The sequence below is a fragment of the Acomys minous genome, assembly GCF_964271855.1.
Source record: "Acomys minous genome assembly, chromosome: 7".
In the NCBI taxonomy this organism is placed as follows: Eukaryota; Metazoa; Chordata; class Mammalia; order Rodentia; family Muridae; genus Acomys; species Acomys minous.
In genome coordinates, this window is record NC_140488.1 from 95,994,812 (window position 1) to 96,066,900 (window position 72,089).

General features: G+C 42.2%; 2 protein-coding genes across 2 annotated transcripts; one reads left to right on the top strand and one right to left on the bottom strand.

Annotated features, from left to right (window-relative positions):
- Positions 1-9,748: 9,748 nt before the first annotated feature.
- Positions 9,749-20,831, bottom strand: LOC311601251 (uncharacterized protein; the record flags this gene model as incomplete). Its single annotated transcript, XM_084788641.1, has 4 exons — positions 9,749-13,028; positions 14,813-14,907; positions 15,879-16,232; positions 20,815-20,831. 3 exons carry the CDS (start codon positions 20,829-20,831, stop codon positions 14,880-14,882), a joined length of 399 nt encoding a protein of 132 aa, XP_084644767.1. The 3' UTR covers positions 9,749-13,028; positions 14,813-14,879.
- A 7,161-nt stretch (positions 20,832-27,992) lies between these two features.
- Positions 27,993-58,562, top strand: CLTRN (collectrin, amino acid transport regulator). The gene is made up of 6 exons (XM_084788988.1): positions 27,993-28,141; positions 28,470-28,528; positions 33,300-33,385; positions 43,991-44,104; positions 46,358-46,552; positions 57,893-58,562. Exons 1-6 carry the CDS (start codon positions 28,084-28,086, stop codon positions 58,047-58,049), a joined length of 669 nt encoding a protein of 222 aa, XP_084645114.1. The 5' UTR covers positions 27,993-28,083; the 3' UTR covers positions 58,050-58,562.
- The last annotated feature ends 13,527 nt before the right edge of the window (positions 58,563-72,089 follow it).

The window sequence follows — 72,089 nt, forward strand, 5'->3', positions numbered from 1 at the left end:
TAATATTAGTTTGGTTTGATACCAATTATTGAGGTATAATAATCCAGCTATTGACTGTCCGTCTGTCTGTCCACCTGTCCGTCTGTCTGTCCACCTGTCCGTCTTTCTGTCCATCTGTCTGTCCTGGCCTGTGGGGTTTTCAAATGAGAACCTGGGAAAGGGTACGGGAGTGAGAAAGAACAGGAGACACAAGCAACAGGAGGCAAACCTGGATTCTGATCAAACCTTGTTTATTGAAACCGTCCCCCACACTGTTTGTCCTGTCTGTCTGTCTGTCTGTCCTGTCTATCTGTTTGTCCTTCCTGTCTATCTGTCCATCTGTCCTGTCTGGTCTGTCTGTCCTGTCTTGTCTGTCTGTCCATCTCTCTGTCCTGCCTATCTGTCTGTCCCTCTGTCCATCTGTCTGTCCTGTCCATCCATCTGTCCATTCCTGTCTGTCTGTCCATCTGTCCATCCCTCTGTCTGTCCGTCCTATCTATCTGTTCACCTATCTGTCCACCTGTCTGTCCATTCCTGTCTGTCTGTCCGTCCATCTGTCTGTCCTTCTGTCTGTCCATCCCTGTCTATCCATCTTTCTTTCCATCCATCTGTCCGTCCCTCTGTCTGTGTGTTTGTCCATCTGTCTGTCCGTCTATCCATTTGTCTGTCTGTCCTGTCCACCATCTGTCCGTCCGTCCGTCTGGTCTGTCCATCTGTCTGTCTGTTTGTCCGTATGTCCTGTCTGTCTGTCCATCTGTCTGTCTGTCTGTCCATTCTTCTGTCTTGTCTGTCCACCTGTCTGTCCATCTGTCTGTCCTGCCCATCCATCTGTCCTTTCCTGTCTGTCCATCCGTCCATCTTTCCTGTCTGTCTGTCCACCTGTCCGTCCCTGTCTGTCTGTCCTTCTGTCTGTCTGTCTTGTCTGTTCATCTGTCTGTCCTGCCTATCTGTCCATCCCTCTGTCCATCTGTCTGTCCTGCCTATCTGTCCATCCCTCTGTCCATCTGTCCTGTCCATCTGTCTGTCTGTCCCTCTGTCCATCCCTGTCTGTCCATCTTTCTTTCCGTCCATCTGTCCGTCCTTCTGCCTGTCCATCCCTCTGTCTGTCCTGTCCATCCATCTATCCTTTCCTGTCTGTTCACCTGTCCGTCCATCTGTCTGTCCTGTCTGTCTGTTCTGTCTGTCCGTCTTTCTGTCTGTCTTGTCTGTCCTCCCTATCTTTCCGTCCCTCTGTCTGTCCGTCCATCCACCTGTCTGTCCGTCCCTCTGTCTGCCCATCCCTGTCTGTCCATCTGTCCTGTCCATCCGTCTGTCTGTCCCTCTGTCTGTCCATCCGTGTCTGTCTGTCTGTCCATCTGTCTATCTGTCCTTCTGTATGTATGGTATGAATCCTGTCAGGTCTGATCCAGTGTCAGTGTCTGGTTTGTTTGTTCTGAAAACATATTACTTTCTCACAAGCAGGATGCACAGAACAATTAAGAAAGCCATCTGTAATTCTTTATTCATGCCATATGAAGAACAGCATCTAATAATAAATCATGGGGATTCTGTAACCAACAAGACGCCTTGTCTATGCATAGACATTCATGTCTCAGCCAGTCTCAGCGCTATTCTCACGTAGTGGGATTAGCAATATAAGTTAACTGCATGTTCTGCAGTTTGAATTCATGTAAATATAGACTGACTTAAGTTAGCAGTCTTTCTTTTATCCAGGTCTGTTTCATTCTGACCTCTTTCAAAGAGGAAATATAACATCACTATTAACAATGAACATATCATTATTATTATATTGAAATCAAAACAAGATTGTATAGTTCTAAATGTCCTTCTCTAGGCTCTATGGTGCCTGATATATAGGCCAGGCCACTACCTGTTTCCCGAGAGAATGCTTCCTGTTCTAGAAACAAGCTGGTTGCCCTGAACAAAGGAAAAGGCATTAAGCTTTAAATAAACATTATATAAACTCCCATTTTATTTTAGGGCTTATGTATATTGTAGGCATCTTGTACCTGGCTTTTGACATTTGTTGTGGGTGTTTTTGTCTCGCCCCTTCTTGACATGGGAGGCGTGCAGCTTGCATGTCTCCTTGTCCAACCTTGGTCCTTACATTAACCAACAAAACATATCTTTGGCACCAGTTCTCCTGTGACATTCTATTTTCAAGGAGATTAGCTGGCTGTTTTTAGAGTAGTTACATCATTTTTCTTACATAAACCTAAGACTGATGTGTAGCCATCATTTAGACCAGTAAGGACATATAATCCATTGTTAAGAAAAAGGAACGTACATAGTAAATTTAAGGAAATATTTGTCAGTTTAAATCCTAGGCTGTCTCTGCAAGTAACTTATCAGCAGGGAGTCACGCTCTGTGGAGACCAGGTTGGTCTGCTGTTACAATAAATTCTATCTGTTTGGCCTAGGATGCCAATAACTGACACAAAGAAACTGAATCATAATTCAAAACTGCAAGCCCTATGCTGGGCAGAATCGAAACTGATAAACTACTCTAATCCTCATAACCTACATATATCCCAAGCACTTGCCAATCTGATCTTTCTTGGGCAGCTTCTCTCCCTGAACTCCTTCTGCCAACTGTCAATCTTAACTGTCAACCCATCCAGGCTCCTTCCACCTCCCATGAAGTCCCGCCTTCTACTTCCTGTCCTTTTGCCCAGCTGATTGGCTAAACAGCACTTTATTGACAACTGCTACATCCACTCAAGGCATTCCTCCACAGTATGCAACTCAAGAGTTCTGCCTGTCTTTGTCTCCATTGTGTTGTGATTAAAGGCCTGTGCCATCACCGCCCTACTCAACAATTTCATCTCAATTTAGTCAAAATCTTTAGAAATCTCAAGCAAAAATCAATAAGGGAAACAAGAAAATTCTATGCCTTGGGTCAGTTGTTTCAATTTAGGCTTCAGTTAGTGAAACCTTGTCCACTATTCCTTGAAATTTAGTTACTGCTATCTCTTTTGTTGGACCCTTTCCAGAAAGTGCTGACAAACACCTTGCAGCCAAGGAGCTTTGAATTCCAGCCGCTATCAACTCCATGGTGAAGAGTTCTGTTCCTTCTTCCCTTCTTGTGGCCTATAGTTAGTGGGGCTCTTACACACCCCGACAAACATTAAAAAACAAAACAAAACAAAAAAAACCCACCAAACTCTGAAACAGGCAGTTTTCTTTTTTAACAATGGGGGGGTATCATTGTTAGGGCTCTGTTTTAGTCTGCCTACCTGTGAAGTAACTGCTTACATGCCATGGGGGCGTGGCCCTGCCTAGAGCCATATAAAAGAACAGACCCTTCATGAGGTCTCCCTCTCTCCTCTCTTCTTCTTACTCTTTCTGTCTCTGTCTCTCTCTAGGGTACCCCTTCCCTCTTTCTTTCTTTCTTTCTTTCTTTCTTTCTTTCCCCATGCTCATTTAATAGATTCCTCTACAACAAAATATCTGCTGCCTGGTACATTACTTAGATATTAATTATAAAACTGGTGTCCCATACGGGGAAAGCTCTTCCACGACTAACAAGTCTGGAATCCTTTATATTGAACTCCATTCTTCCAAATTCATTCTAAATCTCCATTCATTCCAGCCTTAATGCATCATGGCCCTGCCTTCACATCATGATTCTAAGACAATTTCTGCTGCTTTGCTTTCTCCCAGGACCCAGAACACAGGTAATTCACTCTGCTGCATGGCTACACCTCCACCAATGGCACTATTTTTAGTGAACATTGTCTGAGCCAACGGACAGCCACTGGCCAGCACCACCATCGCCATTGGCCCTGCCAGACCTGTTTTTGGTAAGCAAATACCCATCACAGAGCGTGACCAATTTTTTGACTTTGGGCTCCACCAGCAGCTCACAGTACATAGGTGATTCCCTTCGGCCACCCTAGCTAGAGCCAGTCCACTGTGGTGCTGATTGAGATCCATCACAGCCCTGTGGTCATGGAGGCTGACTTTCTGGGAAGCTAGCCTCAGGCACTGGGGGTTTTTAGAACCACAAGGGCTGCACAGAGCCTAGTTCCTGGAACTGGAATGGGACAGAATGGGGTCTGCAGAGAGCCCATGGCCGCCGCTGCAGCCACGCTTCCCTGGGGACAAAGCCACTGTGCAGCCTGCTGTGCAACCATGCCCCTGCGCTGGCAGCTACAACAGCTGGGCATCATGGCACTGGCTAGCATTTTAAATCTGCCTGCCATAACAGTTGCCCTACTGATTTGGGACAGAGGAGGGGCTTGTTCTCCATGCCAGCCACATGCCTGGCTGCCATCTTTATTAGGGGCAACCACAAGGCTAGCCTCTGTAAGGACTATCAGGTGGCTAATTGCTATCTTGAAGGGCAACCACTTGACCACTAGCTTCCTGCCTCTGCCCTGGTCCCTTCTCACCACAGATATGCTGGATATTCAGTGGGTATGCGCATGTGCAGCAGGACCTACTCCTTGAGCCCTGCCTTCTAAAAGGTGGGCCAGAGGTGGAGTTAACCTTCTCCAGGCAGTGACCGGCAGCTGTGTTAACTCAGTTTTGTACTCTGGTTCTAAATGTTTCTTACTTCAAAGTTATAAAGGTCTATTCAAATTAACAAGATAAATGTTATTCCTCCTGTCATCAGCTAACTGGGATTCAACCATTCCTGGCTAATGGGTTTGATATGGGTTTTTATAATGTTCTATTGTATTACCATTCATTTGTTTACAATGTTAAAATTTAAATCACTGCCTTAAAACATTTGGCCTAGAATTCTAAATGTGATGTTATTGATCATACAAAAACTGTGGTTTTGGACTATGTTTTTGTTTCTAAGGCTCCAACTTAACAGGCATAAAACCTAAACTCCTAGTCTTTAAGTATTAAGATAAACTATGAACTAAGTTGTCTATTTAAGTATTCTTAAGGGGAAAATGGGAGGGAAGGAAGAATGGGAGGATACAAGGGATGGGATAACCATTGAGATGTAACAAGAATAAATTAATAAAGGAGAAAAAAATAAAAAAAATAAAACAAAACAAAACAAAAACAAACAAACAAACAAAAAAAGATAGACAAGACTGTGGTCTTCTTGTCATCTTAATAAAAAAGTTGAGCATGTTTCCTGGATCCCCATATAGGAACTGGTAAAAATAATTTTAAAATCTTTAAAACCAGAGAGGAGCCTTTCCGACAGGCTCAGTTAGAGCAAACTATACTCTAGGCCTTAGCCACTATTCCTGACAAAAAAATTTAAAGGCCTGCAATGACCCCTCCCACCAGGGTCCAGCCTGAGCAAGCTCTGCCAGGGACCTGTTTTAGATGCAGCCAAAAAGGAGATACTGGTCTCACAGCTGTTACAGTCCGAATGGGACACTGGTCCCAAAGCCTGGACTGTTGGCAAAATTGGCTTATAGAGGTCAGAATGCTCACACACACAAGCTTATTCTCTGTGCCAAGGCACTGGAGGGTCAACCAGCAAAAGAGCTGGAGACATTTCCAACCTTCAAGCTCCTTGACCTGGTGGAGTACAGATAACTCTTAGATTCAGCAGCCTCACCAAACCCAGGATAACGCTACAGGTCTGTTCTAACCTCATACTCAGGCTACATAGTCACATGGTGAACTTCTACCATGGGAGACTTCAGGTACCTTCTCTTTTATGTTTAAAGATTAGAGTACATGCATATTATATATAAAGTTAAAGGCGGATGATAGAATACAAGGTACCGGGCAGATATTATTTTATACAGAGTTTATTAGATGAGCATGGGAGGAGAAGGAAAAGGGGGAAGGGGTACCCCAGAAAGAGAGAGAGGGAGAGAGAGAAGTAGAGAGAGCTAGAGAGGGGGAGAGAGGGGGAAAGAGAGAGAGAGAGAGAGAGAGAGAGAGAGAGAGAGAGAGAGAGAGAGAGAGCGCACAACACCCCCGTGGCAGGTAAGCAGTGACATCACAGGTAGGCAGACTAAAGTAGAATCCTAACATTCTCAGCCCTCTTCATATGCAGGAGACCAAAATTTTATCTGTCAGGTCTATACACAGTCTACCTTGTTACCATTCTTTTAGCTAAAGGACAGTAACTACTTACAATTTCACCTATTGCTTACTGGTAAATACAAGTTGTAAATGTTAAAAGGTCTAAGGTGTTTTAATGTTAATACATGTTGGTTATGAATGTTAGAAGGTCTAATAATATGTTTTAAATTGATATGAAGGTTAAAATGTCTTAAAAGATGTTTTATTCATCCTGTTCCTATACTATTTTTGTATTAACTGTTCAAAGTATTGACACTGATCAATGGAGCTCTGATTTATTAATCTAATTATGGTAAAACATTCCACTATAGGATCCTATCATAGTTCCAAGCCCAAAGACTTTAAATTTCCTTTTGTTTGTCTTCCTCTTAAAAGCCTCTGCTTAGTGATGCTAAAAAGTGAGCTTTTCCCTTCTGCTCTACAGGAGATTTCTGTCCTCCCATGCTACTGTTCCACAGAGGCCAGAAAGGCTTCTGCCTTCCCTAAGCTCACCTCAGAGCATTTGCTTTAACACAAAGCTCTTTTCCCAAGCTTCTGCTATGCTGTATATCTACTGCAGTTTCCTACAACGTGTACATGTCTAGCAATGCGTATTTCACTACAGATTTCATACGATGATGCTAACATGTCTAAAATTTATCTCTCTTTATGAACCTAAAAGATTCTTATAAGCTACAGGAACTCCAACTCTCAGGTCAAATGGAACCCAGATAAGTACTACAATCCAAAACCTAAGTTTCTCACCTATTGCATATCCCTGAGGGTAGAAGTCCTTCTCCTTTTCACTGGGTTTGGGACTCCCCTCCCCTAACTACCTGATTACCACCACTCTGCACCCAACACCAGTGGATTCCTTCTTTTCTAGTTGCTTAAACCCTTCCCTTTGTCCAAGAGACTGATGACGCCTCTCTGGTTCACTGGGAGCGGAGGTATCCAGCCCCAGTCTCCACGGCGGGCTGGTCCTTCTTGCTGACCTACAACTAGGACAGTTGCCCCTGCCACCACTTGGCCTCCGAAAAATTCCTAGTGCACTATGTAGGTGACTGTGTCCCTGGGCCAGCTGCAGAGCTGCACTCTTTGGTCGCTGTCCAGTACTGACAAGTCACTGGAACAGTGTATACACCTGTTCCTGGGATCACTATCCATTTTGGGGGATGCCCTAATGGGTTACTGACCTCATCTCGCACTGGAAATGTCCAGATGCATGTTCTTCCTAGCACACTTTTGGGATGTCTTTTAAAAAAATCTCAAATCTCTATGCCCACATTAAGGGTTTCTAGGCTTACATGACTCTGTAACCAAACTTGGACAGATCCAAAAATAAACTGTCTTAATTATTGCCAGCAATCAGGTAAAATGGAAGGAAACTCCCTATAACCAAACCTTTTCTTGTGCTCCCAAAATTTTCATGAATTGTTAGCATTGTCTCACGCCTTTTCTCTTTCTCTCCCAAGAGTTTCAATGTATACCTAAAGGGACTTTTCTCCCTGACCTACTAACTTTGTCTTCTGCCCACATATATGTCCAGTATCCTGCTAGACTTCCTACATCTGGGATATTGTCAAAGCAGCTACCCACAAGTCCTCCCGTCCAACCTTGGAATTGTGCCAGCTGGATCTGCACTGCCTGCCCCAGCTGCAGATGTTCTCAGACCCTGGACAGCAAATACAGGAGCCTGTTGTTCTAGAACCTGGCCAACACTTCAGCCTTTTAAACCCCCCATCTCCACCCTACTGTCAGCAGGAAGTAGTTAAGACAATTACTTTGCCCCTTATCCATTTGCAAAAGGCTGAAACAGTGTGCTCCAGACCTAGGACAAACAGCTCCAGGTTCTCCCAGCACACCTTGGTCCCTATCTGCTGCAGGACATGGCTGACATAGCCTGCCCTCACCTTGAACTTTCAGGGCAGAGCTTTTCCTCCCCCTTCACTATATAATCTGCACATTTTGTTGCTATTGCTTTTTTCTCTTTTTTCCCTTACCTACATTTATATACTTTAACTTACCTTATATAAAAACAATCCAGTGTTTCTCTTTTATTTTTTTTTATTTTTCAAGACAGGTTTTCTCTGTGTAGCCTTGGCTGTCCTGGACTCGCTTTGTAGATCAGCCTGTCCTCAAACTTAAAGTGATCTGCCTGCCTCTGCCTCCCGAGTGCTGGGATTAAAGTTGTGTGCCACCATGCCTGGCTCCCTCAGTTTTTAATTATAGGAAAAGGTAGGAATGTTAGGGCTACGGTTCAGTCCACTTACTTGCGATGTAACTGCTTACCTGCCATGGGGGCGTGGCCCTGCCTAGGGCCATATAAAAGAACAGACCCTCCACTAGGTCTCTCTCTACTCTCTTTTTGTCTCACTCTTCCTCTCTCTGGGATACCCTTCTCCCATTTCCTTTTCTCCCTACGCTCATTTAACAAAGTCCTCTACAACATACTATCTGCTGCCTGGTACATTATTACCTTATTATTATCTTACTGTCTTATATCATATATTAATTATAAAAATCATCAAAACTCCATTTTCTTCAGCTCAGATTTAAAGAAATAACTGTCTCCATAACAGAAAACAAAAGCAAGCTGGAGTCTAGCTCCCTTCCACCCAGGCACTGAGCAGATAACCCACTACAGAGCTAAAAGTACACAGTCTAGCCTTTGTCTCTGGCTTCCTATAAATGTTAAGATGGCCACAGGAAAGAAATTAACCCACTAGGCACCAGGAGGCGGAAAGGGTAGGCATTAATATGCAAAGTAAACAGCCTGCAAGATTTGATTATCACCAGGATTCAATTGCAAACTAATCCTTCACACTTGGGCTCTAACATCTTTCCTTTCCCTATTAGTATGTTAAAAGGACTGTGGGAGGTCCCTTGGGCCTGCAAACCTACTGCAGAGTCAGAATAAATCTCTCTCTGGGAGCATAAAAGACTTAAAGAACAGAAGTTTTCGACCCAGTGCCCAAGAAAAACCCAGTATCTGAGGCTCCCTAGGAAAACGGGGAGCACTTTTCTGTGAGGCAAGTGGTCTCTAAGTCATTTTCCCAAGCCTAGAGTTGAATAAAACTACCACCCCTCCAGTTTTTGTCTTCTGGTTTATAAAGGCACTTCAAATAAGCCAACTTTTCAGCACTTACACAAACTACTAATAAATCCTTTACCATTTTGTTCTGTGATTTCCTTTAAAATACAGGAAAGCTCAGGTGCAGGGCTTCTGGACCTATGTGCCCCGGAAATCTATTTCCATAAAGCCAGAAACCTGCTCATTCATCTTCACAGACGAGAGGATTCTCTTGATTTGGTTGCTAATAATAGAAATTCAGAACCATGCATTTATTTTTCTGTCCAGGGGTGTGTGAGCATGTGTGTGTTGGGAGGTAGACACAAGTATCCCAGCAGCAATGACATTGAACTCTCAGAAAAGTCTAGATTAGGGCTTCCATGATTGCAAGGTGCGGCAGCGCCATCTAGTGGGTAAAGGCCAGAGATGCTCTCAGTTGCTCAAAGCAGTGATTCTCAACTTTCCTAATGTGATTCTTTAATACAGCTCTTGTTGTGGTGACCCTCACCATAAAATTATCTTTGCTGCTACTTCATAATTGTATTTTTCCTACTGTTATGAATTGTGATGTAAGTATGCGATCTCTGTGAAAGGATCCTTTGACCTGTAAAGAGGTCACCACCCACAGGTTGAGAACTCCCACAATTTTCTAGCCCAGAATTTTGAGTGCCACAGTTGAGAAATCCTGGTCTACACAAAAACGAGGTCTTCTTTTTAAATTTAGAGTTTTATTGTCGGATTATAGATGGAGCATACGAGAAAGGAGGTGGCAGAGTTACTGAATAGCAGAAGCTTGTCACAGCAAATGGGGCAACATTGAACTGTTAGTCTGGGGCAGCATGTTCATGGTAGAAAGAGAGAGGGGACTTCAGAGAAAAGGTAAGAAAGTCCAGAGTACTAGGGGGAATGGGCCCAGGGTTCTAGCCAGTATCCAAAAGGACAGAAAGAAAGGAAAACTTACTTTTTGAGTTAGAACTCCACAAAAGGGGCACAAGAATGCTAAAAATAGGAGACTGTTATTCCCCTGTATAACACAATATTCTTTTTATCTCCGGAGAGACCTGAAGCCTATGCTTTAATTTCTTTTTTCAGTATAAAGTAACTAGCTCTTTAAAGAGTTTTGTATTTCACAAACTAACTAGAATATGAATTTTGTTTTTTGTTGTTTTCTTCAAGACAGGGCTTCTCTGTGTAGCCCTGGCTGTCCTGAACTCACTTTGTAGACCAGGCTGGCCTTGAACTCAGAGATCTGCCTGCCTCTGCCTTCAGAATGCTGGGATCACCACCCAGCTAGAATATGCAATTTAAATGGCATACTATTTTAATAGTATAATTTTAGCAGAATGGTTATCTTTCTAGAAATGCCCTTAAATGGCTGATTCTTTGAGACAGGGTCTCACCCTGTATTCCAGGCTAGCCTCAAATTCTAAGCACCTCATCCAAGCCTCTACGTAATGCCACTACACCCAGCTGACTGTTTTAAGGACGTATCTGTCACAGAGACCACATCTTCCCCTCTGGTATACTGTACTTGATAACCAATGATTAAAGGTTCTGTTAAAACTGGGAAAGAGTGGAATAGTCAAGAGGTCCCTGTTATGATGCTCTAAATCATCCATAATCACTCACCACTCTAAGAAACGGAAATGGAGCTGGGTGGAGGCGGCGCACACCTTTAATCCCAGCACTCGGGAAGCAGATGCTCGGAGGTGGATCTCTTGAGCTTGGGGCCAGGCTAGTGCATAGAGCAGGCTCCAGGACAGCCAGGTCTATATAGAGAAACCCTGCCTTGAAAAATAACAATGAAATGAAAAAAATAGAAGCTGTTCTTTCTCTCATATGTGCACATATACTCACCAGCCTGAGAGACTCGAGCCTACCTTTTTTTTTTTTTTTCCTTTTCGAGACAGGGTCTCTCTGTGTTAGCCTTCGCTGTCCTAGACTCACTTTGTAGACCAGGCTGGCCTCGAACTCACAGCAATCCCCCTGCCTCTGCCTCCTGAGTGCTGGGATTAAAGGCGTATGCGAGCCTACCCTTTCAACTAGCCTCTTCTGGCTATAATGTTCCTATCATGTTAGCCCTGTGACTTAATGGTTCAGTTTGATTTGTATTTTATTTCCTCCCCTACTGACTTCCCCTTTTACTAACTTAGGCACTGAGTTCCTTACCAAATTCTTGGTGGATCCAATGTTAATCTCAAAGATGGGAGGAGAAAGATCACAGACCCAAATCATTATGGTCAAATTAATTAAAGCAGGCCTTTTTATTTGTGGACATGGGCTGCCTCCCCCTAAGGCAGTATTTCCAGAGGTCAGCGTTGGATGTGAGGAAGACAAGGCTTTATAGCTCAGGGGTAGGGGTTTCCAAATGGGGGATTTGGCTGGCAAAAATAGGCAGGGATACAGAAGCAGAAAATAGCATAACAAGTTAGTCCTTCCTGAAACAAAGACATGGTTGCAAGGTAGGCAAAGCAAGGTAGTCCTAGGTGGTCAGATAACCTCATATAGCCTTTTGAAACAAAGGTAGGGTTGCAACTTTTTGGGAAAAAAAAAGAGACATGATTGCCATTTCTGGACCAGGCAGTACAGAATCATTTGTAGTTAAGGTTACATGCAGGTGGGGCATAGCCCAATCCTTGAGAAACAAAGGTTTATTCATAAATAGGAATGAACCTAGCTAGATGGCTTTTAAGCCTAAAATGGAGGCAGGCTGGTTCTTCACCAGCTTTTTGCCAGTGGTTTGTTTTTGTGAAGAGATAAAACTTTCATTTCTCCCTCTCCCCTCTTTTTCTACTTAAGCTAAAAGCAGCATGAAACAATTTCCTGCTAGTTGTTCACTTTCCTTCAAAATAGGATAATAAAATCTAACCAAGGTTGGATTTTTCTTATATGCAGAAAGGGAAACGGAGATGACGGCTTCTATCAGTCATGGAGTAAGTGAGCAAAGGCATACTGTCACAAAATGTGTTGGGAAGGGGCTTTGTCTATTCTGAAAAACACACCCTGACTTGTGGATTGACTGAGTGAGATAGAGCATTACTAGAAAGATTTGACAGCACCTTTATTTTAGCTTTATTTCCATTACCACAATAATCACATTATTTCTTCCTTAGAATTTTTCAGGGTCATCTCTTCTCCTTGTCCATGACAACCAACCTAGCTCAGGCCTCTGGATCCCAGCCATGCCAGGAAACTTTAACCCTCTCCCCCTCTACATCTGTGTCCTGATGCTCAGAAGTTTCCTGAAATTACATGGCTATTACTCAGTGTGCTCAGAATAGATACTGCTGTACTGAAGCCCAACTCCTCTCGCCCCATTTCTCCCTACCTTCTCAGGCCCTGGTTTCTTCCTGCTGCTTTCCTTGCTCAATCCAAAGCAGGAAGTGCTAGAAAGCCAGCTTTGCTTCTTTCTAAAGGTACAGAGATCGTGAGCATTAAGAACCACCAAAAGGGCCAAATGTGGGTAACTAAACTAGCACTGGCAATGCATTCCTTCTCCTACATTAAAGGGAAAACTGCAAAGAAGACTAGCTGAGAAGTCTGGACTCTTACAGCAAAGCCATGATTGAAAAGACGAACTCGTTGTTTAAAAGGTATCAGCCATTTCAATAAAGTAACTCATCAGCATTCACATATTCCCAAGTTTGCGTGTGGACCCTCTTATTCCAGGGGATCTGTAACAGCATCACTCAGCTCTCCTTCTCAAGGGACAGCTGGAAATGTCCCGAGATGCTTTTGAATGTGATCATTTTGGCGAAGGTGCTACTGATAGGTCAGAAAGGCCCCTCAATAGCTCTAGTGCTCAGGAAGTCCCACAACAATGGAGAATCATTACCTGCTGGGGTTGAGATGGTGCCACAGTCAAAGGCTCTTCCAGAAGACCCGCATTCCAGTCTCAGTCCCATGTCAGGCTGCTCACAACTGCCTGTGACTCCAGTTCTAGGTGATCTAATACCCTCTTCTGACCATAGTGAGCACATGCAGAAGCCTATACACACACAATTAAAAATAAAAGGTTTATGGGCTGGAGAGATGGCTCAGAGGTTAAGGGCACTGACTGCTCTTCCAGAGGTCCTGAGTTTAGTTCCCAGCAACCACATGGTAGCTCACAACCATCTAAATGAGACCTGGTGCCCTTGTCTGGTATGCAGGTGTACATGCAGGCAGAACACTGTATACATAATAATAAATAAAAAAATGTTTAAGAAAACGATTACCTCCTATATATAATTACTTCCTTTTGTGTGCCATTGTCACAACCTGGACATAACTTCCAAGAAAGGAATGGGGAGGGATGTGAAAAAAACAATCTAATAATTCACCTGATATTCCATGTTTAAAATGAAGGCACACACAAACTGGCCGTCAGCTGAAACCAACCCTGAACTGCCTTCCAAATGGGAAAATCCAACCTCTGAATAAGTTAAGATCCACAGAAATGAACTGCAGTGTATGGATCCGTTTTACCCAAAAAGACAACTTCAAACAGGATATACTAGACTCAGAGATACCTGAAGCTGTTGCACTTCTTGTCCAGATTCTGCACGGCATACAACTTTTGTGCACGCCGGTCACGCTTACAGTTCCTCAGGCATACAATCCCACACTGCAGTGTCAACATCACCGTGTGTATATATGCTTAGTGTGAGAAAGTGATAAACCCAACAAGCACTTTTGCTCTGCCTAGGGAACTAGGGTAATCACAGGCTCAGGTCCACGCTCCTTAAGTATAGGTACAGAGACTTCAAGAGCCTTGGTGGCAAGGACCACTGAACCAGATCCCACCTTCACAGTAATTTGCAGGGGGCTGCTTCCAGAATGATTTTTAGGTTGGCCATCTGTCACTACTTTAGCTTATAAAACTTATCAGATACCAAATAATTTGCAGGGACAAAAACATCAAGGGCAGAAAAAAGACACAACACAAACTGAAAGGTACCCTAATTGCATATGGAGGCGGATGCTCTCTCTCTCTTCATCTTCCCCACTAATGACTCTAAGAAGCCCCACTCTACACTCCTGCTGGCAGTTCTTTGACCTGTGGCAGAGGTAACTATGGGGCAAAGTAAATGCACAGCACTGCTCTCTTCTTGCCACTACGCTAACGTATATTTTCATTTGCAACTCACTTGCGTTCCAATTCTTTGTTTTTGTTTTTGTTTTTATGGTTTTTTTGAGACAGGGTTTCTCTGTGTAGCCTTGGCTGTCCTGGACTCATTTTGTAGACCAGGCTGGCCTCGAACTCACAGCGATCCACCTGCCTTTGCCTCCCGAGTGCTGGGATTAAAGGCGTGCGCCACCACGCCCAGCGTTCCAATTCTTATCACTGGTGGCCTGCTGCCTGGCTGCAGAAAGAACGGTGCAGGCGTGGAAAGCCACAGAGAACTGTTCCCTTGTTGCTTTAGGGGAATTCCAAAAGTCTAACTTGAAAACACCTGTAGAAAAGGAGAAAAACAACGGAAAGCACTCCAAACTATCTAAGAACAGCTACTGTGAGTGTGGCGAACCTGGGTTCCCTGTGGGCTCCCGTCCAGGCTGTGTGCATTAACTTCTCTGAGAGATGCACAGGGCAGCTTTGCTCACTAGGAAGTGCTGACTGTTCTACACGCCAGCAAAACTTTTGAATAACAATGGGGAGACTGGTAGGCTGATGGTAAAGAAAGCAGGAGAAAAAGGCAATAGTGGTTTTCAGGGACTGACACATAAGAGAAGCTGTACACATCCAAGTATTTTGCAAGCTTTTCCAGTAAAAAGTAAACAAGGTAGAGTTACAGTAACGAGTTTTCAGCAGCTTCTGCCCAGTCCTGAAGCAAACTGTCACATAGATCCCAGCCGTCCACTATTTCAGAAGTTCCTCTTTTCTTGCTCTGGAGTAGGGCACAAAAGAAAAAGGACATAAGAAATTGAGGAGTGGAGAAATCTCAGACTTGTATTCTATTCTGGACACAGATGTGCTGTCAATGTTTACTGGAAATGGCGGTGAATATCCATTTCTCAATATCAATAATGGAACATGCAGGAGAAATTCTAGCTTCTTCAGCCTCGGCTTCTAGAAATGCAGCCTCATATCTTAAATGGACAAAACCCTCAGAGGTCATGTGGTAACCCTTTATTTTTATCTTTTTGGTTTTTCAAGACAGGGTTTCTCTGTGTAGCCCTGGCTGTCCTGGACTCACTTTATAGACCAGGCTGGCCTCGAACTCACAGAGATCCACCTGCCTCTGCCTCCCGACTGTGCCCTGTTTTATGTATGAGAATGAGATAAGAAGATATAAGGCAATAAGGTAATAAGGTACCAAATGTTAGATATTATGTTATACAGAGTTTATTAAATGAGCATGGGGCGGGAGAGAAGGAAAGGGGAGAGCATGAGAGAGAGAGAGAGAGAGAGAGAGAGAGAGAGAGAGAGAGAGAGAGAGAGAGAGGGAGGGAGGGAGGGAGGGAGGGAGGGAGGGAGGGAAAGGAGAGAGGAGAGAGGAGAAAGAGAGGGAGGAGGGACGAGGGAAGAGGGGGGAAGGGGGGAGGGGGAGAGAGGGGGGAAGGGAGGTGGGGAGGCAGGCCAGAGGGTTTGTCCTTTTACATAGCCCTGGGCAGGGCCACGCCCCCGTGGCAGGTAAGCAATAACATCACAGCAGAATCCTAACATCCCGGAAAACAGTTGCTCGACACCTCACCGGTTCCTTGGAGAAGCTCGGCCGTACCTCCGCTATATACGTGGGTGCACCTTATGGGTCTCCCAGGACGATGGTGTCGCGTGATAGTGTGTGAAAAGTGTTTGTCCCCTCCGACAGGCCACGCTATGCTGTTGCTAACGCTACACGGAGTCGCCCGCACTTACCGGGTCCGATCTCCACCCCGGCTCCCGGCAGCCGGCTTCATGTGCGCGGCCATCTTGGTTACGACCTCTTGTGTCAAGCCGGTACGTGAGGTCACGACTCTTGACCAGCCCGCCGTTTGGCCTATAAACCGGAAGTCCCGCCCCAGCGGCGCTTGCGCCGCCAGGAACAAGTGTCCAAGCTCGCCCTCCGGACCGCTTCTGGCTTTCCGGCTCAACAAGTATACCAAGGACGGGACCCTGACCACAGCGAGGAACTTACTTGCCCATGCACTTACCCTCCGGCAGCTCCAGGCGATCACAGTCAATAGACGCCTAGGCCACGCCTTTTCCTCTGGGCAGTACCACCTGCCACTTCTTCGGAGGGGGAGCGTCCCCTCCCGTCCCCTCCCGTATTACACACTTTTGCTGGCCTCTCCAAAGGTACTCTCAAGCTACCTCCTAGTACCATTCTCTCTCTGAGAACTCTTTTCCCGCCCATGAGTATTTTCCAGTGTTACATCCAGGGCGCCTCTTAAGTTCCCAAATCACCTACTTTCTGCTTCCAGGTTGGCCGCACCTCTCTCCCCATAGTGGGTACCTCTCTTAAAGGGACACCCACAGTCCCTTTTGAAAACAGCCCAGATTCCAGGTGCTCCGCTAATAATAAGTAAATACATAAATACATGAATAAATACATAAATAAATAACCTTTTCCTGTTTCTGTCAAACCCAAGTACAATAGTAATTTGTGAGCAGAAACGGATAGGACACAAAACTGCTTGCCCAGTGGTGACTTTGCAGCTCCTTTTCATGCCCTTCAGACCCGGAGGGCCAACTGGAACCTTGTTTCTTCAGCCTCTCAACATGCTTTAAATGCTAGGCGGCGGCTATGCGGAGTCAGCACGCTCCCCTTCTAGCTCTGATGTATTTCCCCGTTATGGCTTTCCCTGGGCTCATTTTCGCTCATACTACAGGGCTGTTGAGACTGCACCACGTTCACCTCTGCTTGAAGTCCCCTACTCCAACATTCCTCTTTCTTATTCCATTTACAGTTTAGGGCCCAAAGAGCTAATGGGTTCCTACTGAAGTTCCTTCCTGTCCAAAAAGCTCTGACTGGGTACAGCAGGAGGAAAAACCATTCCATTCGCTAGTCCTTCATATATTCAAATTGGTTTTATCTAGGACTATTTTCTGAAAGTACAAGAACCCGGAAGGAATCCTGAAGTCCCTTGCTTCAAGGACTAGATAAATAAAGATGTGGCAAATACTGGGTACGTGGAACTGCACTTGGTAAGTGCTGGTCTGTTAACTGACGGGATCAGCAGTAGTTGGGAGCATGGAACAGAGGGCCATTTCCGTAGTGCTTACTATAGTCCCTTACACAATAAAAATCTCAATAAATAGGCATTGAAATATACCCTTTTCATTTGGGTGGAGGGTTACAAATATCCCCTCCATGGCATAAACTTAGCTCCATATGATTCTAAATATGTCAGCAGTCAAGATTTGGTGATCACTTTTAAATATGAGTTTCCTTCTTTTTCAAATACCAACCTTTTCTGGCTTGAAGACAGTGTGTGTGTGTATGTGTGTATATATATATATATATGCGGGGTAACAATCCTGAATTAGAAGGAGCACAGAGTAAAGAACAGATGTTGTTGTTGTTGTTGTTGTTGTTGTTGTTGTTAACAGGTTTTCTTTGTGCAGCCAGGCTGGCCTTCAACTCAGAAAGATCTGCCTGCCTCTGCCTCCAGAGAGCTGGGATTAAAGGCTTGTGCCACCACTGCCTGGCAAAGAACAGGTTTTAATTAAGTTCATTTTTATTAAGTTCACCTTAGCCCTGAGAGCTCTCATTTATTTTCCAAAATGCCAGCCGGTTTTGCCCCACCCTGTATAAGTGACTGCTTTCAATTTGATAACATGATTTATCCTTCATGTTCCAGAAATGATTTGAAATAGCATACCAAAGTGTACACAGCATTCTACAAGAGAAATACTTTAAAGAATTGGAGCAAAAAAAATCACTGAAGGAGAATAAATAAGGCAAACTATCAGATTGAGAACAGTACCTGAGCTGGGGGTGGTGGCTCATGCTTTTAATCCTAGCACTTGGGAGGCAGAGGCAGGCAGATCTTTAAGTTCAAGGCCAACCTGGTATACAAAGTGAGTGTAGGACAGCAAGGGTTACACAGAGAAACCCTGTCTCCAAAAACATAAAGAAAAAAAAAGCAGACTTCCTAAAAACAAATAACAAAAACATAACAGTACCTGAAGATACCATCATTATTATTATGACAGTAACCTGTTATCCCAAACTTGTGGACCTGTCAGCCTCCCTGCCTTTGTTCAAACTGACCAACCTTAAATTGAGAGGGAGAAGACTCCCCTCAAAGACCTTTAAAATCCCCAGCCCTCAAGGAGAGACTGGACTGCAGCATCTCAAGTCTCCCCTTGGCTTTGTAGAAACTCTATCCCTCTCTTCCCTCTCTCTCTTCCCCTTCCACCCCCTTCCACTTTCTGTGTATTTCATCACCCCAATAAAAGCCTTTTCTTTGCAGGCTGATTTTGTCTGCTACTGTCTACTGTGTCTGAGATTACTTCTGATGCTACCTGTTGCTCTGGAGATTTTCCCCTGCCTTTTAACTCCTTAACTAGCTGAGACAACAAACCCATTCAAGACCGCTAGACCATAACTCATGATGATGATGATGATGATGATGATGTGATGGTGGTGGTAGTGTGAAGTAAAGCCAGGGAGAAGTGTCCATTGTAGCAATCCACTGACCCCCTTAATGCAAACTGTTGCCACAATTACAAATGTAATTTAGGGCTGTCCAAACTTTCCATTTCAACTGAGTGTCTAGGCCCTCAATAACATGGCTTAATTCAAAGTTGCATGTAGGTCATCTTTCCCTGCCTGAGACTACAAATGGCTTTCATCTATATTAGTTGAATGAATAATTAATATGGGAAATAATGTTTCTTTTACACTGAAAAGGAAAAAATTCTATAATCAACTGATAATATCTGGCATGAGTACAAGAAGGCCAAATATCTGAAAAATAGCAACATATTTTATGTCTCTGATTTATGTAATGGGGCAAATGTGTGTGTGTATATGCATGTGTGCCTGCGTGTGTGTGTGTGTGTGTGTGTGTGTGTGTGTGTGTGTGTGTGTGTTTCTTGTGCTTCTTTTTTCTCTCTGCTTCCTTAAAGTTTCAATTTAGTCAGTGGCATCTAGAAAGAGTGATTCCACTTTGGCTATGGCCTGACTCCTTGGACTTCATTCAGGTTCTACCTCCAAAGTGTCCCTCCATAATCCTTGTGTAACACACCTAAGCAACAGTGGAAACAGATGCATATATAGGAGATACATATATAGGTCATGATTTGATTTTAGTAGATGAAATTCATTATAACATCTCCAGACCTAAGATGAGACACCAGCTCATTGGATAAATTGTCCTTTAAATTATTGTCTTAAAGCTGGACACTGGTGCACACCTTTAATTCTAGCACTTAGGAGGCCAGCCTGATCTACATAGTGAATTCCAGACAGCCACGGCTACATAGAGACCTTGTTTTAAAAAATTCTACTTGAGAAAAGTTGGCAGAATTTCATTTGCCTAATGGTTTCTCTGAATTAATTTTTATTTTCAAGCAGTAGTGATTAACTTTCTCTGACTAACAAAAATGTTAACCTGTGAAAAATAAGACAAAGTCCATCATGATTATAGCTATTGATTAACTTACGAAATTTGATGAGCTTTTAAAATATTCTTGTATACAATTTCTCCAACTTGAAATGAACATAGGACCACATCCAGCAGGCCCCATGCCCAGTAGTAACTGGTTGACACAAAATGGTATCCATGCCTTTTGTTTTTGTTTTCTTTGTGATTTTTTTGATCATCATCATCATCATCATCATTATTGTTGGTGGTGGTGGTTGTGGTGTTTTTTGGTTTGTTTTGATTTTCATTTTCTGTTTTTTTATTTTGGTTTTTTTTTTTTTTGAGAAAAAGAACATGAAGTTGGATGGTTAGGGCAGTAGGGAGAATCTAGGGGAGTTGAGGAGAAAGAGTATGATCAAAAGATATATAAAATTTTTAAATAAAACATTGGGATAGATGGAGTAGAGACACCATTTCAAATATGTAGCATTCTTTGTTGATGAAGGATATTGGAAATTGCTTTACTCTGAGTAATAACGTAAAGAATGAACTAGCAATGTCATTCATGTGGCTGCCCTTCATCTCCAAGGTGTCAAGCTATTATAATTTTAGTTTTCATCTCAAATTAATCACTTTGGTTTTGTGAAACGTTGAGACATTTTGGACTATAACATGCAAAAATGAGCCCGTGTTAGCGAGATATAAATCATGTGGGGGAAGAAAGGGATGTGCAAGTGTGAACCAAGTGCTTTGAGAACACTGGAAAAGGAAAGAACAAAAAGTGAGTAGGTTACATGAGCCACTTACAAATCTCTACAAAAAGATCCCCCCCAAAACCCAAAAGAACAGTTCCTCAAAGGAGATGGTAATAAGACAGACTCTGAACAGTGGCTGAGATGTCCAAAGGCAAATCAAACCTCCCAGGATTCCTGGCTCAGGAAATCCAGTGGAAACAAATACCATAGTCAAGTACCAGGACAGCAACTGGGAGAACAGAACACTTCCAAAGAGACCGGGGGATGTGGACTGTTGTAGATGCTTCTGAAAAGCCAGGGTTGTTCAGCCTTGATGGCGCAAAGGGTTGAGATCCTCTCACATGCACACTGGAACACTTTTGAGTAATTAATTGAATGCGGAAATGGTCCAAGTATAAATGTCAAGGACAGTGGAAGGTAGGAAGGACTTTTCAGGACAGTGGGTTTCCAGTGTGCACATATTGATTGTAGGCTTTTGAATCAGTGGCATGTGCATGCTCAGGGCTCCAATAACCAGAAATTTACTTTTTCTCATTATCCATGTTAGCAAAAAAGACAAATGAACTTATTTTAGTAAATTGCAGGACTGACTCGCAGATGAACTTACAGAGACTGTAGCTGCATGCACAGGGCCTATACAGGTTGAAGCCATATAGGGTCCCTGAACTGAGAGGAAAAAGCCTCCATATCCACATGTGCTTTCAAAACTTCAGTGAGCTTTAAAAGCATTTATGTTGGGCATGGTAGTACACACCTTTAATCCACGACTCAGGAGGCAGAGGCCATCGGATCTCCGTGAGTTCCAGGCCAGCCTGGTCAGCATAGCAAGTTCCAGGACAGTCAGGGCTCTGGAGAGAGACCCTGTCTCAAAACAAGCAAACAAAAAATAAAACAGCAACATAAAGACAACAATGATAGCATCCTACGTGAGTCAGAAGAACAACAGACACATTTCCAATTTGTGTCATCTCATATTTAACTTCAATCTGAGTAGAAGCAGAAGTTATGGGCACAGAAACTGCTGGGATATAAGAACCATTGAGAGATCATTGTCTTTTTGTTGTCTCAGGATATTGGCTGTCCCTTTGAAAGCTTATGGCTCCAATGGTCTAAAAATTTATTTGTTTTAAAGATTTATTTTATATACATCATATATATGTGTATATATACATCATATATATATATATGCGCGCGCTCTCTTTCTCTTACATATGCATATACCCCTGCAGGCCAGAAGAGGGCATCATATCTCAGTATAGGTGGTTGTGAGCCACCATGCATGTGGTTGCTGGGAATTGAACTCAGGACCTCTGGAAGAGCAGACAGTTCTCTTAACCGCTGAGCCATCTCTCCAGCCCTAAAAAATTTCTTGATGTGCTCTATACTCTGAACATTTGGAAGTAAATTTGTGATATGCCATGATTGAAATTCTTTTATTTGTCATCATTACTAAGTGGCTAAGTGACTAAGAAGTTATTGAAACTGCCAAAATGAGCAGTTTGTGAAGCAAGTTAAACAGACAAGAAAACTCTGGAAATCTATTACTTAAAATGTGTGCACGAAGCTGGATCAGGTGGTGCAGGCCTAGATTCTTAGCTACATGGGAGGCTAAGGCAGGAAGATCAAAGTTTGAGGACTACCTGGTGACAGAGCAAATTCAAAGTTAGCCTGTGCAACCTAATGAGCCCTGTTTCAAAATATGAAATCAAAAGAGAATTGGGTGTATAAGTGGCAGACCATTTGCTTTGCATGTATGAGCTCCTATGTTTGATCCCCAGCATTGCAAAATAGACAGACAGACAGACAAACAAAGATTATCAGGGGGAGGTGAGATAGCCAGTAGGTAAAGGCAACTGCTGCCAAGCCTGATGACCTGAGTTTGATCCCCAGAGCCTGTACATAGTGGAAGAAGACAACAAACTCCCAAAAGTTGTCCTCTGACCCCCTTATGCACCCCATCGCATGTACACATCTGCACAAATTAAGTGAATAAATGTAACAAATAGAATAATTGTAATTGAAATGAATGCCAAATCTGGAAAGTTTTGAATAAGGCAAGAGCTACATTGAGAAGCAAGAACCTTGGTATCTACCCCTGCTCTCCCTGAGTCTTATTGAGATCGTACTTTCACTGAGACAAGTCTCCTGTGGTGCCATCACATGTGAACGCACATTTGACACTCATGATTTTGTCTTTTGATTTGTGTGGAAGGACCTATACAAGTCTGTATTGCAAATGGTCCCATTTTGAGTTTCTGTTTCTGTTTTGCTGCTGAAACACTTTAAAAAAATATAATCACTGAGATAGAGAAAAAAAGTAAAACTGTACTTGTAAACTTTAAAAAAATATTCATTTTTATTTTATGTGTATGAGTATTTTACCTGCCTGTGTGTAAGTGTACCGTGCGCATGCAGTGTCTGAGGAGGCCAGGAGAGGACACTGGATCTCCTGGAACTTGAGATAAAGACAGGTGTGAGCTTCCGTGTAGATGCTGGGAAATGAGCCTGGTGCTCTAGAGATCTGCCTGCCTTTGTCTTCCAGTGCTGGCATTACAGGTGCTTGCCACATGACTAGCTCAGTAGAGACTGGAGAGATAGCCCATCAGTTAAGAGCATAGGCTGCTCCTCCAGAGGACCCTTGTCTCACCACTCTCTGTAGCTCCAGTTCCAGGAGAGCTGCCATCTTCTTTTGGCCTCTATAGGCACTGCATATACATGGTACACTAACATACATTCAGGCAAATGCCCATACACATAAAATAATCAGATAAATTTAAAAAACTAAAAAAGAATGTAATAATTTTGTCTTAGGTCATATAGCTAGAATAATACTCCAAGGATATTGATAATCTTAGATTTTTGCAGTCACTGTGAACTGAGGAAAATTAAAAATAAATGATCCTATTAACCAATTCAAGAGACTTGATACCCTATGAACATATACAGGGGGAGGTAATCCCCCTCAGGAACAGTCATAGGGGAGGGGAATAAGGGGAAAATGGGAGGGAGGGAAGAAAGGGAGGATACAAGGGATGGGATAACCATTGAGATGTAACAAGAATAAATTAATAAAGTAAAAAAAAAATAAAACCTGAAAAAAAATTGAATCATAGTAATCTTCTCAAAAAAAAAAAAAGAATTATAAAAAAACCCATAGAAATAAGGGCTTAAATTATAAACTACTAATAAATTGGAAATCAGAATGGAATTGAAAACTAGATGGATGACCTTGCTCTTTCTTAAATTAAGACATGAATAAATTGCTGGTAAGTTCAGTGAAAAACAAGAGAAATGGATACATACACTAAAAAGCATAAATTGGATATAATAGCTGGTGGTGGTGGTGCTGATCTGTAATTCCACCTACATGGAAGGCTGAGGCAAGAAGAATCAAAGTTCAAAGGCTCATTACAGAATGAGTTCAAGGCCAGCCTGTACAAATTAGTGAGACTCTGTCTCAGATTAAAAGTAAAACAATAAAAAGGAAAAAGGAAAAGAAAAGAAAAAGAGAGGCCACATGCTTTCAATCCCAGCACTCAAGAGGTAGATTTCTGTGAGTTCACGATTCTCCTGGTCTATATAGTGAGTTCCAGGCCAGCCATATCTACACAGTGAGACCCTGTTTCAATCAATCAACCAATCAGTAAATCAGTCAATTAATCAAGAATAAAATTTGAAAGAAAAGAGGAGATAGAGCAGATTCCAGTGGCATAAACATAGAAAGTTTTAGAAGTCTTTCTTATCACTTTCCAAAGGCAAGGGGGAAGGCTTTCAAGCACTGGTGGAGAACATGATACTCTACAAATAAAATAAGCTAAAAATAAACCCTGCGGGGGAGGGAGGGGAGGGGTATCTTAGCAGTTAAGAGTGCTTGCTGTTCTTTCAGAGTTGATTCCAGTATCCACGTCTGGGTACTTAAAACCGCCTATAACCCCAGCTCCAAGGGAGATTGAATGCCCTAATTTGTTCTCCCCCAGCACCTGCTCTCAAGTGCACACACAGACACATGTATGAGCATAAATACAAATAAAAGAAATCTTTTTAAAAAGTACTATAAATCCTCTTGTATCTGTTGAGGCTTGCTTTGTGACCTACTATGTGATCAATTTTGGAGAAGGTTCCATGGGGTGCAGAGAAGAAGGTATATACCTTTTTGTTTGGGTGAAAGGTTCTGTAGATATCTGTTAGGTCCATTTGATTCATGGCATTGGTTAATGATGTTAATTTTCGGCTTAGTTTCTGTTTCAATGACCTATCCTTCAGTGAGAGTGGGGTGTTGAAGTTTCCCACTATTATTGTGTGGGGATCGATGTGTGATTTAAGCTTCGTTAATAGAGTTACAGTCATAAGGGAGGGGAGTAAGGGGAAAATGGGAGGGAGGGAGGAATGGGAGGATACAAGGGATAGGATAACCATTGAGATATAATATGAATAAATTAATAAAATATATTTTAAAAATCCATTTTAAAAAGTACTATAGAAAAAAGTACTATAGGACAGATTGTCAGTGCTACAACTAAAGTTGAAAGCACAATTTGTCTAAGAGTGTAAATAATGTGCCAGCTTTGGAAGGTAGAGAAAGGTGGATGTCACTAAGGTCAAGAACAGCCTGGTCTACATAGTGAATTCTACAAAAGCTAGGGTTATGTGGAGAGACCATGTCTCAAAACAAACAAACAAACAAACAAACAAACAAACAACAGCAATGACAACCAAAACTAATTTAGCTGAGTGTGCTGGCACACACCCTTATGCTTTTAATCCTAGCATTTGGGAAGGACTCACTCTGTGAGTTCTAGGTCAGCCTGGTCTACATGGCAAGTTCCAGGACAGCCAGGGCTCCATAGTGAGACCCTGTCTCAAAAACAAATAAAAACCATAAAAAACCCAAACCAACCAAATAAAAAAGAGTTTAAGCAATGCAAAGAAGTTTATTAAGCCCAGCACTGGAAGGCGAGAACTGATTCCATGAAGTTATCCTCTGACCTTCACATGTGTGCCATGGTCCTGCACATGTGTGCATCCACACATATTGTGCTCCCACAGGAAAATAAATCAGTACAGTGATTGTGGAGGCTGAGTAGATGACTTGGTGGGTTAGAGCACTCACAGGCTAAGCATGGGAACTTAGGTGGACTGGCAGGGTTGTATACTCCAACCTGTAATCCTCAAACTGTAGTGAGGCAAACACAGAAGCATCATTGGGGTTTCCTGACGTCCAGTCTATCTCCTGGGCCAGAGAGAGGGAGAGAGAGAGAGAGAGAGAGAAAGAGAGAGAGAGAGAGAGAGAGAGAGAGAGAGAGAGAGAGAGAGAGAGAGAGAGAGGCGCTGTGTCAAGGGGTAAGGCGGAGAGTGATAGAGCAGGACACCTTATGTTCTCCTCTGGTGTTCATGAAACCATACAATGCACCCACTTACACAAGTGTACCCATTCATACACCACAGACATACAAAAATATGAAAAAACGGAAATATTGTTTGGTTATAGAGGGAAAGTTATTTTTCTTCCTTTTCTGTTTGTTTGTTTGTTCTGAGACAGGGTCTTTCTGTGTAGTCTTGGCTGTCCTGTCCTCACTTCGTAGACCAGGCTAGCCTCGAACTCACAGCAATCCACCTGCCGCTGCCTCCCAAGTGCTGGGATTAAAGGTGTGCACCACCACGCCCGGCTAAGTTATCTTTATTCCATGAAGCATCATTTTAAAGCAACTCACCAGATTCTGTGGAAAAGCAGCATTCCTTTAAGGAGCGAAGAGTCCATGTTCAAGTTCCAATATCATATCACCTTGTTCTGATTGTGTCGCAATAATGAGTCAAAACAATATTTCATTAGAACATACAAGAAGACGCAGAGCTGTCAGGCACAGTGATGCATGCTTGTAATCGTAGAATTTGGGAGGTAGAAGCAGATAATCAAGAATTCAAGGTCATACTTGCCTACTCAGTGAGTTTGAGGGCAACCTTGGCTACAGGAAATTTTGTCTTAAAAAAAAAAAAAGAAAGAAAAGAAAAGAAAAAGAATAAAAAAAACCCAAGATCAAAGATAAGAAAAATGTATCACACACACACACACACACACACACACACACACACACACACACACACGAGAAAAAAAGATCAGTGGGAAACAATAACTGTTCAGAAAAGAGTTTTTTTTCTCTTTGGAAATGAATGTTGAACACTGATTAAGGCTTGGTTTTTGAGAGTTATTTTCACTGCAATCCTAGTTGCATCCAGGTAAGTAAGAGCATATGGCAATTTATTACTCTTATGAAAGGCAAGCAATTTGAATCAGATGTCTGTGTCTCTAACATGCCACCGTGTCCTGACTGAAACGCTTTGTTAGATCTCGATCTCTGTGCGTGCTGCCTTTGCCTTCTTTCTGTTCTTTTCAGGGTGGGAGTAGTTAGGGCGCCTCTTCCCTTTGGGACATTTCCATGGCATTAAAGAGACACTGCTAGAATGACTGGGCTGGCTTGGCTGGGAAGACTTTTCCTCTCCCAGTGTCCTTAGTGCCCAGGAGGAGGAGGTGGTAAAGGCCTTCCTCAGGTGGGTTGAGGTAACAGAAAGGGGCCATCCCCAGCAAAATCCCACCCTCACCGTCTCCCAAAGTGCCACAGAAGTGTCCCTGTTCATAGCTTACTCTGATCTAATCTTCCCACTCATGACTTTCCAGGAAGTGCACGCCTCGAGGGAGAGAGGAAAGCCCAGGCATAGCCCCCAGGGGACCTGTATTGGCATGGTCTGCAGATGCTCACTGGGGAGAGCTTCTTGTCCTTCAGGGTACCTCAAGGTTTGCTTGTAATTTCAGTTTTGACCTCTTAGGATCAGAGACATTGTCCCAGTGTGATGGTGACAAGGTTCAAGGTAAGTCAGGGTAGCAGGGAAAGGGGCAGCCACTTCACTCATGCCATTGCTGCCAGTGACTCTAATTCCAAGTCTTTGGATACTTCATATGTGAGATGATTGTAACCACTAGGAAAATTTGAGAAACAGCTCAGGGAGCCTACTTTACAGTAAGTCACTCTTAGTTACTGTTAAATAGTTGCACTGAACAATTAGCATCATGTGGCAACTTAAACTAAATCACAGTTTCTTAGCAGTTCTAGCCCCTTCTAAACTGGTTAGCATTCACTTGTACCTAGTGGTACCAGGATAGAGCATTGCCAGTGGTGGCATCATCATGATCATCATCATCATCATCATCACCATCACTTGATCATATTGGGCAATGAGGCATTATGTCATTAATGTTAAGTTTTAGAACAACAGCCAGACCTTAGGGTTCAACAGAATTGTCCGCTAGTTGGGAATGGTTTGCCAAGCAACACTCTAGGAGGTATGCCCTTTTCTCATTAGAGATGAAAAGAAATTATATTTGTTTCCTAAATGTGATAGCCTATCTGTGAATCAGATAGGTTAGCCTGAAGGGGCACAAAAGTTTATGCCAAAGAAAACCTCCAGTGTTCTCCACCTTGAGCTTAACCAGACAACCACAGGAGACATGGGGGAGGATTCTGATTATGTCAGCAGAGGAAACATTCTTCTGAGGTGGAGTTTGTGGAAGAAACAAGTAACCTGCTTTTCAAATAGATTTTCGTAAATAACTGACAGGGGATGGTTCACGTCTATGGAAGTATTAACCCAACTGATGGATGTTAATTATTAAACCTTTTAGATGGTGGCTCGCTGATTTCTCTGATACCCTAATTTGGGTCACAGAATGGTTAAAGCAGCTTTAAGTGGAGAGTGGATTTTTTTCTTCTCAGTTTGTCTTCTGTTTTCAACTCTGTGAGAATGTTCTGGCCGCTCTTTTTCCTAGTGACTGCTGTCCATGCTGAACTCTGTCATCCAGGTATGTCGCCTTGAAACTTACAAAAATAAAAATGTAACACTTTCATAAATGATTGAGAAGTCATTGAGGGAAAAAAGCCTGATTTTTTTCTAGACATATGGCTTGAAAGTTGAACCTATGACTCTTAGAAACTTGAAATAAAAATATAAATGATTTAATATGCTTTCCATTAAAGTCACGGGAGTATGGGGACATATCAATTGTAGCTCTTTATTATGTTCATCCAGGCTGGATAAAACATTAGGCTTTATTGGGCTCTGTTTTCTCACAGTTTATCCTAACTTACTGCTCTTTGTTTTTTGTTTGTTTTGTTTTTCCTCTCTGGCAGATGCAGAAAATGCCTTTAAAGTCAGACTTAGCATCAGAACAGCTCTTGGAGATAAAGCAGTAAGTGAGATGAACCTGCCACTTCCCTTTATATTTGTTTTCTGATAGGTCTGGACTTTCTAAAATAAATGGCTTCTCTGGAAAAGTGACCTTACTTTGAGTCTTCAAATCTGATCTTTCCCCAAAGCTAGGTCACAGTAAAATGGGAATCACGGAGAGAGTGAATTTGCTTAAAGTACTTGATCAGCAGTAAGTGATGGGGGAAATGTGTTACATAAAGCAGTCCGGAAAACTTGGACCTCTCAGCCCAGCTACGTGGAACAGAGGGGTTCTAGCTGGTCTGGTGTAGGTGTGGATGTCTAAGTTGAGCCTGTCCTTCACTGTTGTGGGTGCTTAGATTTTATCAGCCTCTTGTCTACTCATGAAAAAGAAAGACTGGTGCTACCGACATCAAAATATTTCCCGGTACAAAAATTTCCAGTTCTATGTGAAGCTTTAATTCTTCCCAGCTATAAATGTGGCAGTATGGAAATGGTACTTGTGAAATAATAAACGTTAACCATCCTCACAGAGCCTCTAGAGGGTAGAAGAATAGTAAAGAACATTGAATTAAGAAGATGGTATTGTCTAATTCTAGTGTCAGTTTTCCAGTGTGGTCTGCATTTTTTAAAGCTACTAGGTGCCTCATATTACAAACAAAATCCAGCTTGCTAAAGGAATTCAGAGGTATTCTATTTGCTGACCAATCAGCTGCCATATTCTTCCATTATCCATCTGATGAGTTGTTATAATAACAAACATTTCTTGAGACATTATTTTACTTTATAGTGGGGACTCTTTTGAGCAGTTGACTATCAGCTTTTGAGCCCTTACTACTTTGAGTACAGGTACGCTCATTCTCACGGGATGAGTGACACAGCACAGGCCCAAAGTCACATGTGACTCTTGGAAGGTCTCAAGCCAGTAAATGGCAGACATGAGAGTAGAACCCAGGCAGTTTGACTCTACAGACCCTACTAGTGTATAAGACCTCTTATCGCAGGAGCCTTAGAGTTGGTTGGATGCTAGGGATGCAATGGCAGCTAACACTGGGCTTGTCTGTGCCCTGCGGAGCTTATGTGAGAGAGTTTCTTGTCCATTAAATACTCAGTAAAACAAATGGAAATGTGCCATCTTGAGACGTATTACAGGTAGGAAAAATATGTAGGGGCTCTGGTGTCAGCAGGAGCCTCTCCCCTCACGTCTAAAGTAAGCATGAACCAACATGGAGGGAGAGAAGGAGGGATGGCAGAGGACTGTCATATGTGGACATGGCAATCATCACAACCAGGAGCTTATGAACACGATGGATGGAAGACCAGTATATCTGGAACTGGAGCTGTGAGGAAGCCATGGCATTGAAGGACTTAAAAGAGGCCTGAATGAGAAATATGTGCTGTTCAAAGCATCAGATGCTGTTGAGAGGCCAGGCCCACTGTGTGCATCCATATGAAGGGTGAGGAGTTTAGAGAGAACTGTTTTTGTAAAGAGGTAGAACTGAAAGTCAGAGGTGGGAGGGGCTTAAAGTAAGCAGGATAAGTTGAGGTGAACATGCAGAAGTACAGCTAAGTCCAGTAAGAACTTTGGCTGGGGCTGTACTTCAGCCGGGAGATGTGTTTGCCTAGCTTGTACGAGACTCTGGGTTCCATCTCCAGCACCCCATAAACCAGGCCTGCTCACACTCAGGAGGTGGAGGCAGAAGGATCAGAAGTTCTCATTCTTCCCTACCCAGTGAGCCAGGGACACATGAGACCCTGGAGAGAGAGAGAGAGAGAGAGAGAGAGAGAGAGAGAGAGAGAGAGAGAGAGAGAGAGAGAGAGAGAGAGAGAACGAAGGAGAATTCTGATTTCAAAAGGTTCGAGAGATCAAGTAGAGCGATAGGTTTTCACTGTTGTTTTCATGGGAGCAAGTTGAGTGCGAGTAAAAGTCAGTAGATGGGCTCCAGGTGGACTTGGGTACACAAAAGAAACTGGTGCTGCTTCAAGCCTGAGAAGGGAGGACGGGCAGCATGCCGCCTAAGGAGGATTAGTCACTATCAGGAGGGAAATGTCTGGTATTTCAGGAGAGGAAGTGGCTAGGCTGTGCTGGTGGAGGATGGTTTGTTTCTTTGTCGTAGGAGGATGAGGGAGTGTAAATCGATAAGTTGAGACATTATCGCTAAATGACAAACCCAGACGTTAGGGATTTAGGTCGGTGGCAGAATGCTTGTCTAGCAAGTGAAAGGCCCTGGGTCCAGTCTTCAGCCCTGGGACTTGCAGGGACTATAAAACCAAAAGCACCTAGTGAAAGGCCAGGTGTGAGGGAAAGTGGGATGGTTGGGGTAGGGGTGTAAGAGGTTCGAAGCAGTCTTGGGACAGACAAGTGTCTTGAGACAAAGAACTTATGGAGAACACTAAGAGGTGGGTGGGTAATTTGGGGGCAGACATCATGAATTTATAATTAAAAAACAAGCCCCATTTTTTTTTTTGCGACTTTCTTACTACTTTTGACTATTCAACTAAAATGTGAGGTTTCAGTGTTCTTAGATGTAGGCAGAAAGTAAAGTGACCCAGGGGCCTTGAGGCCTTGCTATAGGTGTTATTGAAATGAAGGAGCAAAGAATCTGAGATGACAGATAAATACATGCAATTAATATGCACGATGTGGTTTGTAAAGTCACAAGTGGGCTCTTGCGTAGGTGTCTATATGCCAAGTATTTGGACAACAGGTACATAAAGTGCTATAGGCTTTCTTGCACATGTCTCTTCCGGGTGCTGTCTGTGGATATTGGGACAGGACTCAGTCTTAGTACCCTCTTCCTTATCCTTTCTTTGGTTGTATATTTCTTTCTTGTTTCTTTTTTTATTACTATACCTGTTGCTGTGTCTGGAAATGGACTCTGACACACTTTGAAAGCCATAGTAGAAATGTGGCATCACACACACACACACACACACACACACACACACACACACACACACACAGGTACATAAAGTGCTATAGGCTTTCTTGCACATGTCTCTTCCGGGTGCTGTCTGTGGATATTGGGACAGGACTCAGTCTTAGTACCCTCTTCCTTATCCTTTCTTTGGTTGTATATTTCTTTCTTGTTTCTTTTTTTATTACTATACCTGTTGCTGTGTCTGGAAATGGACTCTGATACACTTTGAAAGCCATAGTAGAAATGTGGCATCACACACACACACACACACACACACACACACACACACACACACACAGAGGCTTTCAGTCTTTCCCTCAATTCAAGTCGGTTCTGTTGGCTCAATAGCCAACACAACGTAAATACTGTTAGTCCGTTCCTGGCCTCAATAGCTACGCGCTTTACTCCGCGTCCTAAACTGCACTCCTGCTGCCAGAGCTCATGCTCATTTTGTAACAGGAACTAAGGAATCTCCTCTAAGATCCAAAATGGAATTGGAAGCCATGCTGTGGCGTGTTCAGGCTAGCATCTTCATTTTTGTTTGCTACTGACATTCTCACTTACTTACATCTGAGCAGGCTCTTTCCCTGTCTCCACCTCCTCATAACAAGGCTTCCCCGTGTGTGTGCAGACACATGTGTGTGAATAATTGTAAAAACATTTGTAATATTAGATATAAACTTATATAAGCATGTAATGTGTATGTATTATTTTTTAAATTAAGATTTAGTTTTATGTGTGTGTGTGTGTGTCTGTCTGTCTGTCTGTCTGTCTGTGTCCATGGAGATCAGAAGAGGGAGTCAGCTCCCCCAGAGTTGGAGTTACAGGCGATTATGACCCACCTGATGTAGGTGCTGGGACCTGAACTCAGGTCTTCTGGAATAACAGTATGTACTTTAAACTGCTAAGCCTTATATGTGTAATTTCTATTACATAAGGTCTCAACATGCAGTTCTGCCTAACCTGGAACTCTTTATATAGACCTGGCTGGCCTTGATCTTACATTGATTCTCCTGGGTGCTAAGCCTATTTATTGTAAGCCTGTACAGTGGACAAGGCTTTTTGTTGTTGTTTTGGTTTTTTGGTTTGTGTGTCTGTGTGTGTGTGTGTGTGTGTGTGTGTGTTACTAGGGATCAAATCCAGGACTTTATGAATGCAAGGCAAGCATGGCAAATGTTCTACCAACTAAGCTATTTTGCCAGTCCTGATTAATGTTTGTCTGCATTTTTAACTGGTCCAGTTTTTGTTGTTTTTTGTTTTTTCAAGACGAGATTTCTCTGTGTAGCTCTGGCTGTCCTGGGACTCACTATGTAGACCAGGCCAGCCTCAGACTCACAGAGATCCACCTGCCTCTGCCTCCTGAGTGCTAGGATTAAAGGTGTGCATCACCACACCGAGCACGTGTACTGTTTTTTTATTTATATTTTGTGTTTAATTATTTTATTGGATTATATCACTAAAAATCAAGATCTATGCCCTGAAATAGTTAATACTTTTCAAACTTTCATAACATAAAAGAAAAAGTTAGCACGAAATTGAGAGGGAAGAACGGGTGGATTTAATTAAGACACATTACATTTTTGTACAAACCTTAACAATATCCTCACAATATACTAGGATAAGTGGCTCAAACACCAAGTTTATGGACAGACTAGTGACGTTGCAGAGTGTAGAAGAGAGAGTGCAACAGGAAACACCCAAACTTGGGATTATATAGAATGTCAAAGAATGTGAGTTGAGACTGCCTCCAGGTGGGAGGCCATATGGAAGTGGAGAGGAAAGAGCGAGAAGGTGCGTGGTGGACTAGACTACTAAATAGACTCCTTTTCCCCGTCCCATTCACCTATACTCTCTTCTTTGCTTTTCTTTCAGTACGTCTGGGACACAGATGAAGAGTATCTCTTTAGAGCATTGGTGGCATTCTCCATGAGAAAAGTTTCCAACAGAGAAACTACAGAGTAAGGAACAGCATGAGATTGCAAACGCTTGTTTGACGTAATGCATTATCAATCTTCTATCTTGAAAATGACCTAGCCACCCCCCAACCCTCAGATGTAACAGACCACTGTTTCTCTTTATCTTTCATTATTTATTTACTTATTTATTGTGTGTGTGTGGGGGGGAGTGCATCGTGGCATGCAAATGGAAATCAGAGGACATCTTGCATGAGTTGGTTCTTTTTTTCTGTGACATGGGTTCAGGGGACCAAATTCAGGTCCTCAGGCTTGACAGTGACTCTCTTTAGCTGCTGACCCATCCCTCCAGCCCCTGTTTTGCTTTGAGACTTTCTATGTAATCTTGCCCTGGCCTGGAACTAGTTGTGGAGCCCAGGGTGGTCAGGAATTTGTGGTGAGCCTTCTGCCTCAGCCATCCAAGTGCTGGGGTAACAAGCATGAGACGGCATGCATAGCCTGGGACCTTTATTTTAGTGGAATATTGAAAAGAACTTTTCATAGGTGAGCTCAGCTTAAAGTTTCTAATATACTCCCTTTGCTCAAGCAATGATCTGGCTATCAGTGGCGGTGATCAAAATTATGCTTGTCTGTCTTTTATGTCCTAAGCTTTCTACATTTCTGTTGTACACATATCATTTTTCTTGCAGAGAGATAGTTAATTTCAAAGCAATCTATTCTCCTCTTAAAAAAAAATAACCTAAATATGGGTAGACTATTCCTGCATTGGTATATGCTACAATACCTTGTTAATTTTCTTCTAAGTACTTCATACACATTTTTAATAGTTTTTGTTGTTGTTGTTGGTTTGTTTGCTGTTTTGCTTTGTTTTAAGACTAGGTCTCTCGATTTAGCCTTGACTGTCTTGGAGCTATATAGACCAGGCTAGTCTGGAGCTCACAGAAATTGGCCTGCCTTGTCTGTCTCTCCAGGATTAAAGGTGCCTGTCGTCACACCTGGGCAGTTTTAATAGTTTTACATTTATTTCCCTATTTTTCTGAATGAATCTTCTCTTTTAAAACAGAATTCTTTATTTATTCTGTTTACAGTGTTTTGCCTGCAGGTCAGAAGAGGGCACCAGATCTCATTATAGCTGGCTGTGAGCCACCATGTGATCACTGGGAATCAAACTCAGGATCTTTGGAAGAACAGTCAGTGCTCTTGACCTCTAAGCCATCTCTCCAGCCCTGAATATTCCTTATTTATAGGGCCTTTTTCCTTCTCTATTTGTTACTAGGTTACCACTCCCGGTGGAGCTCGACCCCCCCCCCCCCCCCACGCCTGGTGCCTTCAGTTGAGAGAGGAAATGACTGGGGAGCTGGATGAAGCATCTGCGCGTGGGGTTCCGTTTGTCTGGTAGCAAACTTGCTCTGTCTGTTTCCACCAGGCGTTTCCGGTGTTGCTTCCCAGTAGAACTGTCAGGTGTACTTGCTGTATACAGTTAAGAAGCATTTAGGTTGAGGTGCCATATCACACAGCCTGCTAAATAGCTTATGGATTGCCTGAGCACGGGATGATAGCTGCCACAGGTCAGTGCTACAAAAGACAGTTGTGGTTGAGCTTATTTCATCTCAGGATTTTTGTTGTTGTCGTTTTGAGACATTCTCATGTGGTCCAGGCTGGTCTTGAATCCACTATGTAGCTGAAGATGGTCTTGAAATCCTGCTCTTTTTGGTCTCGGCATCCTGAGTCCTGGCATTACAGGCATGCATCAGCCCTTCTGGTTTTGCTTGAGGATTTTTTTAAGTTTAGGAAGAAAATGTGCCTGGGGATTAAGTAGCCTCCAACCAGTCCTTTTAGCTCCATCCCCTAACTGCTTCACTAGAGAGTCTGATTTTCCAATAATTCAGAGCCTGGAGAAGAGGATTCTATCAGTTTATTTCTCTTAGATTCCCAATATCTGATATGCGTATAAAACATGAAAAGGAAGCTGGGTGTAGTGGCACACACCGTTAATCTCCGCACTCCAGAGGCAGAGGATCTCTGTGAGGCTGAGGCCAGCCTGGCTGACATAATGAGTTCTAGGTCAACTAGGCCTACATAGTGAGACCCTGTTTCAAAGTCTGTGTGCGTGCATGTGAGTGCATGTGTGTACATATATGTATAGATGTGAAGAAATGGAAAGGTAGATTTCAAGGAAGTAAAAAAAAGCACATGAAATGCATATTTGTATTCACATGTACATTATTTAAAGCAGACCTTTCACCTGTTATTTTTTACTTTTATTTTAAAGTAATTTTGTGTGTATGTGTTCTATTATATGTAGGAGTGCATGTACATATGCATGTATGTGTGTGTACATGTGTGTGGAATCCAAAGCTTGATTTAGGGTATCTTCCTTTTTTGTTTTCCCCTTTATTTTATTTTATTTTATTTTATCTCGGGGTCTCTCACTGATCCCGGAGCTCCAGGATTGACTAGACTGGCTGGCCAGCAAGCTGCAGGGCCCAGTTATCTCTGCCTTGTCTGTTCTCTGAGTGCTAGAGTTATAGCTGTGGGTGCTGGGGAGCTGAACTCAGATCCTCATGATCATGTGGCAGGCACTTTAACAACTGAGCTATCCTCCCAATTTCTACACATGTACATTTGTATACATGAATAATAATAATAATATGTATTATACAATGATGAAAGTTGTTTTTAAAGAAAGTATATAGGAAAACAAAAATTTTCCCTAAATTCTCTTCATGCTTTTTCAAGTTTTAAAGAAAAACATATTTAATGACATCTTTGATTTATTCTTTGAAAACTTCACACATTTATGCAATGTATTTTGATCATATGTATGTATCCTTACCTCCCTTCCATCCCTGCTAGTATTATGATTTTAAAAAAATAAATAAGGGAGGTGGATAGAGGGCTTAGCAGTGAGAAATGTATACTGTTCTTGCAGGATACGTGAATTCAGTTCCCAGCTCCCACATAGGGCTGCCCACAACTTCCTGTAATTCCAGCTCTAGAGGATCTGATGTCCTCTTCTGGCCTCTGTGGGGACACTTGCATGCATGTGAACAATAATCACACACACACACACACACACACACACACACACACACACACACACACACACACACACAAAATAAAATAAAATAAAAATAGACCTAAATAAAAACAAAAAATTCAAAAGGAAAGAAAGCTCCTATTATCCCCCAGTGGTACTCAGTGTTTCTTCTGTTTACTAGGTCTCCTTGATCGCAAATTCTGTACTTTGCTGTGTTCCTGGCACCGTGACTCCCCCACATGCCTGCATCTGCCCCGCCACCCCCCTCCCCCACCCCTCCCCCGCCCCAAGCCGGTTCAACCAAAGTGATAAGCTACGTAACATTTCAGAATTTGAGGAATTCACCTTTGGAATGTTTTCTTTCAGAACCTGGCATGGTGTGGTGGTGGTTTTTATTACATCTACTTCATTTGAGAGGTTATTCAGTTCTCAGTGGACATACAGGGTATATAGAGGTTTTGTTCCTCCGCGTAAATCTCCCAAAGTGGAAAACTAGATCAGTGAAGGTTTCTCTGTGCCAGCCAAAGGTGACAGTGTGAGGGACACATTTTCCTTCTTTGGCCTGCCTGGTCAGCCAAAGGAAGCCCATTGTTGTAGTGGAAGACACGGGAAGTGCCCTGCCCTGAAAGCAAGCTGTGTCCTTGCAACAGGCCTGTCAGAACTAAAGGTATTCAGATATACCCATGCCCCTCGATGTGACTTCCTGGTCCTAGAAACAATGACCCCCAAGAAATGAGAATCTCCCCAGGAATCTCATACTGGGAGAAGGAAAAGGCGCCAGGCAATCGGGTACTTGTCTTCTAGAAAGAGGTTGTCAGACCACCTTACAGGGTGAGACCACCTAAGCTCAGACAAGGCTGGGCCAAGAATGGGCGGAGCCACACCTTGACAGAAGCTGCTAGATTTAAATTTGGATCTCACATTGGCCCCCAGCCCCCACCACCACCACCAAGACGGATTTTGAGGCGTCTCTGGATCTCATTGTCTCTCTTCCAATGTGGCCACATTAAATAAATCTCCCTTTTTGCTTCCCACTTTTAATTAGACTCTTTTACTTGTTGAAGATAGGTGTTTGGGCCTGACCTGGGGCACAGGTTCTAAATGATGTAAGCCGGATATCCTGCAGCAAGAATTCCAAAGTGGTCTAAGTTGTTTTCAAGGAAACTACAATCTAGTTAGATGGTTCCGTCAAGTTTTCGGGCAAGCAGACACTTAGGTCTGCTTTTAAGATCATTTGTCCATTATGAATAAGGCCGCTATGAACATGGTTGAGCAAATGTTCTTGTTGTGTGTTGGAGCATCTTCTAGGTATATTCCAAGGAATGGAATAGCTGGGTCTTGCTCATAGCAGCCTTATTATTCATGATAGCCAGAACATGGAAACAGCCTAAGTGTCCCTCAGTAGAAGAATGGATAAAGAAATGGTGGTACATATACACTATGGAATACTACTCACCTATTAAAAACAAGGAATTCCAGAAATTTGTTGACAAATGGATTGAACTAGAAACGATCATAATGAGTGAGTTCACCCAGAAGTAGAAAGAGTCAAATAGTATATACTCACTTATATCTGGACACTAGCCCAAGGGGCATGTCCCATGAAAGTCTTCACTTACCAGGAAAGTGGGACAGAGAGGAGGACATCCTACTGGGACTCTAGGTGAGAGAAGCATGGGAGAATGGGGAAATAGAAGGATCCAGAGGTCCCTAGAAACCTACAAGAACATTATGACAGGCAGATCTGGGACCAGGGGTCCTGCTCAAACTATGGCACCAGCCAAGGACAATACGGGCAGCAAACTTTGAACCCCTACCCAGATCTAGCCAATGGACAGGACATTCTCCACAGCTGAGTGGAGAGTGGGGTCTGACTTTCACACGAACTCTGGTGCCCCATATTTGACCACGTCCCCTGGATGGGGAGGCCTGGTGGCACTCAGAGGAAGGATAGCAGGCTACCAAGAAGAGACTTGATACCCTATGAGCATAAAGGGGGAGGAGGTCCCCCTCAGCCACAGTCATAGGGGAGGGGAGTGAAGGGAAAATGGGAGGGAGGGAGGAATGGGAGGATACAAGGGATGGGATAACCATTGAGATGTAATATGAACAAATTAATAAAATATATTTTTAAAAAGATAATTTGTCCACTTTTAACAAAATAGGTAGAATTCTATTGTAGGCACTAATGTCTTTTTCAAAGTAGCATAGAGCATGTAATGAATTTCTTGTCCTACTTAATTATCCAAGGATAAGACTTGTGACCTGAAAGGAACAATGTGCTCTTGTACTCGTGGAAAGGTAAGGGGATTACCGGTCTCATGCTTGCAGCCCAGCTCATTTCTAGTCCTGATTTTCAGAAATAAGAGCCTAATTCTTACCACCCCTCGGCTTTGTGTGGCCTCATTGATGAGAAATAGCTATGGAACCAATTTACAGAGAATTGCCTCAGGTCAGTGTTTCATACATTTAAGGAGACACAGGGAACTTTTGTGGCTTCTTTTTAGTGAGTTGCTGAAAGAAGCCATTCCTGTAGATGCTAATATAATATTTTTGATTTAAAAAAATCATTGGGCAAGGGCTGGAGAGATGACTCTGTGGTTAAGAGCACTTATTGCTTTTGCAGGGACCCAGGCTCAGTTCCCAGTATCCACAGGATGGTTTACAATTATGCATAACTCCAGTTCCAGGGAACCTGATGCCCTTTTATGACCTTCATGGGCACCAGCAAGTACACGGTACTGTTAATCTCAAAGATGGGAGGAGAAAGATCACAGACCCAAATCATCATGGCCAAATTAATTAAAGCAGGCCTTTTTATTGGTGTACATGGACTGCCTCCCCCTAAGGCAGGATTCCAGAGGTCAGCGTTGGATGTGAGGAAGACAAAGCTTTATAGCTCAGGGGTAGGGGTTTCCAAATGGGGGATTTGGCTGGCAAAAATAGGCAGGGATACAGAAGCAGAACATAGCATAACAAGTTAGTCCTTCCTGAAACAAAGACATGGTTGCAAGGTGGGCAACGCAAGGTAGTCCTAGGTGGTCAGATAACCTTTGAAACAAAGGTAGGTGCTGCAATACAAGAGTTGCCACACCAACCACTCAAACACTAATTTCAGTGAGACATTGATGGTTTATTAGAATGCCACACCCCACGACTGCTCATGACCAGGGACACAGTGGACTCGGGAGCCAAACTGTGACTTGGTCTGTTTCTAAGGCATGTTTTTGTAAGAAAACAGGTAATCAGGTAATAACCAGGTAACCAAACAAGAAGGAGGCCAGCATTACAGCATTTTGATTAGCTAAACACAAGAAGAATTTTGTTCTGAACATAATGTACCCAGGTAGCTAGACAAAGCATTTTAAGTTGATTGGCTGGGATATAGACTTGGGGACTTTTCGGTTTCCCGTTGTTTCAGAAGAAAGGAATGTAGCAGGGTATTGTGATTTTGTTTTGTTTTGTTTTGTTAAGTCTTCCTTGGAGCAATTTTTTACACTTATTTTTATTGTATGTACATTGGTGTTTTGCCTGTATGTACGTCTGTGTGAGAGTGCTGTATCCACTAGAAGTGGAGTTACAGACAGTTCTGAGCTGCCATGTGGGGGCTGGGATTTGAACCCTGGTCCTCTGGGAGAGCAGTCAGTGCTGTAACCTCTCAGCCATCTCTCCAGCCCCTGTGGTTTTGTTTAAGTAGAACATAAAACACGAATTCAAGCAGACTGTTTAACAAATATTGAATTGTACTTAAAAGGCTATTCAAGTTCCCAGGCAGGTAGATCCTGAGAGCTTGAACTTAATTTTACCTTATGATCAATATGGAGTCTTGGAGGCAAAATGGCTTCTTATATGCTAGGAGTGGGAGCTGGTGTTAACTGAGGAGCCACAGTTATGCTAGGAACTAAAGTAGGTTTCAATGGAGGGACTATAGCATTTAAGCAGGGTAAGCAGGTTATAACATAGAGTTCGAAGATAGTTGTAAGCAACTTTTTGAAACAAAGGCATCGTTGCTGTTTCCTGGAAGAGGCAGTATAGAACCATTTGTAGTTAAGGTTACAGGTGGGGCATAGCCCAATCCTTGAGAAACAGGTTTAATCATAAGCAGGAACGAATCCAGTTTGTCTTTAATATAAGATGGCTTTTAAGACTAAGATGGAGGCAGGCTGGCACTTCAGTACACATACACACTGGCAAAACACTTAAAAGAAAATCAACTATTGTTCAGAGAGATTGCTAAAATAAACTCACATGGTTCTATTAGACCCATCCATATTTAAACTTTGTAAGATATAGGATTTGTAGTTAGTTGTGATAAAACTATACCCCCTCCTCTTTCTTCCTGTTTTTTGAGACAGGTTTCTATGTATTACAGTCCTGGCTGTCTTGGAACTCACTTTATAGACCAGGCTGGCCTTGAACTCACAGAGATCCACCTGCCTCTGCCTCCCGAAGGCTGGGATTAAAGGTGTGCATCACTAGTGCATCTTTTTTTTTTAATTTAAATTTTATTTTTGTGTATAGCTTGTGTGTGTGTGTGTGTGTGTGTGTGTGTGTGTGTGCGTGCGCGCGCGCGCGTGCTTGTGTCTGAGAGTACCTTTAATGGCCAGAAAAGGGACTCAGATTTCTTGGGCACTGGGAACTGAACTTCAAGCCTTTGCATGAGCTGTAAGTATCTTAATGTTGGTCCGCTTTTCCAGCCCCTACCTTTTCATTAAAAATATGTAGTTCTACTTCAACAATTTATATCAAGTGATTATTTTGTCCTTCAGACGACGTTTTGCAGTACCTGGAAACATTTTTGATTGTTACAGCTGGAGGCTGAGTAGAAGCCAAATTTGCTTCTAAGAGAATATGCACCCTTTCCATCACAACAAAATTATCTGGCTTGATTGTACTGAGTTATTTCTTTCTAGTAGTATATGGGGTAATAATTCTTTCATAGCATGCCTCATATTTACTTTATTCATTCTCCTTTATTGATAGACATTTACATTGTTCCAGTTCTCTGCTTCAATGGAGAATGAAACAATGACTATCCTCATCAGTCTCTCTCTGTCTCTCTGTCTGTCTGTCTGTCTCTGTCTGTCTGTCTGTCTGTCTGTCTGTCTGTCTGTCTGTCTCTCTCTCTCTCTCTCTCTCTCTCTCTCTCTCTCTCTCTCTCTCTCTCTCTCTGTGTGTGTGTGTGTGTGTGTGTGTGTCTATGCATGCACACAAGAATTTCTGGTAACTATACACCATCTTCTAGAAAATACTTCCAGTTAATGTTCGGAAGTGGCTCGACCTATTGGGTTTTCAAAGCTTCTTCAGGTTCCATTTCTACACATCTTGCCAATACTTGGTATTTTTTGCATTTAAATTTGGGGAGGATGCTGAAGAGATGGTTCAGTGGTTATGTGCATTTCTTGCTCTTCCAGAGGACCCAAATTTGCTTTCCTAGCATCTCACAATCACCTGCAACTCCAGTTCAAGGGTGCCCTCTTCTGACCTTTGAAGGCACCTTCTTAGAAGTGCATACACTCATACAGACACATAAATAAAAGTTAAATGCACCTTTAAAATGATTAGCAATTTTAAAAGTGTAAAGGGTTTCATTTAAAATCCATTTTACATATTTTGCTAATTATTGAGGTCAAAGACAGAAATTAACCTCAACCTAATATAACCTACAAAATAATAAGTAGAACTGTTTTTCCTTAGTCGTTCCCTCCCTAAAGTTGATATATCCACTTTAAATAGATATAAACATGTAAAATATATAATATTTTTATGTTTTCATATATAAGTATATATTTATTATATATAAAATATATTTAAATACACGCACAGAGACAGACACACACGCATTTGGCAAACATGCCCCACTTCATTTTTGTATCTTTGTTACTTATATAGAGCCACAGACTTTGAAATACTACGCTTGACAGTTTTTTGTCAATAGAGGGCAGAATTGGTTTGTGGTTCTCAGCCAGCATGCAAGTTCTCTCTCTCTCTCTCTCTCTCTCTCTCTCTCTCTCTCTCTCTCTCTCTCTCTCCTTCCTTCTTTCTTTGTTTGCTTTCTTATATTTTTGGCTTCTTATCCCAAGGATCATTAAAATGACTGGAGACACTATTGGTTGTTAATACTGTTGTCTACTTCTCAAGATCCCACGGATTTTGCTTCCCTTAAGGCACAATATGTAATCTGGTCCCAAGCCTTAATAATGCCTCTGGTATGCTGTACTCCTGGAGAGGTATAAATGATAACCTCGAAAAAGATGATAAACTCTAGTCTAATTAAATTCTTAGTACTTCATGAGCCCACTCTGTTTCTGGTGACCAGTTGAAAGGCAGATCTGGTCTTGGGGTTCTGCTTCCTTCTCACAAGGCAAGCATGATCAGTCTTCTGGTGAGGCTGCTGAGGCAGCCTCTGGGGATTGCAGCTTGGACTTGGAGCAGTGGGTGGCTTTTTGAGTGCTCTCTGGTGACATTGAGGCAAATGAACCTTGAATCTGAGGTCCTGATCGCAGAAGTCAAGTCTGGCCCCGAGAAGAGTTCTCCACTTTCTGGCAAAGTGCCACTGCAAGATCCTCTGCCCACCTGGATTTGTGTCCAGGGGGCTTCTCTGGAAGTTTTAGGCAATGTATTTTGATCACTATCACCACCACCCCACTTCTGCTTCTCCCTCTAGCTCCTCCCAGCTCTACCCCCATATCCTCACCCCTTCTCAGTTTTGTGTCCTTTTGAAAAAAAAAATCCAAATCCAGTGTGTGTTGCTTGTATACTCAAGGGTGTAGAGACACCTTCTTGCTGTGATTATCTACCAAGGCTTGTGCTGGAAGTCTGATTGGCTTGCTCTTGTGCTGTCAAACAGCGCTGTTGTGAATTCCTGAGTACGGTAGTTCCTCTATGTCTGGAAGATTTGTTCCAGACCACCCTTACCGTTTACAGTTGTTCTGTCCCCTCTTCCTCTATGGTTCCTCAGCCCTAGGGTGAGGGTGATACAGATATCCCGCTTGAGCCTGAGCATTCTGCTGGTACTTATTCTCTGCACTTTGATCAATAGTGAGTTTCTGCTTTAACAGCCATCCATCGCACACAGAAACTTCTCTGGTGAGGTCGGAGAGCTGGACTAACCTATGGGTATAGGTGCTACAAATTTAGAGAGCCGCTGAGACTGTGTCCATTTAGGAAAATAACAAGTAGCTTCACTCCTGAGGCTTGCGAACTCCCCAGCTATGAGTTCTTGGCCAGATTTGCAGTACTAGGCATGCGTTTTCTCCTGTGGATCAGACCTCAAACGCATTCAGAAAGTTCCTCCTCCTCCTCCTCCTCCTCCTCCTCCTCCTCCTCCTCCTCCTCCTCCTTCTCCTCCTCCTTGTCTTCTTTCAAGACATGATTTTTCTGTGTAACCTTGGCTGTCCTGGAACTCTCTCTTTGTCAACTAGGATGGCCTCAAATTCAAAGATGCACCTGCCTCAGTTTCTGAGTACTGAGATTAAAGACATTAAGGCATTATTTCCAATGATAGAAATGTACTTCTCACATATATCTAAGATGTAATCACCTCAGAGGGAATACTTTCATGCCATTTGTGATGATGTTCTTGTAACACATTTCCCCCATCTCTGCAGAATTTCCCATGTCCTGCTTTGCAACGTAACCCAGAGGGTATCATTCTGGTTTGTGGTCACAGACTCTTCCAGAAATCATACTCTTCCTGCAGCTGAAGTACAGTCGGCCATAAGGTAACCATCCACATGTATGCTGTCTTCTGATGCATCTATCAACTCACTGATGAGCTCAACTGTTTTCACAGATATGAACGGGATCTCATTCCTCTCCATACATGATGCATGGATTAAAGTGTCAAGTGTTCCATTCAGTTCATTTTCATAAGAGATTAGTGTACATTGTTAATTTCCATCCAGTAGCAATTTGCCTTCAAGCAAGCAAATGGTTGGCAATGTTTGGACGTATTTTTCTTGTCACAACTGGAGGAGAAGGAGGCACCACCCATACTAAACAGGCAGAAGCTAGGAAGGTTGCTATCCACCCTGTTATGCAGAGGAGAGAACCTCCCTCAAAACACTAACCTCAAATGTCAGTTGTGCACCCTTGTATTAATAAACAAGAAAGAATGAAGAGCCAAACCCAAGCATCTTACTACCATATCTACAGTGATTTTTAAATATTGAACTAAACTTTATTGGCATTATTTGTTGTACAAAGTAATGGGTTTCACTGTACACATTTTTATACATGCGCATGACCTGCTGTGATCATAGTCACTCTCCTTGTTACCATTTTCACAGTCATTTTTAAATCTGTACTAGAGTAGTCACACATGTATGGAGTAAGGTGTGAAACGAACAACCAGTTCTAAGGTGTCTGTTAGAGCTCTATTATGAAGACTGAATAAATTCTAGCCAGTTTTTGGTTAGAAACTCTCTAGTGTGTCTGATCCCTAGGAGGGGGTTTTGGTGGTGGAGGCAGTATTATCTGTACCTGACTAGAACTTCCAACCTACCTAAGAGGTGATAGAGTATGCTTCCAGTGTGGACCAAAGTAGTGGCAAAGGGTTAACCAGGCAGAGAGATGGAGTGAGGGTGCGAACAACTTTTTGTTTTCCTTCCAGTCAGCAATGATGTCCACTATTTTAGTAAAAGGCTTGCATTCTCATACTTAATCAAGTTTAGATTATGAGGGCAGGGGAGGTGGTTCAGTGAGTAAAGCACTTGCCACGAAGCATAAGGACCTGAATTTGGGTCCCCAGAACCAACACAAAACAACCATCGTGGCCCATGTCGGTCAGTCTAGGGCACCTACATTAAGATGAGAGGCAGATCCTAGGGAAGCCATGGGGCAGCTGGCTGGCTGGCATATCTTGTGGTGAACAAAATGACCCCTGTTTCAAAGAAGATAGAAGGAGGTGAGGAATGACACTTGAGGTTGTTCTTGATGCCTTCCATGTGCACCTGGGGCACACGGACACACACACACACACACACACACACACACACACACACACACACTTTAAAAGATTAGATTATTATAAAAGGTAAAAATTGTATAATTTGCTAAAATTACATTTAAACTATCCTTTTGCCTCTGGGGTTGTCTTTCATATCTATCTCATGGTAGAGGGTGGAATTGTGAGTTTATGTGGTTCTGGGGATGGAACTGAGCTTTGCACATACTGAGTGGTGATGTACCACTGAGCAACATGCCCTGCCCTCAGCACACAATTTTATTTGCTGATGGAGATCTTTCTGATGGCCAGATGCTGGGCTGCGGAAAGTCCCAGGCCACTGCTTCAGATCAGGATCGCTGCCAGCCTGAAGTGCCTACCAAGCATTTGAATTACGGCTAGTCAAAAGGAGGTGCACACAAAGTATAAAACACAGCAATTATCAAACAAAATCAGGAGTGGTGGCGCACACCCTTAATCCCAGCACTTGGGAGGCAGAGGCAGATGTAGCTCTGAGTTTGAGGCCAGCCTGGTCTTCAGAGTGAGTTTCAAGCAAGAAACCCTGTCTCAAAACAAAAACAAAAGCAAAAACATCCCCCAAACTAAAAACCAAAAAACAAACAAAGCAAAAACAAAAATCCCCAAACAAATCTTCACTACCAATCTGTCTGTCTGGCTCTTACCAACACAGAAAATGAAGATTTCCTGCTCTCTTCCCCGAGGAAAACAAACACATTTGCATTCATGTCTTTAGATTTTTGGACACCTGAAAGGCCATTGTGTGTAGCCATAGAAAAGAAATTTTAAAAATATTTTAACAAATGGCTGGTATTTATATATATTTAACTCCAATAAGTTCTGTTATTCATTCAAATCTGGATGACCTCACTTCAAGAAATAAGATGGGGTGGGGGCAGAGTTCGAGGGTGCTGATTTATATCCGTGGGGAGATGGGTCTGTACTTTGTTTCTAATGGTTTTCTTTCTGTCTTGCTTCATTTTTTTCTTTAAAATTTTCATTGCTGATTTAGAATGAATAGGAACCGGATCAACAATGCATTCTTTTTGGATGATCATACTCTGGAATTTCTAAAAATTCCTTCCACTCTTGCACCCCCCACGGATCCATCTGTGCCCATCTGGATTATTGTGTTCGGTGTGATATTTTGCATTGTCGTAGTTGCAATTGCACTACTGGTTCTATCAGGAATCCGGCAACGAAGAAGGTAAGATGTTTAGAATGAGTGACTTAAGGACCATTCACCTATTTTTTATGACTGGTTTAAGGTAATGCCAAAAACTTACAAAAGTCATGATGTACGAAATAGTCACTATAATGTTATCCCTTTTGATGTTTTTAGAATCCACTCTCTTGTTTAATGAAGCTCCTTTCATTGCGATCTTCCTTTATTCTATCCTATCCTCTTTATTATTATATGTGCATCTCTCTCTCTCTCTCTCTCTCTCTCTCTCTCTCTCTCTCTCTCTCTCTCTCTGTCCCTCTCTGTCTCTCTCTGCCTCTCTGTCTCTCTCTATCTGTGTGTGTGTCTGTCTGTTTCTGTCTCTGTCTCTCTGTCTGTGTGTATGTCTGTCTCTGTCTCTCTGTGTGTGTCTGTCTCTGTCTCCCTGTCTCTGTCTATGTGTGTGTGTAAGTCAAAAGACAACTTTTTGCAATCCCCTCCTCTCATACATGGGCCCCAGAGATCAAACTCGGGTCATCAGGCTTGCATAAGAAGCACCTTTACCCAACAAGCCACCCCACTGGGTTTCCTCTATTGTATACTATATGACAGCTTCATATCCAGACTTGAGTTTAATGTCTTTGCTATGCTAGAACACTGACCAAATGCAACCTAGGGGAGGAAATGGTTTATTTCCTCTTACAGGTTCCAGTCCATCACTGAGGGAAGTCGGGGCAGAAACTCACAGGCTGGAACCATGGAGGAATATTGCTTGCAGGCTCACACTCTGGTTCTTTCATAGGCTCATGTTTAGCTAGCTTTCTTACACATTCCAGTGTCCCGCCCAGCAGGACCAGTAATTACGGGGTCGCGAGGGGAGCCATACCTGAAAAGATGGGACGAGAAGGAAGGAGACGAGACCAAGTAGAACTCCTATCAAGGTCCGTTTATTGAATCAAAAGCAAAAGCTTATATGGGGTGGAAGCAGGAGCCAAGCAGTAGGGGGTCTGAGAATGTCTCCAGGTGATCTCAGCAGGGGCACATCCTGTGGTTCATCTTGAAACAATTCCTATCTTACTTTAGCTAACTATCTCTTGGAAAGTCCCGAGCCAACCCGGCTAAACAACATCTGCAGAGGTCGAAAGGAGGAGGTTATGCAGAGGTCGAAAGGAGGAGGTTATGCAGAGGCTGAAATGAGGAAGTTATGCAGAGGCTGAAATAAGGAAGTTATGCAGAGGCTGAAATGAGGAAGTTTAGCTTTGGAATGGGGCATCAGAATTTTGCCTCAGCCAGTAGATTCTTTTAGCCTTGAATGACCCTGGGCTGGCTCCGGACATTCCAGAACCACCTATCTGAAGAATGATGTTGGCCAGAGTGGGCTGAGCCTTCCCACAGGAATTAATAATCAAGACAGCCCCTCACAGACGTGAACACCCACAGACGAACGTGATAAAGCCTGTTCCTTGAGGTCTATCCTCTCAGATGACTAGGCAATGCGAAGTTCCGTGTTGTAATTTTGTATGCTAGACACACAGAGAAAAACACACTTTTTTTTTCATGGGCAGAGTTGATTTTTTTGGCAGCAATCCATGTACAAGTGTTCATAGTTGCACAAATGTTTCAAGGCCTCCCTACCTTTCCTGGCCCAGGGCCTATAGGCCAAACTCCTGTTCCAGATGCCCGAGCTGTGCCCTTCTGTTCTATTAATAGATTCTGGTCCTTTAAGTGCTTGTCATTGTAAAGAGCCTTATTGCTTGTGGCTTTTGAATCAACTTTCTGAGTCTGAATTGTCTGGAACACTTATTTGAAGTGTAGTTTTCATGGCTAACTTGGATTTGCTATATTAGAATGCCTGAAGAAGATACATTTTGCTATTGCCCAGGTTGTTTTAATTTATTTAGTTTTCAAATGATCAATTCACCAGCTTATGTGCAGGGTCCCAACTCTAGAGTTCATTTTCTTGCATTCAGTGAGAAAAGCTAAGTTAATGTTTAAGTTATTGATGTTGCTTCAAAAGGGGATTTCAGATCAGTGGCACTTACTGAGGTAGCAGCAAGGACAGGAAACAAGATGAGACTTGATAGCCTATGACCATATAGTGGGGGAGGAGGTCCCCCTGGGTCTAGGAGAGGGGAACAGGGTGAAAGTGGGGAGGAGGGAGGAACAGGAAGATACAAGGAATGGGATAACAATTGAGTTGTAATCTGAATAAGTTAATTAAATTTTAAAAAAGGAGAGGAGACAAAATTTTCTCAGCATGATGAAAGAAGAATTTTTAAAATACATTTTATTAATTTATTCACATTACATCTCAATTAGCCCATCCCTTGTATCCTCCCATTCCTCCCTCCCTCCTGCTTTTCCCTCACTCCCCTCCCCTATGACTGTGACTGAGGAGAACCTCCACCCCCTTTATATGCTCATAGGGTATCAAGTCTCTTCTTGGTAGCCTGCTATCCTTCCTCTGAGTGCCACCAGGACTCACCATCAAGGGGACGTGGTCAAATATGGGGCACCAGAGTTAGTGGGAAAGTCAGGCCCCACTCTCCACTCAACTGTGGAGAATGTTCTGCCCATTGGCTAGATCTGGGTAGGGGTTCAAAGTTTGCTGCCCGTATTGTCCTTGGCTGGTGCCATAGTTTGAGCAGGACCTCTGGGCCCAGATCTGCCCATCATAATGTTCTTCTTGTAGGTTTCTAAGAAGATTTTTTTAAGAAGAATTTTTTTCATTTGGGTATTTGAGACACAGTTTCTCTGTGTAGCCTTGGCTGTCCTAGACTCACTTTGTAGACCAGGCTGGCCTCAAACTCCGAGATCTGCCTGCCTCTGCCTCCCGAGGGCTGGGATTAAAGGCGTGCGCCACTACCGCTTGACTGAGAAATTTTTTTTGTTGTTGTTTATAATATCTCTAATTCGGAGAGGAAGATGAGAACTTCCATAATTTAAAAAATTGTGTGTGTGTGTGTGTGTGTGTGTGTGTGTGTGTGTAGAAGCCTGACGAAGCTAGAGATGTTGGATCCCCCTGGGTCTGGGGCTATAAGTGCTTGTGAAGCACCTGATGTGGTGCTGGGAATGAAACATGCTCTTAACAGCTGAGGTGTCTCTCAAACCCCCAAATTAACCCTTGCCCAAACCTGTCTACATCTTTCTAAACCTTCCTTTCTGATACAGAGACAGAAAAATTCTGCAAAGTGGCATTCACGATGACGTACATTCTGAAATCACAGGGCCATGGTTTGTGAAAGGACTGATATACAGCTGGAACTTGTGGGGTGCATTTGATCAAGCTTATGTTGGATTAGATGCCTCCCCTCACATTTTCTACTTTTTCCGGGTGTCTCTCTAGTTACTGATAGAAGCATTTTAAGTTTCAAATATTTCCATTTTCTGTAGTGATAAAAGAAACACTATGTTATAAATGTGATAGGTGTTTATGCTTTAAACTAAGCCCAAAGGTTAGAATCAAGTGGTGCTTGCTTGAATTTTCTGGGTGATCCTGACATGAAATGATGGTTTGTTTGCTATGGGGTATGTATTTGTTTTGGGTTTTAGAATATGGAGACACATTCTGCTGCGATATTTGAAAACCCACATTTAGTACTTTAAAGTTGTGTTCGTTCTGGTAGACTTCTGTGCTTCCAAATGATTTGAAACCTTTGTAAATTGACGTCATTGGCTTGATTCCCAATTTCCTTTATAGTTCAATATAATGTAGGAGTTTTTAAAAAAGGACTGGATTCAGAAGATAAACTGCTTAGGTTCGAAGTATTGATCTCTTACATTACCCTCTCACATGGAATCCATTAGCTGTATGCAAATACAAACAAAGAGGCAGGGAAACCGAGTATGGGAGGAGAATATGTCTTTGTGGTCTTAAGAGTCATTCTGGTTAAATTTACCTTTGTGGGTTGCATGTAGGTACCTTTTCTCTACTGATAAGCTAAGTGTACTGGAAATAATTAACTTGATAGGATAAAAGACTCAGTATAGGAGAGTGCTTGGAGTGGTACCTGGTATACAGCGAGTGCTCAGCAAGTGTGAGCTCTTACTATTATTTTATCATCTTGCCATTTGCTGGTCTTTCAGCTAGTTTGTGATGGGATCAGCTATCTCCTTCCAAACAGATTCTGCAGTAATATAATAATTGGCTGCGTAGGATCATAATCTGTTGCCTGGGAGAAGTGAGGCTGTTGTTACAACTCTGCTTCCACAAATTCATTTCATGTCCAAACTAGGAAAACAGATGGACAAATCTTTGTGTAAACCTGGGAGGTATCAACAATTAACAAATACAGTCAGGACAATTATGATAACCTCCCGGAAGGAAATAGTTTATGTGTTTTAAGTTTGATATTCTCTGTGGTGGTTCTTCTCTTGGCAACATATTGTTTCAAAGATGAGGCGAGGGTACAGTTTGAAGTGGGGGAAAGCCTGTGAATTTTCTGAAAACAGGGTCTCATGTAGCCCAGGCTGGTCTGGAATTAATTACATGGCTGAGGATGTCCTTGTACTACTGATCACCCTGCCTTTCCCTCCCATATACTGAAATTACAGGGGTGTGTGACCATGCCCATTCTGAACACTTGTTCTAATCATAGAAAAAGGTAGGGGTTTCTTTTTCCACCTTGAGGAAGAAAGCTAATGAAGTGTTCAACTTAGAGGCAGAGGCAGGTGGATCATTGTGAGCTCAAGGCCAGTCGGGTCTACAAAGCAAGTCTAGGATAGCCAAGGCAACACAGAAAAGCCTTGTCTCAGGAAAAAAAAAAAAAAAAAAAAAAGAAAAGAAAGAAAAAGAAATGTTCAACTTGGGCCAGCAGAGAAGGCTCAGGAGGTAAAGGTAAATGACCTACGTTTGATCCCTGGGACCCACATGCTAGAAGAGAGCAGACTCATGCAGGTTGTCTTCTTACCGCCACACTCATGCCATGGGCCACAAACACCCGCTCACAACACACACACCAAACACATAAATAAATAAATGTAGTAAAAACTCTTTTTTTTTTTTTTTTTTTTTTTACAAAAGCAATGTTTAACAAATCCATCTAGCTGGGCATGGTGGCGCACGCCTTTAATCCCAGCACTCAAGAGGCAGAGGCAGGTGGATCGCTGTGAGTTTGAGGCCAGCCTGGTCTACAAAGTGACTCCAGGACAGGCAAGGCTACACAGAGAAACCCTGTCTTGACAAAACAAAACAAAACAAAACAAAAACATCCATAAGTAAAAATAATGAATACAGTAGTGGTATTCCAAAATCATAAACTGAGAAGGGACTATGCGGTCCTTTAAGCTACTGTTCCACAGTAGTTAAGTCTAACCATGCATCAGTCTTAGACAACCTTAGCTAAGGCTTTAATCTTTCTGTTAGTTTTGTTCATGATAGCATTATGCTGATCATTCAGAACTACTGGGTTGGGCGGGCTAGAGTTCAAACTAGGTAAACTCAAATACTGTGGCACTTACATATGTGAACTTGATCAAGTTACCTAACTTCCATGTGTCTCAATTTTCACACCTACGATAAGGATGCGATCTCTCACAATTAGTGCCCCCTTTGGTGTCTTTTTCTGTGGGGTGGTAACCCAATGAGTTTCATTGGGGTTGCTTACAGGAGCATGGCTGATCAATTATTGACAGGAGCATCAGCAACTTTTCAATGGCTACACCAGTGAGGAAATTATCTCTTCCTCTCCTAGCAACCCTCAACAGTGTGCAAATTCTCAAGGAGGAGGGGGAGGTTTTTTTTTTTTATTAAATTTATTCAGATCATATCTCAATTGCTATCCCATCACTTGTATCCTCTCACTCCTCCCCCCCTCTTTCACCCTATTCCCCTCCCCTAGGTCTGTGACAGAAGGGGACCTCCTCCCCCACCATAGGGTCACAGCCTATCAAGTCTCATCTTGGTAGCCTGCTTATCCTTTCTCTGAGTGCCACCAGGCCTCCCCAACAAAGGGAAGTGGTCAAATATGGGGCACCAGAGTTCATGTCAGAGTCAGTCCCCACTCTCCACATAACTGTGGAGAATGTCCTGTAGGGTTTCAATGTTTACTACTTGTATTGTCCTTGGTTAGTGTAGTAGTTTGAGTAGACTCGAGGGGAGTGTTTTTGACACCCTTTCAGGTAGGTACATTTCTTGTTTTTGTTGTTGCTGGGTTTTTTGTTTTTTGGTTTGGTTTTTTTTTTTTTTTTTTTTTTTTTTGAGACAGGGTTTCTCTGTGTAGCATTGGCTGTCCTGGACTCACTTTGTAGATCAGACTAGCCTCAAACTCACAGCGATCTACCTGCCTCTGCCTCCCAAGTGTGGAGATTAAAGGTGTGCTTGCCCTATGTCTGGCTTGAATGTGAAGTTGTATTATGTGAAACTATGGAAAGAATTACAGCTTTGTACAAGAGCGAGGGCTTATAGAAATCCAAATACACTTGGATTCGCTACTAACCTTACAGGAAAAGAAGAATAATTAGGAACAAACCAGGCAAATTTAGTAATGACTCTGCTTAGGTGTGACCATTAGCTAAGCTTCTATGTCTTAAGTCCTCGGCCTTGCTGCATTACTAAGAGCAAGAGTATGATAGTCTTGTAGGCAGGGCCCATCTGTGTTATCTGTGCTTGTGTCTTCTGTGATCTGTATGAAAGCTCCTATCACAGAATGAATGGGCAATAAAGAAATAAAACATTCAATGCAGTATAAAATCAGTGTGTTTTAGGTAGAGTCTGGTGTGTCTAAAATAGAGCTCCAGGCCAGCTCCTTTCATGAGCCGTGTTCCATTCTGAAAGAAAAGTCACTACATATATGTGAAACTCAGCTTTCACCGTCCTGAAAATGAGAATAACAAGAAAAATCTGTACTACATTGTGAGAATTAAATAAGATCACTCATAGAGTGTGTCTAGCGTGACTCATGCCATGGAGGAGATCCTTATCACCGTTATTATTCCTATTATTGACCAATGTTAAAGAACTTGCTCACTATGTCACATGGTCAGAAATTTGCCAGAGAAGCTTAATCCCAAAGCCGGTTGACTCCATCATACTGCAATAAATCATTCCAGCAATAATGATATTTCCCTTGGGAATGATTTAGGTGGTTCATTAGGACTTTGCCAATTGCCAACTAGTTCTGCTCTGTTGGAAAGATGTCTTTCGTCTGTCTTTCATTGTGTTCCTAGCTATTCTTGAGACCTCTGTGTTTGAAGAGAGACATGAACGCCCTTTCCACTTTTAATGATTACTTCTTTATCTCAGAACAGAGCATCTTCTGGTCTTTGAGGGCCTCCTTGTGTCCTCTTTTTTGACCCCCTTCTCTCTGAATTTAGGGGAGGGGATAACCACTCTCAAAGCTCCTAGGAGGTAGTTTCATCATATTCTCTTTCTCATACCTGTCAAAGATCATCACCTGCTAGTGCAGGGGCAGTGGAAATCATTGACATTCAGTTCTGTTTTTCAGGACAAAGAACTCATGTTTTTAGCAGAACATCAAATCAGAATGATCCAGGTAGACAGTTAAGTTTTATTATCCTTAGTAAGAGCAACCCACGGGCACTGGATCAGTTTATTACGGCACACGCTATGAAATGTGCCAGAGTGCTATAAAGTTGCTAGGTAACCTTTGAGCTGCTTATCGTCTCTACCAAGTAGCAAGTTCCTGACAGCGCAGTTTGTGAAGCTCAGGAGCACCAAGACTCTGAACGACTAACTGGGCCCAAGGTCACACTAAACACCATGGACCTCATTTGTCTCCAGTACAGCGCAGTTTGAAAGGTTTCCAGAAGGATTTCCCCCTGGTTCTTTCTGGTTGGGAAACAATCCTTCTTTGAGAGAAAGGAAACTCATTTTGTATTGTTTGTATTTTTCTTTGGTTTATTCCCTGTTCACTGTGATTCCTGAAAATTTCTGCTTCCTTTATGGTTGGAGCAGGGGAGGCCAGATTCCTTGCATTAATCTGCATATGTTCAGCTCTCTGTCACTATTCTTCTAACCACACAAAACTATGTTTTACAAAGGAAACTGGCCAGTAGACACTAGCCATTGTTTCTTGGGCTAGCCTTGTGTTAATATTTCAGTATGTTTATATAAATATGCATATATCACAGATAATAATGTGTATATGTATGTAAGTATACCCTACTGTGTGTGTATTCTGGTATTTTTACCACATTACAAAAATCCACCAAGAATTTATTTTGAGACAAAGTCTTACTATGTGGCCCAGGCTGGCCTCAACCTCACTAAGTAGTCCATGCTGGCCTTGAATTCACACTTATCATCTGTCTCTGCCTCTTGAGTGCTGAGATTTAGTGATGTGAACCAGCATGCCCCAAAAGGTTTCTGCTATATGCACTGACATATAATTCAGAGTAAACTGTTTAATATCTAATGTTACAGAAAGTTGTTATTCATTCCAAGGCCAAAGAATGATTTTAGGGGAGATTTATACTAACAACATTTTATTTATTATTTGTGGTGTGTGTGTGTGTAGTGTGTGTGTGTGTGTGTGTATGTGTGTGTGTGTGTGTGTAGGTCAGAGTTCAACCTTCGGGAGTTAATCTTCTTCTTCTAGCATGTGTTCCAGGAAATCACACTCAGGTTATTAGATGTGCAGAGCAAGTGCTTTTATTTACTAAGACATCTTGCTGGTCCAAGTACACAGTTTTTGAGGATCATTAATAAATTTACAGTTCCCAATAGAATCTCATTCTTATGAAAAATGACTCTCTTTTTTTTTTTTTATAGAACATTATAAATGAAGAGAAGGAGGATAGTCTAAGCTGGAATTTTTCCCTTTTGTTGAATCCTTCCTTTTAGGTGAAGGACTGCCTTCCAACTCAAGTCATAGTTATTAACAAGGAGGTGATGTGATACACTACCATAGACTTAGTTATATAGTATAGTTTTACTTTTTGGAGGACATAGAAAATGATGACACCCCTGTCCACAGTGTTAAAGTGTTTTAGACGTTTCAATAAGTGAAATAATCTGGTGGGAGGATCCTTTATCATATTAAGGTCTTATGTACCCCAGTCTGTGCTGATTTTTGAGACTTGGAATTGGCCAGTCTTTCACCCTAAGGATGAGACACAACAGCCTGTCTATGAAGACAGTGACAAACTTTCAGCCTTGCACTAAGCCAAAATTTTTTAGTTAATGTTTAAAATCCATTGACTCCTATTTAGTGATTGCCTAGAGGATTACTGTGCCATTTTATAATGGCACATACGATGGCAAAGTACTGTCAGATGATGACATTGGAATCTTCAGAATTGGGATTTGACTTTATTTTTCATTATAAATTTCAACTATTTAAAATTATTTAATAAGTCAATGGCAAAAACTAGAAAAATGATATTAACTCCAAATTCCTAAGGTAGGACTATGAGTATTTTTCTTTACCCATTAAAAGAAAATGCAAGACATCCATGAAATTTCATATGTATATATGTCCCACCTCCTTCCCTCTCTTTTCTTCTCTTCTTACTGCCCTTCATTGCTTCTATTTATGATAGATTCCACTCAGCATCTACATTGAACTAATGGTTGAGTAACTTTGCCTACAGTGTTAGTTTATACATCTATTCATCCACTTGTTTGTTCAGTCATCCATCCATTCATTTGTTATCTACCCCCCCAGCCTCTGCTCTACATTCATTGAAATATTTATCTTCCTGAGTTGAATGTGCCTACCTTTGAGTGAATCCAGGACAGGTTTTTGTTTTGTTTTGAGACAGGCTTTCACTATGTTGCCCTGGCTGTCCTGGAGCTCACTCTGTAGACCAAGCTGGCCTCAAACTCAGAGATCTGCCTGCCCCTGCTTCCTGAGCACTGGGATCAAAAGTGTGCACCACTGTGGTCCTGGTCAGAACAGTTTTTTAAAATAAGAAATATCTTAAATTTGCATTTTTTGATAATGAGTTTCAGATGGAGAAATTTAGAAGGGGCAATAATACAGAAAAATCCCAATATTTGGTATCTTCTAAAGGTTCATCTGAAAGCACTTGACAGTTTGTTTAAATATGGGTAGTGTTCGACAGACTTAACCTTTGCCAAAATCCAAGTGTCTTTTGTTCCTCATATATTTCCTCATACATTTGATATGGAGATATGTGTAAATCCTATTTCATTCATATTTCAATCATCACTCAACTGTTTAGTCTCCATTGAAGAGCCTTAACAGAATTATTATTATAGCGGTGGTGACTTTCCTTTACCCTTTCTTTATTGGCTAGAATTCTTCTGGAAAGAAGGCCGTTCTCTTCTTTCCCCTTTTGTGTACCTAATATTCCTTAAAGCACATGGAAGTTGACTCTCCTGTAGGACTTTTCAGTAAATCCTGTCTTGATCACCGTCCAGGAATCCTCACCACCTCCTCATTTGTCCGAGACTCACCTGAGTTACTCCCACCATTGTGCGGAGTCCCTCATGATATCTCAAGGCCCCAGTGTTACAGCTTTCTATACTCTGAGGAAACGTTAAGAATCTGAATTGGAATAGCAAGGTCTACAGGAGGTCAGGACTTCAGAACATCCAACTCTTAGCTCTGGCCTGTAGAATTGGAATGAGTCAGAGTTGCAGCTGTGAGCGATAATGTAATTAGCAAAGTGTTTTATGAGTTCCCGACCCTGATTTACCAATGAATACAACTTCTTGGTAATGAATAAAGGCAGTCAGTTTGTAGCAATGCTTTCCTTCAAAGTCAGCTGAATTGGCCTTTTGATATTTTATTAACTTGAGTTTCACTCAGTATTTGTGGGACATTACTTTGTCAAATTCCATGAGGCGAATTCATTATCTTTTGAAATTCCATTTGTTACAAAATTTGCTTAGAGCTAATTTTCTATTTTCTATTATTTTTAACAAGACATGGTTTCTTTATGTAGCCTTGGCTATCCAGAAACCAGCTCTGTGCATTAGGCAGGCCTTGAACTCATAAAGATCCACCTGCCTCTGCCTCTCAAGTGCTGGGATTAAAGGTGTGTGCCACCACTGCATGGCTGAGCTAATTTTTTAAAACTTGCCAGTGCACCATAAATTTCTTCATGTTGCATTTAGTTATGCAACTTGTCTGTATGAAGGTATATGCAAATGAATTGATATGTGTGTACTATATTAATATATCTTTTCCTATACATTTATTCTAGTGTTTCAAAATCGGCTACTTGTTCTAATTGTTATGTATATATCATCAATGTGGAATCTTTATCTTGGTAGTATTTTTTTTTACCCCATCTACTGTTATGGTACTTAAAATTACATACTCTCAATTTTCTCAGTGTTCTCAATTTCCTATGGCCCTTTCTGTTCTCCATGTTTGTAAACAAAATTATATTCAGCTAAAACTTTCTCATCTTAGATTTCACTCTTTTTTTTTTTTGTTGTTGTTGTTCTTTTAGGAACAACAAAGGACATCCTGGAGTGGAAGAAGCAGAAGACAAGTGTGAAAACATAATCACAATTGAAAATGGCATCCCCTGTGATCCCTTGGACACAAAGGGAGGGCACACTAATGATGGCTTCCTGAGAGAGGATGAGCGCCTCACTCCTCTCTGAGAGTGACAGCCACTTTGGTTTTACCATTTAATTTTTTTTGTAAGAAATTTACAACATGCTTGAATGTGATAGACAAAGACCAATGAAATCATAAGGCAAAATAATCTAGATTTTTTTTCTGATATGAATGTGTAAATGTAGTCATGTGTTTTGTAGTTACTGATTTGAGCATTTCTAGAAATAGTCAGAGCTATTAATATATTTCATACTTTAAAGACCTAAGGGGAAAATTTTCACTAAGTGGAGGATAGCTATAGCATGGTATAGAAATAAATGAAAAATGGTCTCTTTTGAAAATTGTTTATATTACTCTGTATATGATGAAGTGAGGAAAAGTAAACATGAGATAAATGAAAATGACAATGGAATTTTATTCTGTTCTCACACCAACAGTTGCTTGTATATTTTCTGTATACCAGTCTTTAGTAGGGCAAGCAGATCTATTTGTAGTTGATTGTTTGCAATTTTAATTAGTCCCATATATTCTAACTTAATAAAGTACTGATCATCTCATTTTGATTGTGTGGCTGACTGTGGTTTGAGACATTTTCACACTGGAACATAGTGAGTGTAACTTTATTAATTATATTTAATTTGATCTACAGCATGGAAATGTATGTTAGTTTTATTGTGTACATCTTCTTTTTGTTTTTTGTTTGCTTGTTTTGTTTTGAAGATAGGGCTTCCTCTGTGTAACAGCTTTGGCTGCCCTGGAACTCACTTTGTAGACCAGGCTGGCCTCGAACCCACAGAGATCTGCCTGCCTCTGCTTCCTGAGTGTTGGGATTAAAGGTGTGTACCACTACCGCCTGGCTTTATTTGTATATATCCTTGCATGCAAACATTTTTAATTTTCAGAAGTGTGTTTTTAAAATTTAAACTAACCTTTAACCTTATGCATAAGAACAAATTGTAAATTATTTCTTGTGCACATACATGCACATGCCTACATGTGCCATAGCATGTGTATGGTATGTGGAGGTCAGAGGACACATTTTGGAGGAATCATTCTTTCCTTCCACCACATGGGCTTCAAGGATTGAGCACATGTTGTCTGGGTTTGCAGTAAGCAGCTTTACCCAAGAAATCATCTACCAGCCCAAATTGAATATATTTATATATGTACATTATGTTCAAGACAATATATATCTACAACATATTCATAGCAACACATTACATACAGCATGGTTTTTTTGAGGCAGCATCTCACTATGTAACTGGCTGGCCTAGAACTCACTGTGTAGACCAGACTGCCCTCACAGACTCACAGATGTCCATCTACCTCTACTTTCAGAGTCTTGGGATTAAAAGCATGCATCAGAACACACAGCATGATGTTTTGATGTTTGTATACAACGATGTGATGTTTAATTCAGATTAAGCATACCTTTCTTCTCAAACATCATTTCTTTTTTCTAGCCTCCTCCCTTATCTCCTCCCTGTCCCCCTCCCTTACTCATCCCCCTCCCCTAGTCCCCAGGAAGGGGGAGCCCTCCTCCCCTATCACTTGACACCTGCCTCTTAAGTCTCATCTGGACTGCCTGCATTCTTTTCCTCTGTGGCCTGGTAAGGCCAGCCTTCCCGGGAGAAGTGATCAATGATTAGGCACACCAGAGTCCATGTCAGAGGTAGCCCCTACTCCCCATATTATAGGACCCACAAGGAGACTGCTGCTTACAAAGTACATCTGATCAGGGTGTCTAGGTCCACACCATGCATAGTCCTTGGTTGGTGCATCAGTCTCTGCAGCCCCCCTGCCCCCAAACTCCAACCCCAGATTTGTTGGCTCCATTAGTCTCCTCGTGGAGCTTCTGTCCCCTCCAGGTCCTTCCATCCTCCAACTATTCCATAAGACTCCTTGCACTCCACCCCAAAGTTTGGCTGTGAGTCTTAGCATCTGCTTAGACCCCCTGCTGGGTGGACTCTTTCAGAGGCCCGCTATTGTAGGTTTCTGTCCTGTTCCTTCTCTTTAACTGCTTCCAGTGTATATTCTATTTGCCCTTCTGAATGAGATTAAGCATCCTTCCTAGGGTCCTCCTTATTATTTACCTTCTTTAGGTAATAGCCAGAATCTGGAAACCACCTCAACTGGAGAATGGATAAAGAAACTGTGGTACATTTACACAATGGAGTACTACTGAGCTATTAAAAACAAGGAAATCTCAAAATTTGCAGGTAGATGGATGGAACTAGAAAAAATCATCCTGAATAAGGTAACCCACACCTAGAAAGACACGCATGGCATACACTCACTTATAAGTGGATGGTATATACTCACTTATAAGCGGATATTAGCCACATAATACAGGATTGCGTTACGAATAAAGCTGCTATGAACATAGCTAAGCAAATGTCTTTTATTATATGGTAGAGCATCTTTCAGGTATATGCCCAGGGTCTTGAGGTAGCACTATTTCCAATTTTCTGAAAAAGTACCAGATTGATTTCCAACATGGTTGTTCAAGTTTGTGCTCCCACTAGCAGTGGAAGAATGTTCTCCTTTTTCCACATCCTTGTCAGCACATCTTGTCATTTGAGAATTAGGTCTTAGCCATTCTGATGGGTGTAAGATGGAATCTCAGAGTAGTTTTGAGTTGCATTTCCCTGATTACTAGGGACATTGAACATTTCTTTAAGTGTTTCTTGGCCATTTGATATTCCTCTATTGAGAATTCTCTCTTTAGCTTTGTACTCCATTTTTTATATTGGGTTATTTGGTTTAGTGGTGTTTAATTTCTTGAATTCTTTATATATATTGGATATTAGCCCTTTGCCAGATGTAGGGTCAGTGAAGAACCTCTCCCATTCTGTAGGCTGTTGTTTTGTTCTGTTGACAGTGTCCTTTGCCTTACAGAAGCTTTTCGGTTTCATGAGGTCCCATTTATTAATTGTTGATCTTAGAGCTTGAGCTGGTGGTGTTCTGTTCAGGAAGTTGTCTCCTGTGGCAATGAGGGCAGAGAAAGAAATTAGGGAACAACACTCTTCACAATAGCCACAAAAGATATAAATTTTTTGGTGTAACTATAACCAAGCAAGTGAAAGACTTGTATGAAAAAAACTTCCAGTTTCTGAAGAAAGAAATTGAAGAATATATCAGAAGATGGAAAAATCTCAGGGATCAGGAGAATCAACACAGTAAAAATGGCCATCTTACCAAAAGCAATCTGCAAATTCAATGCAATTCCCATCAAAATTCCTACACAATTCTTTACAGATCTTGAAAGATGCATTTTTCAATTGCATATGGAAAAACAAATACTGCAGAATAGCTAAAAACCAATCCTGTACAATAAATGATCTTCCAGAGGAATCTCCATCCCTGATCTCAAACTTTACTATAGAGCAACAGTAATATAAACTGCATAGCGCTGGCATAGAAACAGACAGGTAGATTAATGGAATCGAATTGAAAACCCAGAAATAAACCCACACACTTATGGACAGTTGAGTTTTGACAGAGACCAAAACCATACAATGGAAAAAAAAAGGATAGCATCTTCACCAAATGGTGCTGGTCTAACTGGCTGTCTACATGTAGAAAAATGCAAATAGATCCATATTTATCACTCTGCATAAAACTCAAGTCCAAGTGGATTAAAGACCTCAACATAAAACCAGACAGAGTAAATCTGTTAGAACAAACATCATTTCTTTATGGTGAAAACATTCAAAATATTTTCCTCTAGATTTTTAGAATTCATAACACATCATTATCTGTAGTCACCCTACTGTGCAATGGCATACCAGCACTTCATGTTCCTTCCAGCTATCCCTTGGTTTCCACGGATTAATCCCCTGCTTTCCTTCCTCCCTGCTACTCTGATAACTATTTTGTCTCAATTTATTTTTATTTTTCTTTCTTTCTTTTTTTTTGTATGTGGTACTAGGGATTGAAACCAGGCCTCACATATGGTAGGCAGACACCACACCACTAAGCTAGCAGCTCCCTAGCCCTCTACTCTCAACTTCTATAAGTGGAATGGGATTTGATCTTTATGTTGGCAAGATGGGATTTACTAGAGTACAATTATATTTTTATTTTATTTTATTTTATTTTAAACTTTTATTTATAGTTTGTGTGTATGGGTGTTTTGCCTGCATGTGACACTGTGCACCATTTGCATGCAGTACCTGAGGAAGCCAGAAAGGGATGTTAGGTCCCTAAGAACCAGAGTTACAGATAATTGTGGCCAATGGGGATGAAATCAAGTCCTCTGGAAAAGCTGCCAGTGCTCTTCACTCCTGAGCCATTTCTCCAGCCTCCTAATGATCAGTTTTATATCTTATATCCTCTTGAGTTGTACACTTTAGTATGGCTTTATATATAGAAGTCTATCACAGAGAAACATCATCTGAATTTACTCAGTGTGTGTTAGCAAGCAGAATCCAAGACATGCATTCCTAACAAGGAACATATCATTTTTAATTGGGGGTGGTGGTGAGATTTGAGATATACAAGGGTTTGTGGCCCTTTAAAAGATTATAGAACACAACATATACAGAATATATATGATATATGTTTCAATGTTTATGGGACAGCTATTAGGAAAATGTCTTAGTTATAAACAAAAGGTTAAATAACCTTAATGCCGGTTATGGATTTTATTTTGAAGGCATGAGATGAGCTCATTTTGATCATTACATCATTTTCTTTTCTGTTTATCTGGACAGGGAGAGTTTCCTCCCACTGGAAAAGGTCTGCTCCACTAAACACCTTGTTTGAGAAAATTTGTATGCTAACAGAAATGTGCCGTAACCTTGCCAATCACTGTAACAGCAAAATGGATCTTCTGCCTCCTGCCTTGGACAAACACTGGGTAAGCGAGGAGTCAATCATCAACCACGCTTCTCCTTTTTAATGTAATGATCATGTAATGCGCCATGAGGGAAACCATTGTGGGGTGATATGTACTGGAAACTAAATGTTGTAAAGCATGTGGAAATGGAGATGGTTTTTTAGTCTCTAATAAGTTCTTAGCAGAAACTCCTCAGTGAAACTAGGAAAACGGAGCACAGCTGAAAGCCAACACAAACCAGAAGTAATTAGCAAGGGACTGTGATATCTGGACATATTTCATAGAAGAAATGTAAACGGTAACTAAGTTGGTCTTTGAAAATAGATTTTAATAGTCATGCTTCCGTAAGAAGCAACTAAAATAAATCACGATCAAAGGAAAGAGTGGGGTTGGGGTATATCTTGATAGGTGCGGTGCTTGCCTACTGGATGGGAGACAAAAGGTTCTGAGTTCCGTCCACAGCAACACATACACACACACACACACACACACACACACACACACACACACACACACAGCCATACACAACATACATGGTGGAAGGCACTGAGCTCATGCATGTAGAATCATTACCATATTTCAGATATAAATACTGTGAGCGGGAACATTCACTGTCATTATTCGGTAAGTATCAAGGATTAAGAGTTTTAGGTCTTGCGTGAAAGTCAGTCCCCACTCTCCACTCAACTGTGGAGAGTGTTCTGTCCATTGGCTAGATCTGGGTAGGGGTTCAAAGTTTACGGCACGTATTGTCCTTGGCTGGTGCCATAGTTTGAGCAGGACCTCTCGGCCCAGATCTGCCCATCATAATATTCTTCTTGTAGGTTGCTAGGACCCTCTGGGTCCTTCTATTTACCCATTCTCCCTTCTCTCACCACACGAACTCTGGTACCCCATATTTGACCATGTCCCCTAAATGGGGAGGCCTGGTGGCACTCAGAGGAAGGATAGCAGGCTACCAAGAAGAGACTTGATACCCTATGAGCATATACAGGGGGAGAAAGTCCCCCTCAGTCATAGGGGAGGGGAGTAAGGGGGAAATGGAAGGGAGGGAGAAATGGGAGGATACAAGGGATGGGCTAACAATTGAGATGTAATATGAATAAATTAATAAATTTTTAAAAAAGGAGTTTTAGGTTTTGCAGGGCAGTGGTGGCACATGCCTTTAATGCCAACACTTGGGAGGCAGAGGCAGGCAGATCACTGTGAGTTAGAGGCCAGCCTGGTCTACAAAGTGAGTCCAGGACAGTCAAGGCTACACAGAGAAACCCTGTCTCAAAGAACAAAAACAAACAAACAAACAAACAAACAAAAAGAGTTTTAGGTTTCAAACCAGGGAAAAATGGCTCATTGAGGTGTTTGTTAACATCAAAGAAGCCTGGCTACCGGTTCTCCCAGCATCCCTTAGTCTCTGCCTGTTCAGGGCCCTCCTGGCTGGCATTCACTGGCCTCTACCCTAAACTCTCAAGCACAGGTATTGATTTGGCTGGGCATCCCTCCCCTTAGCCAGGGGAGGCCCCTATATATCTCAATCATTTTGGTTATGCCACTCTCTGTCCAGTCTGTTGGCCCAGGCCAACCCTCTTGGCTGGTGGCTCCTTTCTCCTTCTCCCTATCTTCTTAGGGCTTAGTTCAAGGTCACGTGTACTCTGAACTCTCCTAGATATCTCTGCTTTTGACTATGCTCTCAGTCATATCTACAATAAACCTTCTCCTCCACCATACCTATTTTCCTTCCTTCTTTCTTCAGTCTCCTCCCATTCTCAAGAATATACTTGATGCTTTTTACTCCATTCCCAAAATCATGCCAGATTCAAAAAATACGAACAGAGAAAGGTGTGGAGACCTTTAACAGACACTGACTTTGGTAAATTAAAAAGTAGATCTACCAGCCAGCTGCAGTGGTGGCGGCCTGTGGCCTCAGCTACTGAGGTGGGAGGATGGTTTGATCCCAGGAGTTCAAGGGCAGTCAAGGCAACACAGCAAGACCTGTTCACAAAAAGTGTCAGTCCAGTTCATATTTGCCTCGTTGCCTTCCACTTTCTCCATGGCTCTGCTTGCTGCATTCCATTCTGCCCTCTGATGAAGCTACTCCCTCAAAGGACACTGAAGTTTTGTTTGCTAAGGTCGCGGCCTTCTTAGTCTTTACCCTTGCCCCCTGAATCTCCTGAAGCATTCTACAGCACCAAAACCCTGTGGATATAGCTCAGGGTTCTATCCCCCAACTCCCATCTTTTTCTGGCTGGTCAACCTCTCGACCAACGAGCTATAGTCTCTACTCTCTTTTTACTTCCTATTTGAGACACAGCCTCACTGAGTCATTCAGATAGGCCTTGAACTGATTCTGTAGTCCAGGCAGTCCTTGGATTTAGGATCCATCTGGGCCAGGATCCAGAACAGCCTGGATGCATCATAATGCCCAAATACATTGGTGTTTATTTAGTTTTTGACCAGCATTTCTTCTTTCTTTTTCTACTGCTCTCACCATCCCAGCCTCTGATAAGTATCATTCTATTTTTACATTTATTGAATAAGTTGCCTTCCCAGTCACCAATCCAATTTGAAGGTTCTATCCAGTAGTTGGACAAATTGTTTTGTTATTAAGTAGTCAAGCATTGCATCGGGTCAAATGCTAATGACACTTTGGCTCTTTTACATTGACTTCCTGGCTAGATACCTGGGGATGAGTCACCTGTTTTATTTTTTTCATCCTCCTATGAGCAAGGTTTCAAAGGTCTTTGGAAGGACAGGACCCTACAAGCAGAGGCATAGTTTTTTATATTCACAAGGAGCCTTTGGGGCTTCCATGTGAGATAATTCCAGGTGCCCCAACTTGCTCTCTTAACCCCTAAAAAATTTTGAACCAATGAGTAAAGGACTTAGAATCTACTGGCTCAAAAGTGGCAAAAGGTGTCCAATGTTAATACCTTTGCCATCCTTTTGAGTGACTGGGACTTTAATTTAATTCCTATCACACACTGTTTACTTGCTAGATCACCATCTGTGTAGCTACAGTGGGAGAATAGCAAGGTTTACGTTAACTACCATGATTGCAGGTGGGAGTGCTTGGACATGTACATTCCGGTAAACCAGTCCACTAAATACTTTGTAGGAAATTTCATTGAGGAATAGAACAAAGTTTTGTTTTTTCAGAGCAGAAGGAGGCTTGAAGGTCTTGTGAAGGGCCAAAAATCATTGTATTGGCAGTTTTTTGAGCTGTGTAATTTTTGCATGCATAGAGAAGTGAAATAAATTCCAATTCCTGTATTCCCTTCTACTGCCTTTCTGACAGATCTCCCTATCTTTGCAATCAGGGTCTTATCTTATCCCTAATATTTAGTCATTGTGGTTATGAATGCTGACCTATATCATAAAAGAGCTCCTTAAATACGCCCTTTCTTGTTTTGCATTGAGGATTGAGTTGAGCAGTTTCCATGTCACTTTCTTTCATTTTGTTTTTGAGACCGGGTTTCTCTGTTTTAGCCCTGGCTGTCCTGGACTCGTTTTGTAGACCAGGCTAGCCTTGAACTCACAGAAATCAGCCTGCCTCTGCCTTCCGATTATAGGCATGCGCCACCACACCTGGCTCCATGTCACTTTTTATAAATCATATACAAATTTCATTCACAGGTCTTATTTAAATTCACTTACTTTTTACTGTTTTTTATTTGTTTGTTTGTTTGTTTTTCGTGACAAGGCCTCACTATGTAGCTCTGGCTGTCCTGGAACTTACTATGTAGATCAGGGTGTCCTTCATTGTTCTTTTAAAAATTAATAATACTTATTTATTCTTTCTGGGCATAGTGATGCACACTTTTAGTCTCAGCACTTAGAAAGCAGAGACAGAAAGATATCTGTATGTTTGAGACCAACCTAGTTTATATATAGTGAGTTTCAGGCTAGTCAGAGCTACACAGTGAGACCTTGTCTCCAAAAAATATTTGTTTGAAAATTTCACATATTGATTATAGTGACAATTCTGGAATTTTGGTTTCTTTAAAAGACACAGAAATATTATAAGTACATCTTTTCTTTTTAACCCCAGTTGGAAGACATGCGGCTGCTTTGGACTGTCTACAGCAGCTGACTATGATTTGCCTCGTGCTCTAGCAGAGGTGTGTGTTTTGCCAGCTTCACATAGTTCCTGTGACTGTGTGACATTTGGAATTCTGGGAAATTTTCAGAGGGTATATAAATGCTAGAGCTCCAATAGGTGGGGTGGGTGGCTGTTGGTCATTCAGTGGGGGCTTGGTTGTGCTTTGTTAGTAGTTATGCTCAAAGAAGAAACAAGAAGAAAGAAATTAGATTCAAGAATCTCTCTCTCTCTCTCTCTCTCTCTCTCTCTCTCTCTCTCTCTCTCTCTCATCTCTATCATTCTTTCTCTCCTATCTAGTGATAGGGAGTGAAACGGGGTGGGAATTGGACAAAGGGTGGGGAAAAAGAAGAACCCATAAAATAATAAAGACAAGCTACAATTTATACAATGTATTTTGATCATATCTATCCAACATTGGCTCCCTCCGACTCTTCCCAATGCTCCCACCTCAACACCCTCCTAACTTCACTTCATTTTTAATTTGTTACTAATAACCTCCTGAATCCAGTTCATATTGCTCATATGGACATGGGTGCCAGGCCATCTAGTAAGCACCTACCGGTCTCCACATCTCTAAAGATGAGTGTCTCTCCCTTCCTCCGTAGCCATCAAATGCTAATAGCCTCTCCTCTAAGAGTGAAGCCTCAAGGGGCTCCTCATGTTTTACTGCTTTTCTCTCTTTATTTCATCCAATTTACAAAAGAGCCCTTTCAGTGGAGGAAGCAAGTTATTGCTCATTTTCCTTAATAAATGGGAGAAATGGAATCTAATGGATTTAAGTATCTTGCCCCAAGTCACACAGTGCTAAAACATGTTCATAAGTTATGTTGGTTGCTTTATAATGATGGTGAGCATTATGGATGTATATGCACATGTATTCGCAGCTGCTTGTGCCACTAAATACACATGCAGAGGCCATGGGAGGCCATAGAGTGTCATGCTCTATTACTCTCCACCTTATTCCATTCAGACTGAGTCTCTCACTGGACCTGGGGCTCAGTGTTTTTTTTTTCCCCAGCTAGGTTGCATGGTCAGTAAGCTCCAAGGATCCTTCTGTCGCTGCTCCTAGCACTGGGATTACGGGTGTACATGGCTAGACATGGCTTTTCTGTGGGTGCTGGGATCTGAACTCAGGTCCTCATGCTTGTGCAGCAAGCACTTTATCCACTGAGCCAGCTCCTTTGTCTCCCCCAACCCATATTTTAATTTTAAAAAGTACATCCATTGGGGATGGAGAGTTGGCTCAACAGTTAAAAGTGCTGACCTTTATTGTTGTTTTTTTTTTTTTCAAGACAGGGTTTCTTTGTGTAGCTTGGCTGTCCTACAACTAGCTCTGAAGACTAGGCTGTCCTCAAACTCAAAGATCCAGAGATCCATCTGCCTCTGCTTCCTGGGTGTGGGATTAAAGGGGCTCTCTACCACTGATAGGCTTAAAAGTGTTTACTTTTGCAGAGGACCTGAATTTGGTTCCCAGCATCCACATGGTGGCTCACAACTATCTGTAACTCCAACTCGAAGTAATTCAATGTCTCTTCTGACCTCTGAAGGCTCCTGCAGTCATATGGCACACACACACACACACACACACACACACACACACACACACACACACGCAGATAAATAAGAATTGCAGTCATTGAAAGTGTGTGTGTGTGTGTGTGTGTGTGTGTGTGTGTGTGTGTGTGTGTGTGATGGTGCACATGTAATGGCTACAGGACAACTTCCAGAATTTAGATTCTCTCTTACCACAACGAGGGTCTTGGGGGATTGAACTCGGCTCAATCAGGCTTGGCAGCAACTGCCTTTATCTGCTGAGCCATCTCAACAACCATCATTGTCATGTTTTGAGACAGGATCTTCTGTAGTCCAAACTGGCCTTGAACTTGCTGTTTAGCTGAGGCTACCCTTGAGTTCCTAATTTCCTGTTACTGTCTCCCAAGGGCTAGCATTACAAGCCTAAGTCACCTCGTCTGGTCTTGTTTCTGTTTTGATTCCTTTTGTTCTACCCTTATCTCACTCCAGTTAAAAATGCCTCATCATCAGCTTCTCTTCCTGGAATAACCGGAGCATAATATGCCAGGTGTGCACTTTAGGGAGGGCAGGAACTGGGAGGGCAGGAACATGTCTGGAACGCCATGACTGCAAAGTGTTTGAGCCGGTTGCCAGGATGACTGCCGAGGCAAGCTGAGCACAGCACTGGGCACCAAGGGCAGTGGTGCAGAGCAAAGGCAGAATTTGGGGCACTTGCGCTGTGTCTCACAACTGGAGAGGCGGAAAAGGAGGCTTGTTTTGCTCTCCAATTTAGATAGCTGGGTAGATAACTGCCTGCTGCAAATTCCTGCCCCATGAGCTGAGTGGAGTCCTGCTTTTCTTGTGCTTCTCTTGTTCATGCTGCAGGGCATGTTTCGAAGGATCTAGAAAAGCTACAGCCAGAGCTGTGTGACCCTCCTTCTCCTGGTACCAAGACCAGTTCAGAGGAAGAAACCCATAGTGTTTCCTGTTAAGACAGAAAACTAGGCCATGCCATTCCCCTTTCTCAAACATCACCTACTTATTTCTCCCAGAGGTAAAGCCCAAGTATCTCAAGGGTGAGAAGGCCCCACACCTTCTGTCCTCAGCCCCTATAAACCCTCCACCTCCCTATATCATGAAGCATGGCCACTCATGGAGCAAAGACACAAAATCAGAACAACAAACACGTGTCTAAGGTCTTTATGGAACTACTCCTAATAAAGGATTAAGGGAAGGCTGCACTCTGGGAGGGCTGTGAGCTCAGAACAGAAGGTTTCACTCTTTTCATATTATAGATAAAATGGGGGTGTGCTTGATTGTCTAGGAGGTGGGTGTCCTTATATCAACAACAGAAGTGGCACAGGGGAAAGTGGGGAGGCCACAGCTGGCTGTAGTCAGGGCTGCCGTTAGGGCATGGTTTATCTGGAAGTCTGGTCCTCTATGCTCCCTCACTCTAGTCAGGGTTACACTCAAACCGTCCAAGCCAAGGAACAATCCAATGGAACCTTCCAGAGACACAGCTTATACAACCTGCTTCAGTCATATGTATCAGTGTTTACAACTGTCGGGTGATTCTCCCTTAGGGCTAAACATGAGCTTGTGCAGTGTCCTTTCAGTCATTTCCTCTTGTTCCTGTCTCAAGAGATGCTTTGGGATCTGGTCAGTGTCTTTCATGTGTTGACGTCAACAAGCTCCAAGGCAAAAAGTACTCTGCTATTTCTGTCTATTTTTAAAAATTATAACTATTTTCCTCCTTCAGAAATCATATTCATTTCTTGGAGTCTTTTCCCACCTTCCACAGAAAGAGGTGGGGGTTGAATTGTAAACCACCCTCATAAGTTAAAGACCATTTCTTGTAGTGGGTGACAGAGACTAGACTGAGCATTAAATGATGGTTTGGAGCATTCAGGAAGGTAGCATTGATTGACATATACTAATAAAACAGTAAAAGGGTGGGACACCCAGAAAGCACTGATGGCGTTTGGATCTTACCATTCTCAGCAGCAGTAGTTTGTGTGATTCAGCTCTTCGTCTCCCTCAGAAAACCTACTCAACTCCTAATGACATCCTGTCAGGAAAGGTCTTGTAACTGTACAGGTCAGGTCAGAGCTCACCCACACCATAGTTTATCTATATCATCTGAAAGCAGTTGTCCAACAACAAAATCACTATGCTCTGTGTGATGTCCATTCTCTCATCTACATCAAGTATTAGTGTTTGCTAACACCGCACTGGGGGCATGGATATACCCATGGAAACAATTTGATAATGCTTTAAGGAACTGTCTCTCCTCTCTAAACAGAGCTTTGTCTTATTGGGCATTCTTCTCTGATTATATCAGATTCGGTTAGGATGTAAAAGTTTTAGCATGATGTTGAAATTAAGGCGGAAGTGATGTTGACACAGGTGAAAGTCACAGACATGGTCTTGCAAGTTTTATGTATAGCATCTGAAGTTCTCAAGAGCCCTAACGTCAAAGTTGGGGTGAAGTCTCTACAGAAACTGTTCCCCAGAAGTCATATAGTGGGTGGAATGAGTAGATTATTTACAATGACCTGTATGAAACACATCCTTTCTTATTTCCTTAAGACAGAACCAAGGCTGTGTTAGAGAGATGGCCCAGCAGTGGTTAAGAGCACTTGAAGAGGATGTGGGTTCTGTCCCCAGACCCCACCTGGAAGCTCACAACTGCCTGTAACTCCAGTTCCAGGGGATCTGACACCCTTTCCTGGCTTCCACGAAGACCTTCATGTACATGGTGTATATAAATTGACCCAGGCATACAAATACATAACATTTTTTAAAAAGCCTTAAAAATGATAGAACTGCTTCCATGTTGACATCTGCTAGGAAAGGAAAATCTTGTTTTCTCCAGTGGAGTCTCACGGGATATACTAGCCACACTTCAAGGTAGACTCCCATGACCAGTAGTAGATGGCCAACACAAAATGAACTCAATAGTACTGTTTTATTTTTTGAGACAATTTTCTCTAATAGCCCTGGCTGTCCTGGACTCACTCTGTAGACCAGGCTGGCCTCGAACTCATGAAGATCCACCTGCCTCTGCCTCCTGAGTGCTGGGATTAAAGGCATGTGCCACCTTGCCCTGCTTCAATGATACTTTTGTAGATAGTTAGTCTCATATTGATTTGCTTGGGCATTTTTTTTTTGTCTTGCTGGGTGTTTTGTTTTGTTTTGTTTTTTGAGGCAGGGTTTCTCTGTGGAACAGCTCTGACTGTCCCAAAACTTGCTCTGTAGACCAAGCTGGCCTTGAACTCATAGAGATCCACCTGCCTATGCCTCCCAAGTGCTGGGACTAAAGGTGTGTGCCACCACTACCTGGTTGTCTTGCTGTTTTTTTTTTTTGTTGTTGTTTTTGGGTTTTTTTTTTTTTGCTGTTGTTCATTTCTTTGTTTGTATATTGTGGTTTCTGATTTTGTGTTTTTATGTGTTTTCTTTTTGTGTGTCTCTGTGTTTCTTGTATGCTTTTTTAAAAAATTCTGGCTTGTTTGTCTTATTTGCTTGCTTACTTCTTAATGAGGCAGAGAAAGAAAGGGCATGGGGTTGGGTAGGTGGGAAGATGGGGAAGATCTGGGAAGAGTTGGAGGAGGGTAAAGCATGATCAGAATACATTGA

Bases quoted from the DNA above. Each gene is read 5' to 3' on its own strand.
- CLTRN (XM_084788988.1), top strand. From the start codon at position 28,084: ATGTTCTGGCCGCTCTTTTTCCTAGTGACTGCTGTCCATGCTGAACTC. The intron at 28,142-28,469 runs GTATGTCGCCTT...CCTCTCTGGCAG, and splicing joins TGCTGAACTCTGTCATCCAG to ATGCAGAAAATGCCTTTAAA. The intron at 33,386-43,990 runs GTAAGGAACAGC...CCATCTCTGCAG, and splicing joins TCCAACAGAGAAACTACAGA to AATTTCCCATGTCCTGCTTT.